This window comes from Simochromis diagramma, unplaced genomic scaffold (assembly GCF_900408965.1).
Source record: "Simochromis diagramma unplaced genomic scaffold, fSimDia1.1 OVJJ01000596.1, whole genome shotgun sequence".
In the NCBI taxonomy this organism is placed as follows: Eukaryota; Metazoa; Chordata; class Actinopteri; order Cichliformes; family Cichlidae; genus Simochromis; species Simochromis diagramma.
In genome coordinates, this window is record NW_024387245.1 from 3,954,946 (window position 1) to 4,027,034 (window position 72,089).

The 72,089-nt window shown below is 40.6% G+C and overlaps 1 protein-coding gene across 22 annotated transcripts; it reads left to right on the forward strand.

Annotated features, from left to right (window-relative positions):
* The first annotated feature begins 4,028 nt into the window (after positions 1–4,028).
* On the forward strand, positions 4,029–57,503 carry LOC120714602 (formin-binding protein 1 homolog). 22 transcript variants are annotated; one of them, XM_040000893.1, is made up of 19 exons: positions 12,392–13,199; positions 21,295–21,410; positions 25,092–25,148; positions 25,489–25,636; positions 31,619–31,681; positions 32,895–32,999; positions 36,742–36,870; positions 37,426–37,572; positions 40,225–40,416; positions 42,005–42,193; positions 46,897–46,911; positions 47,219–47,254; positions 49,652–49,761; positions 49,848–49,980; positions 50,398–50,519; positions 50,633–50,802; positions 52,024–52,182; positions 53,118–53,171; positions 54,908–57,503. In XM_040000893.1, the coding sequence occupies exons 1-18, from the start codon at positions 13,038–13,040 to the stop codon at positions 53,126–53,128; spliced, it is 2,064 nt and encodes a 687-aa protein (XP_039856827.1). In that variant the 5' UTR covers positions 12,392–13,037; the 3' UTR covers positions 53,129–53,171; positions 54,908–57,503. The 22 variants fall into 22 exon arrangements, with proteins under 22 accessions (XP_039856840.1, XP_039856839.1, XP_039856833.1 ...); XM_040000899.1 differs by lacking the exon at positions 54,908–57,503 and adding an exon at positions 35,111–35,125 and having other exon boundaries at positions 12,391–13,199; positions 42,098–42,193; positions 52,024–53,456; XM_040000892.1 differs by lacking the exon at positions 54,908–57,503 and having other exon boundaries at positions 53,118–53,456.
* The last annotated feature ends 14,586 nt before the right edge of the window (positions 57,504–72,089 follow it).

Consider the following 72,089-nt stretch of genomic DNA (forward strand, 5'->3'; position numbering starts at 1 on the left):
AGGAAACATTTTCCACCTTGATCGGGTCGCAATGGTTCTCTGTCCTGGATTTAAAATCGGGGTACTACAAATTGAGGTGGAGGAGCTGGACAAACCAAAGACGGCTTTCGTATGTCCCATCGGCTTTTGGGAATTTAATAGAATGCCCCAAGCCATTACAAACGCCCCCAGCACATTCCAGCGGCTCATGGAGAAGTGTATGGGCAACATGAACCTGCGCGAAGTGATCGTGTTTCTCGATGACATCATTGTATTCTCCAAGACACTTGAAGAACATGAGGCTCGCTTAATGAAAGTTCTTGATCGCCTGAAAGAATATGGGCTCAAACTCTCACCCGAAAAATGCAAGTTTTTCCAAACTTCTGTCAGATATTAAAAGTATACTTTTAATTTTACCTTTATATTTCACCTTTAAAACGATTTGCCTTGTTCAGTATCATTCTTTCCTCATGTCTAATTTTACAATTATTTTTTCATTGGCATACTGTATTAATACAACTGAACTACAATCACACAAAATCCAAGTAGCAAAAAGTTATATTTTGTTACTTTGAAAACCACAAACATGTTTAGCAAATTATTTTGATAATTTGAAAGGACACTTAAGCACAAAATTTGCAAACAAAGTTATTATTAGTTACAATTATTTACATCAAAGTGTTTGGTGATATAAATGTACAGTACATTAGGGTATTTTAGTTCCACTTAAAGTTTTTTCTCTATTGCTATGGAGCAATTATTTAATTTGATGGTTTTTCATGTGTCTGTTACTAAATGTTTTACCAAGGGGAGACTTAAAGGTCAGGAAACAGTTAAAGTCAGAACTGTCCCATCATGACACAAATCAATAGATTCATGACTTAATATCTCACTGCTATTTATTTTTCATCCTTAGAAACAACCTACAGAAAACCTCTCCTCTTTCTTTATACTACACAACATATTACTGCATCATTATCAACAGGTAGGTCTGAAGTTTTCTCTCCTACAGTGTCAGTGAATTGAGCCAACACAGCCAGCAGATGGCAGTGCAGGCACTCATATCATCATAAGCTGCACTTAAAAAAATATTTAATAAACTTAATAAAAGTCTTAATAATTGCAATTTTCAAAACAATTCAAGTTGTTCAAGTCCAATGAATAGTGTGAAATGCTGGAAAAATTAAGTGGTGAACTGCCAGAGGTTAAAAGAGTAAGGTTACCCAAAACTGAAAAATAATCTACATTTCAGAATTATACAAAAAGGCCTTTTTCAGCTAACATAAAATGGGTTAATAATTTAAAGTTGTTAAAGCAATAGAGGTTGAGCAAGCCTTGAAAGCTGGTGCTATTTCCAACTTTTCTGGATTACTTACAACCCCCTCTGTCTGCATTGTTGGAACACACTGTGGTACCATACTCTCGTGAGCATCAGTTGAAAAGTGTTGCACTGCAGAAAGTAGTGTGTTGCTACAAAAATGGTGAAAAAAAAGACAATTAAGAGAATTGAAGAGAGACATACCATCATAACACTTAAAAATGTAGGTCTTTCCTACAGAGAAATGGCAAAGAAGCAAGTAGTTTCCTTCACCATCAAAAGGCACTCAGAAACTGGGGCAAACTGTGACAGGAAGAGGTTTGGCAGACCCAAAGCCATAACTGAATCAGAGGACAAGTTTCTGAGAGTTAACAGCTTGCTTGAAAGGCGTCTCACAGAATCTGCTTTTTATCTCCTATAGGAGAGATGCATTGGAGTGTCACAGGTTTGGTCCTTTCAGAGGCTGAAGAGCTGATGGCCTGAGGCTAACATCTATTGTCACACAAGGACAAAGGACAGAATTTAACTGGATGATTAACTGGATATGTCAAAACAGTCAAATCTGTGTGAAAGGGACCTTTTAGCACAGTTATTTCACACAACAATTTTGCAGAATAGAAAAATTATTTATGTTATCAGACTTGCAAGCAAGTTGAGCATTGACTACAAAGGGACAAAGTGAAGTCGGACATAAAAACAAAAAAGGAAATTTACAATAAAAAAGTTGATGTGATTGTGTTTAAAACATTTCTAAACATATGAAAAACAGATTGTTTCCCCTAAATGACATTAAAAGATACGTGTAGACTTGATAACATTTTTATGATTATGTTCAGATTAAGACATTTGCACAGCAGTTGGGGTCTCTAAAGTTGAGAACCTGCTGGCTGAGCATTTTATAATATTGATTTAGACTGATATATTCAATTACTTTCTTATATAAAGATAAATAAAAACATGCAACACTTTATGGTTCTATAAGTCTCTGCAAGTATTTACATTTTCAAATGATCACATGTACAACATTGTCACTTGCCACTAACAATTTTTAACAAATCATGCACTATGTTGCACCATGTTTACACAGATGATCACTTATGTAACAAAGAAAAATCAAGTTTCTGATTTTACTGAACTTGTCACCAAATCTGCAGCATTTTTTTAAATGATCATATAGTACATTTAACGAACACATCTGTTTTTCAATATTTAAATCCAACTTTACCATGACATTGTCATGTTGCCACGGAGAACATCTGGTATTGCTTTCTTTGTAGGTTAGTGGGGACCCTGGCATTGCGTGATGTTCAAAGTGCAGCACCCTTTTTCTCTATAAATGCACAGAGAAAATGTTAGTCTGGACTTTTTGCATCATGTCAGCAACAATCTTATCTTTGTCTTGGAGCTCACCGTTCAAATAGTCCAGTTTTCCAGTAATGTCCGTTAAAAATGCAAGATCAAGTGTCGACTCAGTGTTCTCCATCAGCGACGTGTCTTCGCCTTTGGATTGCACGATGTTTTCATCATCTCCTCCTCTTTGCTGACAGCTAGCTTGTCTCCACGGCAACCGTTGCTGTGAAGACCAGTAGTCCTGATCTAAAATGAAACACTTGTTGTTGTTGTTTAAATTAAAAAAATAAAATAATCTAATTTAGACCAATGCAAGTGTGATTTTTTTTTTTTTTTTAAAAAAGAATAGCAACAAAAATCTTAGATGCTGCTCACTGCTAAGTGGCGCTATGGTGAGCTATTTTTAGAACAGGCCGCTGGTGACTCGTGGTCCTTGTGGCCGTGGGCACCATGTTGGTGGCCGTGGGCACCATGTTGGTGACCCCTGATCTAAAATAATAAAATGTTTTGATTGAAATTATTTTGTGTTGTGCTCTGGAGAACTTTTATTATATGTTGATGTACAGTGATATAGTCCAAGAATATAAATATGGAGCTTGACAAGAGGTAACATTTCCACTTTAACAAGCGCAAAGGTAACAAATGAGACACGGCTTGTTTCATTCAAATTCCCCCAAAACCGTGCACAATTAAAAACTACTTCAAAATCATCTGATCCTTATGAGTATTTTAATCCAGGCATCACAAACACGATCCCTGTTCTCTTTTTGTAGTACTTTTCTGTTTTCTTTAATCTGTGCTGATACGCACAGTGGTTGGACTGGTGTGTCTCTGTTTTCTGCCAACAGATGGCGGTGTTGCTATAGTAACGGAGGAAAGCATAGTGCGTGACTGAAATGTTTTCTAATAAAGACGATCGACATAAATCATCACAATAAATGTGATGGCCATTACAGGTGTCTGATTAGACCAATGTTTACGCCTGGATGATATGTTGAATATGAAAATAATTCCCTATTTGTAACATATAGTTATATTTATACTTAATTAGCGTATATTGTAGGGAACATAAAAATATCATTTGGAACAAGAGGGAGCAAGTATAAGGTGCTTTTTATTTGAGAACTAAACTAGTTTAGCTACCCTAAGTAGTTTTATGTATAATTGCGCTAGATGACGCAAACAACGGCCACCTGTCGCTACGCAAAGTTTTAAGTAGATAGAAAATATACATCAAACCTATAAGTATGTAACATATTGTGGATCTTGTGAGGTACATGTTACATTAAAGGCGTTGTCGGCGTCATGCGTGATCGCCATGGCTCATCAGACAAGGGGTGGGGGGGAACCCTGACAAAAGACGAGAGAGAAAGTAGGGTTTGTTGGCCAGAAGTTACTCCGAAACCCTCTGGGACTATTCAATGCAACATCTGCCAAGGGTGGCGACCCCTTTCACACCACCCCCCTGCGTTCATATAGCATTTCTAAACGGGCTTTTCACCAGTGCAATGACACAGCGAAGAGAGTGAGCGAGCAGAGATATCGGTAAAGGCTTTATTGGACAACCCCGCAGTGACACCCCCCACCAGGCTTTTTTTTTTATTCTTCTCGGCTGTGCGCGCGCAGGAGCAGCTGTCATTGGCGCTTGTGCCCGCGCGCTGCATTTAGCGAGACTACCCTGTTTGAAGATTATGCTGCAGCTCTTGCTCTTGGCCATCTTGTGTCAGACAGGATGAGAGTGTGAAAAAAAACACCTACAAGGAGAGGAGCGGTTTTTTTCTTCTCAACGTTGACAGGCGAATACCACAGAGGCAAAAATCACGTCTGCTATCGGCGCTGTGTGTGTTGGAAAGACCTCGTACGAGCTGTGGATTATTCCTAGGACATCACACTGAAACCATGAGCTGGGGGACAGAGCTATGGGTGAGTCCTGGTGCACTTGTAACGTTTGCTCTCGCTTTATCATTGAGTCCGTGTGCGTGCGTATAACGGTTCTCAGAATAAACACGCGTGTGACAATGCGCAGTACCCCGCTTTTTTCCGCTAAAAACGATGTCTAGCGAGCACGTCTTTATGCGTGTTAGTGTTCGATGACATAAGCTAAAGGGGGGCTAATTTGTAGCAGTTATTGCGTGAGATTGTGTGTTTTATTACTACGAGGTGGTATGGTGTTGTTAGCAAGAAGGGAATGGTGCATAAATATGGGCAGCTAGCGTTAGCTCGCCATCCATTTTAGTTTACATTTGAGCCTTTCAAACCACGCTTTTGCACACACCCCCTCGCAATATAACACGGCAATTCCCGTTTCCCAGCGCAGACAAATCGTTGTGGCTGTTTGTTCTCTTTGCGGCGACGGTTGCCTTTTTTTCTCTTTGCTTGTTACCGTGTAATGCATGGCTAACCCGCAGATAAATGCGCACATCTCACAGGCTGCATTATCAAAGCAAGCAGAGGAAGTAGATAAGGTTAAGTTCCCCTAGTTGTGCATCTCTGATCCTGAGGTTACTAAAACCAGAGGCAAATGTTGAACTCGTTCTTCCACTAAGTAGCAGGTTACACTCATTTCACTACTTATGGATTTATTACAGTCGCTACTTTTAAGCCCCCCAGCTGTGTAGTTATTTGCATTCTCTAAAAAGTATTTGCATCTACAGAGAGATTTCAGATAGATTTTGAAGTAAAAAGTTTTGCCATAGTAGCTGTTTCGAAATAGCAGGTTAACGCAGGTGTTGCTAATCACATTAGCGAAGGATCAGAGGTGTAATTAATGTGATTAGTAACACCTCTTATTTCATGTCAAGATAGTTGCTGTGAAAAAAAAGAAACCGCATACTACATAGGCCTGTCTGAAAAGACAATAATATGGTTCCTGGAGTCACCAAGACCTTTATGAGCAGCAGCAGAAGACAAAGTAGAAGCCCAGTGACCCGACTACAATAAATTCCTCTACCATGATGTCACTTTTAAGCCTATTCCTCTTTGAAATTGACTTTCAGGCAGTGTTGAACTTCTTACAACCTGGAAGTAGCCCTCATCAAGCTAGCTGGCATTTCCTAATTTGTATTCAGACACATGCTCACACTTGTAAGGCAACCATGTAAAGAAAAAGGAAAAAGCAAAGCAGTAATGAACATTACAGCACTCTTTTTTTATGACTCGATAATAGGTAGTTGTTGCAAGTATGAAAGAGTGATTCTTCTCCCCCCAGAGGTGCTTGCTTGTTGGCTGTTTCACAATTAATTGCACGTTTTAAATATAGCACATGTGCTAGTTTGTGCTTTGGCACAGACATGCATGAAGCCAAGCACGGAGTATAGATTTGAACCCGTCAGGAGGGTCAGAGTGTATTTACATAAACTCACGTTGCACCGTTTTTCATGCAAATATTTATAGCAAACACAACTTCTTTTAATATGAGGTGTCCAGCTTGAGAAATTTATTTGCTTGGTTTTTACCTGTGTGCAATACATCACATTACAGTCTCTTTAGGATTGCAGCTTGGAGCCCTTTTTGCCCTGACACAAACAGCAGTCTAAAGTCAATGTTATAAGTTTGATTTTTTTTCTTCTAGTAGACATCAAGGGGTCTGGAGATAGTTAACATAGGGATGTTTTTTCATTTCAGAAAAAAAGGAGGGGGAGCCACTCACTGAATTCTCCAGTAATTTACCTGGTCCAAAGTTCACAAAGAAAACCAATGGCACTCCACATTTTGTTGCAGTTTTTCTGTGCTCTCTGTGTATTTTCACTTTTGTACCACAATGCTTGGCTGACAAATGCTATTGCCTAGGTAGTCATGCATAGCCAACATACCCTTGAGGTACTTTACAGACTTTCATGTGTACCTTTTGGTCTGGAAAGCATTTACAAGTTTTTTTGCAGAGAATAATGTATTACAACCAGATGCTTGCTTTTTTTTCTTAGCAGGCTGAATAGAGTCCAGACACTTGATTCTTCAACATGCAGGCTGATTTGAGCAGTGCTCTGCAGGTGGACAATGCACACAGCTAATTGCGCTGTCGTCCCAACACAGCAACCTCAGCTATGCTATTGTGGCAGCACCCACACTTTTAAGTAGAACAAGGATGTAACTAACCAGTATGTTGTTGGTTAGATTGCATGTACATTTAGTTGTGCCCTGCATCTATGCACGATCTTTATTATGTACAATCCAGTTACTTTGATGTTTATTAAACAAATATAAGTAGACATCCCTCACATTTGAAGAGCTATAGGCAGAAAAGTTTTCACAATAAAATAGTTATCATAATAACTGTTTTAAGATGAGTGCACGGTTTCTGCCAGTGTAATATGAGCATTAGCTGTCACAAGCCTCGAGTGTAATGTTGCACTCACTTAATGCAACGCTATCCATTTGCTATAAATCTAGAGAGAACAGCATAGCTGAACATGAATGGATGAAATATCAAAAATTCTGCTTGCGTAAACCATCCATTGCTTAATCATTGCAGCTGTAGTTATTAGCCTGGCACGACACAAATTACTGGACATTAGCCTTAAAAGGAGCATGCAGCGTGACAGATGAAGGTTGAGTCACGACATGCACTGAACTTTTTCAACAAGCTCATCCTGTTGTTTCTCGCTTTGAACAGGAAAGTGTATGATATTTCAGGAAGTGAAGTAAAAGTAGAGCACAGTTTCTAAACTCTTAGCCACATGGTGAGGTAGTGCAAACAGATCTTATGGCGATATTTCTCCCTTTGCTGCTTTGTGGAGACAGTAGAGTATAACTGAAACTTTATCACAATAGAGAATAAAGTGTTAGCAGAACTGTATCAAATTACTTTTGTGGCTTGCAAATGTGAGCGTTAGACAGACTAACAGGGTAAATAAATGAACTTGACTTGTGGTGGGTCTTTATTGTTTGAACTGCATTACTCACAATGAGTAAAGCACCAACCAGTCAACTCCAAAATGTTGAATACCTTTGGTGCAACATCACAGCACCGATAATAGCATTCACTGTGTTCTTAAAGAAAGGTTTTGAGAATGTTTACTGGCATGCCATCCCACTCATGTCCTTGTCACAGTACCAGTTAGATGCTCAGTGTGTCAGAAACAGTGTGTCAGAAGAGCCTTGCTGTGGTTTGCAACATTATTTCTAAACAGCATTTGCCACTGACAATACAACCTAACCAGGATATTAAACATCATTACATTCTGACAAAATGCTATAAAAAGTAAGTTGGCATCAAAGTCTTTGGAAGATTGTTAGGAAATAACTGGCTTTCTTTTTGTGAAAGCAGAGAATTGAGTAAAACAATTAGAATCACATGCATGCACAAAAGGGAATAAGCATTATGTACAAATGTGACCGAATGGAACGAAACAAGAAGGAAGTCAAATGTGGTCTAACTTGTGACTGTTTCAATGTGGACCTGGTGTCAGAAAAAAATTAAAATTTTGTTCCTAACTATAGAGGTCTTGTCACCTTTAATTTAAAACAAAAAATCTAAATCAAGTCGGATTGAAGTATTGAAGAAAGCAAGACCGCAGCATTTCCTCTGAGATGTTGCTCAGATGCACAGTGTAGAGCTGGTGCTTTAAGCTGCAGAGGTGCTACTATATGAAGATCAATGAAAGAAGAAGATGCACATAATATTCTCAAAAACCAAAGTTGCATAGCTGTGAAAACTGAAAAAAGAAGTTAACCTCACCTTCTGGCTTTACAATGTGACTATAGAGCTTTCCATTATGACACACCTTGAATGTTTCACTTCTCTCGTGTGGATAATTTGGGAACTGGACAGAAGCTGCTTTTCTCACAGTTATGTTGGAGTCCGCTAAGTCTGCACTGCCTGTAGGATGTAAAAGTGTCTTTTCCTGTGACATAACTAATTGATGAGGCAACATGGACAAGGCTGAAACTCTACTCAAAGAGCAGCAGCTTAAGGTGAGTTGAGCTTTACAGAAGCATCACTGGATTTATGAATGAGGACACAATATCCCACAGAAGTGAAGTGCACTTTCCCAGTTTCTTTGATCGTGCATTGTATTGTATTGCCAGTTTCACCCAAGACATGGATCTGTGTGGGGAAAGTTGTACGGTTTGGAGAGGATTTGTAAACTTGCTTGCTTTCTCTTATATTTTTAATTGGAAATTTTAAGTCAACACCTGATGGTTTTAGTCTTGCATTTGCAGCAGTGAAGTATTCAGGGCTCTTTTCCTGGTGGTGTTTTTGGAGTCTAGTGTTAGGCAGATATTTCCCCAGTGTTTTCTGCTGTTCCATTTCATCTTGATTCAAGCTCCCCTGGGCTCTAGCCTCATCCCTCCTGGTGTTCTCTTGATATTCAGGGCATTTCCAGGACTGAAACCTGAGCTAGCTTGTTTCTTTCTATCAGTGTGTTGGAGTCAGTGGGGGTCAGAGCCTGAAACCCTTGGCAGACTACAACCACCATTGCTCTCACCATTAAATCTTGTACCCGTCACCACCCACCTGCTGACTCAGCGATACCACTTCCAGTCTATTTTCTCTTCTCCTCCTTCTTTAAGCTCTTGTGATGCTAAACAAAGATGAATGAATCTGGATTTGTTCTAAAGACTCTTAAGGAGTGAAGAACAGAAGAAAGCGGCATTCATACAGAATTGGCTCACAGCATTTTTTTTAAAATTAACTAGACCATTTAAAGTAGAATTTGATTTGATTTCCCATTTGCTGGTTTCTTAAATGTGAAAATTTGGTGCTTTTCAGATGACACGTGACTTCCTCCACAATGGGAGCGGTTTAGGCTGTTTTGTCATGTTGTCCATGGAAATGTGACTCATTTCCTCCCACCACAGAGTGTAACTGTAACCTCTAATCTTTAGTCACCACCTCTTTTGTTATTTGTAAAGTCAGATTTTAATCATTGCTGTGACAGTGGCAAATATACAGCTGTTGAACTGCAGTCACTCCAAGTTGACATGTTGTCACCTGAACCTTGTAGCTGTCTGTATTATCCTAATTGCTGTTATATTGTACCGCATACTGTAAGTGTGACTTGTAGTGATGGTAGTGTATTTATTGTTTGTTATTTTTGTGGCTTTTACATTTTTGTTATCTCCAAAGACAAACTGTATGTGATAGCACAGATGTTACATATAACCATCTAGGAAGCATCAGGGTGTGTGTGTGTGTGTGTGTGTGTGTGTGTGTGTGTGTGTGTGTGTGTGTGAGAGAACGTGCTGAAAACACGAGTTTAGTGGTTGTTGTGAATGCACTTCCTGATACTTTGCCTTCTGGAAATCTGTTCATTTTTATTCAAGCTGTGGTCAGACCATATTATCAGTTACTTCAGGACTTTATTCATGTCAAATGATTTAGTGGTAATAAAAACTGGACCATGCAGACATCCAGTTACCACACGTTTGTCTCCCACTTTTTTAACTGCGGGACTCCATTTCTACCAATTACTCTAGCCCACTCATACCTTTCTTTAATATTGCTCAGTAGCTCTTGTCTCTTACACTCTTTTCATGTTCACTCGTTTGGAAACAGCTTTAAAATACTGTTTGTTTGCTTTGACCATGTCAATACAGCATTTATGTGTTGTAGTTTTTTGGGGGGGATGCACCAACTTCTTAAACAGGCATTGGTTCTTCAGCCTCAGTCCCTACAGTTTTGATTATATCTGTGATATTCCTTCCTTTACAGTTAGAAGAAGAAGAAGAAGAACTGACTTCATATTTATGGTTAATAAGTGACTGTGTGAGCTTTTTTGAGGCTTCTTTGGAAAACTACAGTGTTGTAATGGATTCTGCTTTTGCAGGATTCTGCATTAAACCTATTTTGTCTCAGCTAGACTGGTATTTTGAATAAGGTAGAAGGTAAATTGTGTGCACTTACATTAATAATTAATAGTTAATGATGCCAGACAGAGAGGACAGAGAGCACTGATTGTAGTGTAAAATAGCTTTAACAGTAAATGCCATTTAAATCTTTAACCCCGATTCCCATTCAGTAACAGCTATGTCCCTCACATTTCTCCCTGAATAGTTGTTGCCCTCCATATACTGTACATTAAAATAGAAAATACTGCATAGAACTTAGAATTGTCAACGTGTTTTTTTTGTGTAAGTGCCTCCATGATGAGTAATCTGCCTGTCTTGTCAGGCAGCCCCTAAAAAGAGGCATCTTTACTCATATCCTGAGATGAGGCATGTTAGGGTGGAGCGAAACGACTGCCACATAATTTAGAGATTGCCTGGGAAACTGTAGCACATATCTCAGCTCATTTAGATAAGTGAAAGTACTCCATGTTCCCTAAGGCCTTTACCTTGTGGAGAAGTTGTACACGTATATTAACATGAGCGTAAAAGAGAGAGAAATGAATGGATTTATAAAATCCAGTTATGGTCCCACAGTTTGTGTGGCCTGTTAGCAGATTACTGGCTTTTGTTCAGCTGTGTTGGTTTAACAAGTACACTAGTGAAAAAAAAACAAAAAAACAAGTACACTAGTGAAAAACAGCGCGCTCTGTTGTATTAGCAACACTGCTCCCTGACTGCGCTAGCAGTAGTTGTATGACTTCACTTTTAAATTGTGTTGTGCCACTCAAGTATAAATGACTTCTTGCTGATGTGCGCCTTCACCTTAAAGAAAGTGGTTTGACCCTTGTTATCTGAAGCTAAGCTGGAGTGAGTTGGAAGCATTTGCAATAAATGTTCCGTGTCACTTCTGAAGAAAGTCTCTAGCAAGACAGTTGGGTCAAAGTGTAAAATACATGAGATGCAAACATGTTTAATCTAGTCTCTCATTTACAACCACAATGTTTGCCAGCAGACTTAATTATAAGGTAGTGCAGTTTGTTTGTGTTATTTTTTTTTAAATTACATAAGTCCCATGGCAGCCATAATTTGATTTTAAGACTTGTTGACAAAGATGTGCAGTAATCTCAGACAGTATAGTTTGAGCCACTGCAAAGGAACATGTTGTTAGTATGTTATTCAGTGGAAAGTATTTAAATCGGGCATGTCATGGCAACATGTAGCATGACTGCCTTGAAACCCGGCATCTATACTATTAGGGACAGCTGAGCAGGGGTGTCATTTAGAACCTGAAGTCAGTATTAACTCACTGCTTTGGCATGTGTCTGTATTTATTTACCAAGCAGCAACCTCTGGGCCTGTAAAAATGAAGCCAATGTCCAAGTGCCAAAGGTGCATTTCCTTAAATGGCCAATTGAGGCTGGTTCCAAAGATGAGCAATCTGCAGCTGTGCAGTTACCACTCTCATTTAAATTGTCTTCACACTTAAAAGTTATTCATGTTTGAGACATGGTTGCTTTTAATACAAGGTGGGTGCTGAGACTGTTTTGGTGCATGTTGGAGCTTTTTTAAGCTCATTATTTTACATTATCTGACACTAGACCGACAGACACTGCAAGAAGTCTTTTCATAGCTTATTTATTTATAGGGGATGAATTTTAGCAATGACGAGAGGGATTGTGTTTGTGTAATACACCCTTAGCTATGGATGCCTTGAGCTGGTCAAACTGGTGATAACTTAGCACTGCCATTAGCACTTAGCACTCCTCTCATAATTTAGCTGTTAAAAAACAAAACAAAACAAAAAGTAGCAATAGTAATTATGGCTGAAATCTTTAAAACAGTAGTTCAGGTAAGTTCACAGAGGATCTTTCCTATGTGCTATAATAGCATATATCTGCAATAAGCTAATATCAGAAAATGCTGTTATAGGTTGATTCAATTGCAAGTTGTTTGCAAATTAGAGTGCCAGATTTAGGTAAAGTATAGATCAGCCTATATGTAATGGACAGTCAGTACACCTCTTGCTTTAGTGATCCATTTATATAATCTTATGAAGCTTATGGACAGGGAATCTATCACAGTTAAATGTAGATAACATTCAGCTTGAAGAAATGAGAGATGATTATCAACTGACAGACTAAAATATAAATTCATTACAGTTCATTCAAATTGGGCATTTTCCAAAGTTCAAAGTTTCCTTCATTCCACAGACCGTGTTATATAAAGAATTAAAGAGCTTTATCCTCCAAAAAGAAGAAAAACAGCTCAGCAGGAACAATGGCTAATGTGTGTTTGCAGGATTAGCCACAAAGCAGCCTATTGGGTAGTAAAGGTAGAAGGGGGTGTAGTAATCAGATTAATGACTTCATGGTTTAATCAAGTTCTGTGCTAGTTCCTTCTCATTATGCTTCTTATTCTTGGTGCATTCTCAGAGTTTACACTGGCCCCTGTGAAATGAAAAATGTTTGCGTATTAGGTATTATCAGGAGTCTTTGCACCACTGTATTCTGGATCTTCAAACTATCAGCACTCAATTATTATTCCAGGACAGGTTTTTCTTTTCTATTTTATCCCAGTGAGACGGATTAATTTGCGATTTATTTTCCTATCCTGTTGCTTCATGAAAACAGTGACCATGTTGCGGAGAAGAAGTGAGTTTTTTGTTTTTCTGGACAGTGCTCTTTCTGTGATTACACAAAAAGAGGAACAGAAAGAAGAGCCACCGCTGAGCCCTAGTGACGAGTATCTACAGGTGCTACTGCAGATGAAAACGACCAGTGCTGTAAGTCAAGTATTTCTGACTTCAGTCATATTTGCACAGTGATTCGTTTAGTTCAGACAAACAGCAGGATTAGTCAAAGGTATGGGTAACAGTCATAAAGGGTTCTGATATACTGTCTGAGTGAAAGAAGAGACGCCGAGCTGCAGCAGAACTTTCCATTTGATGTCCAAACTTTCCTTCTTGAGTTGGCTATGACTAACAACTGACATGCAGAAATGTCCTGTTACATAAATACCACAAGAAGCTCTTCTTATTAAAGGAGCAAACCTATGAGAGCTCATACTTCTTACCAGTGTTACAAGACAGAAGTAAATAACAAGATAGCACAGTAAAAAAAAAAAACCTATAGCTTAAAGCAAGAGTGCATTATGCACATGTGCATGAATCAACTTCCATCCTTAAATTTTCAGACCATCAGAGGAGTTATTTCTATAAATACCTGCAGTGCATGCAAACAAGAGTTGTTTTACGTAAGGTCATCCACCGCCTCAAACAGCTGTTCATATTTTACAGGAAGTTTTGCGTGTATGGTTGCTGCACATGTGCATTTGCCCTGGACACGTGTGCCTTGTACTTTCACAGTTATTTTCATATTACCTAACATGAGACAGTTGATAGCTGATCCTAAAAAGTGATAATAAAAATTGTTTTCATATCATCATCAGTTTTGTTGTTGTTGGTAAGGCTGAGGCAGGGGGGCACTGTATTTGAAGAGTTTTCAACCTGCTAGTCCTTTTTGGCTTTAATTCATTATGAGGACATAGGTAAATTTAGTGCGTACACCATAATAAGTCCTTTTAACCCAAGTTATGATGCCTCTGAGTGTACTTTCTTTCTTTAAAGTTGCCATTGCCCATAAGTTTGCAGGTAGGCTACTTATTGACTTTTGTAACTCACTGAATTTTGTGCTATTTAAATATGAACATATGTTCATTCTTTTGAATGAACATATGTTGCTACTCCACGCTGCAGCTGGTGGAGCTGTGATTGAATACGTGTACCATTTACAAAACTATTATTAGACCAAACCTACTTTGAAGTAATCATCATAATTTCACACTCAAAGCCTTAAACATTTAACATTAAAGTTAGTGTAACATCCTAACACAGACCGGCTTTTAGATGGTGTTTGATAATGATTTTGTTCATAGTTGGAGACGAGTGACGAGTACCTACAGCTCGTGCTGCAGATGAAAATAATTTTGTTTTGAGCTGTAGTATGCAAACAAATGCAAAATTTACCCTCGACTGCTTATTTTAACAAAATGAAGCAACACATCTGTGACCTGGTGTCAGGTAGTTTTCAGCTGACTAAAAGTAAACTTTCAGTAATTTTACTAATTAAGCCATTTGGTTTGGGGGGATTTGTTTACCACAGTTGTGAAAACACCTTGGATTTAAAGATGTAGCTCTTTAGTTTAAATCAATCGTGACCAATTTCTCCTCCTGGACTAGGGGGTCATACTGAGCTATGGAGGCATTGTTCCACCCCACTTTATTGGACAAAGCCTGATGTGTGTCAGAGAGAGGGTTTGGCATCTCCACCAAATATTTGTTCTTGCAGCTGAACGCCCACTGTCGTGAGGAGGCACAAGAAAACGCTGCATTGACCCACTCAGGGGGACATCAGTTTTCACTCCATCTCTGAGGGTGGTGCTTTTGTCTGGTCAGTAAAAAGCTGTATGTAACGTTCTGAATAATCACTTAATAAACCAGACCAGGACATTTTGTGCAACTTTGTTTTTTTTAAAGTTGAGGCTACATTTGGTAGAACAATTGGGCTATTTGTTTTTTTTCTTTCTTTCTTTGGTGTGACCCTCACAGCTTAATGACCAGTTCTCAGTGAAAGCAGATTCTTCCTCACTCTTCTCATTCGGGACGGGGTTTGTCAGCTAATGAGACTCAAAATAGCTTGCTCATATTTCCCGTGATTCGAGTTTAAAGCTGTTCTGATAACCATAACACTAGTTTGGTGTGAAACAAAACAAAAACCTCTGCAACTCAGACAGTCAGTGGTCTGTGTAGGAATCCCCGTCATTATATACCTTGCATGATTCACTTCCACCAGCAAAAGTCTAGACAAGTAGAAAAGAAAGAGCTCCTCCTTTGACAGCACAGACCTGCTGTTCTTGCTCTTCAGTCAACGCATTGACCCTTCAAAATAAAGGCAAAAGCATCCATGGACTTTTGCACTGCTCCCTCTCTAGGTGAGCATCTGTCTCCTCGACCACTCCGGGTTACCCTCTGTGCTCGTGTGACCTCATCACTTTCTGTTCTTTCTTTTCATTCAAAGCCTTTCAGTGGGTGGTTAGACTCCTTATGTTTAAAGTTGAAATCCGATTAAAGGCTTAATTGGAATTTTGCAATTGCATAAATAAAAAAAAAAGAAAAAGCGATGCATCAAAATAATTTCAGTAAAACATTTCCCAGTGGGGACTTATTGTTATTTTTAATTTATTTTTCATTTACTGTAGAATTGACTACGTTGCAGAGAGAAATAAATGAAGCACATTATACAAACTCTTTACTAACAAAACAAAGCCAAACATAATTCATACTTTCATTTTTTAAAGTTATTAGTCTGTAATTCCTTTTCATGTTCTTTCCTCTGAGTTGACAAGTGAAATAGCCCCCCCTTGCCCCTTTTTCTTTATTCTTGTGCTTTAATGGCATATTGATTTTTACTGTGATCAGCAGAGCAGCAAACTGACCTCTTCAGGGTTGGTATGAGTCCAGTAATATAAGAAGTGTGCCCAGAAGTTTGCTGATGTAACACAGGGCCTGTTTCAGGTGCTTTTTCCATGATCTCATTATCCTGGCTGTACAAAAGGAGAGATAACTATGCTAAACGGTTCCCTTTTGGTGCTCCCTGCATTCCTTCATGAAGTGAAAAGTCTAGGGCTGTCCTAAATACTCACATTTAGCTTAGCAGCTTTGGTAGTAATCAAAAGCAAATATCTCAATCTTTAACCTCTTAAGCCCCAAGCCTAACTGATCTCCTGCCTTTTGCCCCCGTATCAGGGGGCGTTGGGGCTTAAGAGGTTAACAAAACCTGGGGAGCAGGGTGCTAAAGATGATTGATCTGATGCCTTGTTCTTTAAACATAATTTTTATTTTAGGCTAATTATTTTAATTGTTGATTCTACGCTTACTAAATATCTGAATGTAAGCGTGCTGATACTCTCTACTGTCTGCTGCTGAAGAAAGGAGAACAGACAGTAGGCCAGAAAATAATTTTTCTGCTTCAATACTATTTGTATATGACTTTACTGCATTTCTTTTGACAGTTAAAGAAATATATACTGCTTAAAAGGTGCATGTGTTATTCAAAATTATTCAGTGGTTAGGAACTGATTATTAGGATAAGACTATTTTATTGTTTCCCATAGGATAGATAATAAAATCTTCATAGATTAGGCCACTGTTGCATCCAAAAACGCGTAACATCAAAGATAACAAAAAACCCTGAATGGATTACTCCAAATCCCTTCAAATAGCTCTTATTGCTAATGTTGTTACGATAAGAAAAGAAGCCCCTTCTTTCAGTTGAAGGAAGAAGTGTGAGGTATACATCATGGAAGCAATGAAATGACCTGGAAATTTTTATTTTAAAGCTACTGGGTCAAAAGATTAGTTTTGACTTTGAATACCACTAAATTCATAGCAATTGTGAAATTTAGCCTGAGGTCTTCGTGAGGTTTGATTTAATTACACTGGTTTTCAAAAGCTCTGCTATGATCAGAGAGGTTGGAGTGATATTCTAAGGGCCTGAATGTTGGTGTTAGAAGTTTTTTTTTTTTTTTTAATACTAGTCACTGTTCATATATAACTTGTGCCCTTTTTTTTCATTAGATTTTGCATAGAGGGAGAAGTTCCAACCACATAATATCATATATTGTTTACAAAGTGAAATATTTCTGTGAATTTAATCCAACAGGAATTTGTAACCATTCCAGTGAAACGGGCTCATCTTTGCCTCAGATGAGTTGATGTGTTGAGAAAGCCTGTCTTTAAATGGGGAGCAAGGCAATGGCCTGGGCCTTTATTATTTGTGGGATTGCAAAAGTTGTTGTTCAATAGTATGTATTAGTTCAGATTAAGTGGCAGTCTGATACCTGCACTGTAATCTTCCTAAAACGCTCAAGAATAACTAGAGTTTATGAGGCTGACCCTTATACAGATATGCATTAGTTTTCTTACAGCCCATGGACCACCTACATAAATTTAGTAACTGCTAATGTTCCCTTTGTTCTCAGTTTGAATCTGTTTTCCATTTCCTGAATAATAAAAAACATTTAGTCACACAGTTATATTTATTTTCTTTTATATACGACCACACTAGTACATGTGGCTCACTGACTGGGACGGTATCCTGAAAAAATAAGTGCAGTGGACCTGGGTCATCTCCTGAAGGGATTCCAGCATATTGGCTTTGATAGCAATAAAGTCAGGTGTCCGAGGCAGCAGATGAAAGGATGGTTGTCATAAGTTATTAGTACAAGGGGCAGTAGGAGGATTAATGGAATGGATTGTTTCAAATTTAATGTCTGTTAGAGGTTTTGTTTGTATTCAAACCACTTTTGTTATCATATTCCGTATTTCTACTTGAATTTTTCTCGTGTTTTTTAGGGCTACGACTAATTACACTTGATTGAATTTTGGCAGTCATTCATTTAGTGTGTTCCGTGTCAAAAACTAGTTACGTTTTCACAATTCTGCAAAGCAAATGTATGTATTATATTGGCTTAGTTGACTTGTGTCGGTTTTTTGGCAAGTAGCATGACATTTAACTCATTCACTGCCAGCCATTGGCAGTGAATGAGTTAAACCCATTGACTCATTCACTGCCACTGACGGCTATAGACGTCAATGGCAGTGAATGAGTTAATCAGAGACGGTGAGCAATTTGAATCTGTTGGGTCACATCTATTTTGTGATTCCTAAATCAGACATGTGGAGACCTTGCCCAAAAAGAGCCAGCACCAAGATACATAAGTCAGTCATGTGGAGGTTCAGCTTCAGCTGTGCAGTGACAGGCCTGTTTCTTGTTATTGTAATAAACAGTGTTGTGAAAATGTCTTTGCTCCATACTGGTTTACTATTTTTTTTGTATGTTTGTCACAATTAAATGTTTTAGATCATCAAACAAATTAAATAAGATAACACAAATGTAAACAAAAGGTCTAATGTCACACTTTTTCACACAGGGCTATATAGGTTTGGATGTTTTTCTCCCTTAATAATAAACACATTCATAACGTAGCATAAGCGTATGCTTTAAAAACTTTTTTGTGGCTTACTAGTTCTTTAAATTGAATCAGCGTCTTCAATGGTCTCATGGGATTAGCATCTCTGCTCATCACGTTGACATTGTGGTTTGAGCCGTCATCTTGTGAATCTGTGCACATGCATAGTGGAAGTTTTAAAGTTTTTAATTGAGCAGTTCTATATATGCACGTTTTATGTTCCTCTAACCATTGAAATGAAAGTTATGCCTGAGTCTACATTCATATAAATAGAGCCTTCAAAATACCTGACCTTTTATTTGATGCCTGTCAAGTAGAGGTACTTACTTTGAAATATGTGGGGTCAAAACCTCCCAGCAGAAAGGTCAAGTTTGCCCCACCTGATACGTTTGGGAAGTCAGTAACTCCAGTTTATCAATAAAACCAGCTTGAGATGCTCCTGTTGTTGAGATCATGGCATTACAATACAGGATTGAAAATGTGGTGTAACCTAATGATAAAGTATGAGTATATGCTTGTGTCTTACTTTCACATAATGCATTTCTTTCTTTGATCGCACTCTCTTCTAATTCATAATTTATTAATACACTTTTTCTCTTGTAGCCTGCAAATGGCTTGGTTGATGGCTTTTCCATTTTACTTCAGGAAGTGTCTCTTGATTCGTGATCTCAGAATGACTCATCATTATCATGGATCCATTTTTTTATTTATTTTTTTATTTTTTTAAATTAGATAAATGGTAAAGTGAACAAGGTGACAATGTTTACAAGACCCCAGCAATGTGGGCTAGTCCCTCTTGTAATTTTAATCCCCTCGCATATAATCCCGCCTCTTCTGCCATTTCCATTCTTTTCATGACCCCTCCCTCTGTTTTTCCGCTCTCTCTCACTGTCCTCTCTCATCCCACTTATTCCACCTTACGGCTGATGGAGCATTAAGCCTGAATGCTGTGGGCAGCCATAGCTTCAGATTCAGAGCGTGCACTTGAGTGAGCCACTGCTGCGCGAGTTCCTCCCCTGGTCTTTCACATTCTTGCTGTTTCTGGATAATCAGGAATTACTTGCTTGAACTGGCCAGTTTCTGTTGTTATTGTGTAGAAGTGGGGGTTCATTGTTCCCCATGACGTTACCCCTTTAACTGTGGATATCTAGAGCATGGTCTTGTGGATGCCCTCTCCAAATTAACCACAGCTTTTTGGTGCTCTAATTTGGAGGACATCGGATGGACATTTTCTGGATTTGTATATTTTTTGAATGATTCCACGACGAGACACAGTGGATAAGATGGTGCCCCTACAAAAAAGGGTAATCTGAGTTATGTGTGCAGAGGAGGAGAGGAGGGTTTTGTGTGCATGATGTGGGTGCAGCTATGTGTGCTTATTGTTTTCTGTTTTGTGCCCTGAATGCTGGATGTCTGTAATAATTTTCATCATGAAGTAAATATTGTTAATTGCTTTAATTGGAACATGGCGTCTCAGAGTGAGCATGTGCTTGGGCGATAACAACAAGCAGTGGATGGGTGTCTGAAAGTTTAGACTTTAGGATTGATGAGGCAGAGTTTAATTTCAGTAAAAATGTGTAAATCTGTTGATTTCATCTTCTGCTGAGTCGCTCGTTGATGAGGAGTGATTGCTCATTGAAACTGACTAACAATGCAGAGTGCACCGCTACCCCTCACCCTCATCCTTCTCACTCCATTGTTTTTGCTTTAGTAGCAGTTAATTGTGTGAAGGCTTGTTCAAAGGTGTGCAAGAAATTTTGATCACCCTCTAGACAACATTTTGTGGCTTCAGTAAAGCTAGAAATATGTTTTCCTGAAGTGTTTGAATATTTTGCACTTCTAACAAATAAGCCAGTTTAACACACCTTCTCATAGGCTACACTACACCTCTTAAACTTTTCATCACCACAACCACTTCCTGTGTCTAGGGTAAGAAAGCGCTCTTTGTGGAGGATGTTCTAAAGTGCCCTGCATGGTTTGCGTTGAGAATTAGAAAGAACTTTTTGCACTGTGCTTAAGAGCAATTATCTGCACTCAGGAAGACTACCGACATGTTAGAAGAGAGGATGGGAGATTGTTGGAGCCGCACTAAGGTTGTCCGTGTCTTTTTTGTTGTTCACCTTTGGAATTATTTTGTAATTCTCTTGGAATTAAGCATACGATTGTTAGTGAAACTTTGCACGTATGTAAATCGATATTCCAGATGAAGGCTTTTCTTTTTTGAAGTGATGAATTTCAAGACGTGACCTCAGCCAACTAAAGGCTCATTTTTTCCTCACAAGTCATGAACGAATCATGAAGAATGAGTTCAGTCTGAACAGCTGTGTTTGGTTATCAGTAGTGAGGATTGCTGCTGCTGCTGCTGCTGCCTGTTTTTACTATGAGCTCTACTTTTTCTCTGTAACAGACCACAATTTTAAATTAAATTAAGAGTAGCAAGGGGAAACTTGCTGGAAAATGACTCGGTGTCAGGAGGACAGTTGCAGGCTTATTCCAGGAAACACGTCCTTTGAAGAGTTTAAATCACAATTTAGGTTGTTTGAGATCAATTACTGAGAATAAACCAATACGTGGCCTGTGGGAAGCCAGATGAGCAGTAGTCTACAAACAGAAGTTAAATTTTAATAAACTTAATGATTAGTATGAGCAGTGCTCAACTGCAAAGGTAAAAATGCAAGTGGGCCAGAGTAAGTGAGCAAAAGATCGACAGTAGGTCCCTTGCAGTGCCGTCATTGAACTGATTGAATCGTTTGTAATGCTTAACTTTCTTATTACAATGTAAATGGCATTACAGAGTGCTTTATTTTCCTTCTTGAATGATGTAATCACCATCTTCTTCTTTTCTGCAGGATCAGTTTGACAACTTGGAAAAGCATACACAGTGGGGGATCGAGTTTGTGGAAAAGTACACCAAATTTGTCAAGGAGAGATCAGAAATTGAAACCAACTATGCAAAACAGATTAGGTGAGTATTTAAGTTTACTCAGAATCATATCGTGGGTTGCAGAAGCAGTTGTAATAATGGTGAATGTTTTCCTCTTGATGACATAGATAAAAAAGACACACACAGAAACAGACACTACAGCAGGATTTGACCTACCGAAGTGCCCCTGAGACTGAATCTTAAACACCACATTTTGAAGCTGACCTTGACCTCTGGCTTCCCATAGGAAGAGGAGACTAAATGAACAATCCCATGTGGGAAACCGTGCATTGGAATACAAGTTATCAAGAAATTCTCTTATTTTCACAGCAGTGTTGTTGTTTGCCTGCAAGGAAGCAGAATTACCTTATGTAACTGCAGAACCAAACATGCAAGCGGAAGAGGTTGTCTATTCCCCTCCATCCTTTTTGTCTGTGAAGAGTCTGTCTGCTGCTTTGCACTCTCTCCTGCGTGCTGTCTGATTGTGTTGCTAGCTTCAGTTTCAGGCAAGAGGAAGTCAGGTTGTGGGGGAAGGGGGTGAAGCTTGTGTTTCCATAGAGATTACTAGGTATCAGCATTATCAACCCCAGGTCTGACCCAGATTTTTTCCCCCCTCCAATCACAAGTGTTGGTCCCGCCCCCTCCACTGTGTTTTGCTGCAGTCACTTATTTTTTTCAGGGGAAGTAGTGGGAGTGTATTCGGTCCTGCATTGACAGGATGCGCTTCACAAGACCTCTTGCATCCATGCACAGTGGGAGATACCCCCCAAATCCACAATCCTCCTATTTAAAGAGGCCAGGCAATATGGCTAATGCTTTAAGTATTGCCCCCCAACCCCCAGTTTCACAGAATCTAGCCACTACCATTCCAGTATTCACAATGAAGGCCTCTGTAACACGCCCTGTGATCCTGTATGCAGACCTTGCCATGCCTGTTTCTTGATAATTAAGTCAGCTTGAGATAATAGGACTATCTGTCTGTGTTTATATGCATGCATTACCTACATATCTCTGTATTCACTAACTTTTCAGACCTAAATACGGACACATGCAAACAGAGGTGTTTTTTTAAATGGTGCATATAGTTTTCCTAACTATTAATTTTGTTCTGTTCTTTTCTTTCTGCAAATCTGCTCAGTAATAATGTTGAACTTTAAGTATTTAAGGTCCTCTTTTATTGTCTGGATCATTTTAATGGCATGTAAAATACATTGCCTCAGTTAAATAAAATTAGTTAAATTAAAGCAACAAATATAGATATCCAATAATTCTGTTAGTTACTAGCATCTGTCACTGTGTGTTCCGCTCATCTAGCTATAGTAGGTTTATTGACCTGGAGGCTCTCCAGATGGTCCGAATGTTTTCAGGGCTTACTGTTATCTAGCATACACATATACACACAGATATATGTGCATATCGACATGCTTGACAGAAAAGCTAAAATGAGATAGTTAGGACATTAAGACAGAGGTTTTGCGACTCATTGAGTTTTCTATTGTTTTCAACACACTGGTTCTTTGTTGTGGTGCTACTTGGCCATACCTCAGGACTAATTACCCTCTGTAATCAACTTGATTTGTGACATCAGGTATAATCTATTGGGCACACTCATGCTAAAAAAAATGCAGAGCTCTTAAATCTAATAAACTAATGGAACTAATCCTTTGATCTAGTCCTCCTTTCTCTCAGCTGTGTTGCTGGGCAGATTTTTCAGGCTCAGAGGTAACGTCTTTCATCACAGTAGACAACTTGATAAGTCACAACAGGAAATGCACAGGTGTATTTAAAGACATTGCTTAACCTTGTGCAAGTTTATAGTTATGGTTTAACTTGCTGGGTTGCATATGAATCAGTTTTTTAATTAAAAAAAAACTAATTCAAATAATTCTTTGTTCACCCAGATGTTATATCTGGGTGAACAAAGACTCACATTTTATATTCCTCTAGGCCAAAGGATTAAGAGAGGAAATGTTTGTCAGATCAATAAGCCTGCAGAAATGGGCCAATTATGGGGGAGGAATCACCAATAAGTGAGGCCACAGTTTTAATACAGTTGCAACAAATGCTATTTGAAACATATGAAACACTTTGCTTTTCTAAAGAACTGAATGCCATGTATGGCTATAAATCTACTTTACACCATTTCATCACCATACCAACCACACTGCACTAATCCATGAATAATCCTCTTTCCCTGAATTGGTGTAAACATGCACAATGCTTCAGTGTAGTCATTGCAGGGGCAGTGCATTAATGCCCCACCCTCCTCTCCCCTAGAGTCCAGTCTGGAGTAATCCAAATCAAAGTGGGAATAAAATCTTGCTGAAAACACACTGGTAGAGGGAGAAAATGTTATCAACTGCTTCAGAGATTTTGCCTCAGTAACTGTACAGAAAAATATGGAGACATATCCTCTTAAGTTGCCTCAAACCCCATTTAACCATCCTCATTTAAAGCTAGTTGTTACCCTAGTTTCAACACATTTGCTAAATATGTTGCTGAGTTGAGTGGGACACATACAGTCTGACACGTGGCTTCTGGCTGTGAGTGAATGAATGAGTGAGTGGGAGCTAGGGCTATAATTAGAGGTTGGGTGAAAAGGAGAGAGAGATAGGCACATAGATCTGCCTAGCAACAGTGCAAACACCACTGGAAAGTCGTGTGGGGGATGTGGGTATGAGAGAGCTGGATGGAGTTCATGCAGACCCACATTATATCTTTCTTAATACATTTATTATTTATTTCGACATGAATTAAGCAAGCTCTTGTGCAAGCTGAGGCATTTAGGTCCCATCACTGAACAAACTGCTGGAATCCCAGATCAAACACAGTCACCAATGACTGTAATCAGCTCTTTGCATCAGTTTACATTGACATGGTGTAATAATTTGGACAATAATGCCACCAAAGGTTCATGACATTAGACTGGAAAATTTCACTTTCTCCTTTTCATGTCTTTTCTCTGTATGAGTTAACAAATTTGTGGCTTTTCCATTTTGGTATGTCTTTTTTGTTAGTCCACAGCTTGGATATTCATTTTTAATTCGACAACAGTTCCTCTAAATTTGACAAAGGATCCTAAAGTGCAAGCACACAGTGTGCTCAAATCTTTCAGAACATTGAGTATGTTATTATGATTTGGTGACAGAGTCCCAGTTGGCTGATAATGAGTCTGGCACAGTGTCTTTATGAAACGAGTGACATGATGTACTGTAGCCTGCAATGCATCACGTTGCTGGGCTGCATGAAAGACAGTGATAAATGCTGCTGTAATGACATTAAAGGTTGTTATTTGTGTTCCACACACAAACATAACCATGCATCTATAGTTACAACCATGTTTTATTTCATCTTTACACATCCCTGTTCACTATATGTCTCATTTTCCCTCCCCCTCTCGGCCCTGCTCTAGTCACATACTGCTAACATACAGCCAGAGTCAAAACAAGGGTAATGGCTGCTTTAGAACAGCTTTATTCTGGTGACTGGCTCTGCATGCATGCTCCTTAAGGGCAATGATTTATGACATGAAGAGAGAGACCATAGCAGCAGGAGCAGAAAGCACTCTGCTGGATTGAATGGTGTACTTGAATGATCCTTTGGCAGGTCCATAAGGGCAGTGTCAGGGAAATATAATGGCAGGGGTGCACTACTGGTCTGAAGATAGGGCTCTTTGTAAGAGTTCCAGTAAGGAATATCTGACTGGAATCTTTTTCTTTACAGGAATCTATCAAAGAAATATCAGCCCAAGAAGAACTCCAAAGAAGAAGAAGAGAGCAAGTAAGTTAAATGATGCTGCATACAAGGTAAAAGGAATGCTGTGAAATTTTGAGGTGGAGAGAAGAGCCAGCAATTTTTTAATGAGTAAAAATCACTGGAAACATTTAATAGAAATATATAAAGTCATAAAGCATCATTTAAATGGGGATTTGTTATGTTTTTGCTGTAGTCTTGTATATAATTGGCAGATATGAGAGTGGTATCCTCTCATTATCTCTGTATTTAAAAACATTCAACTATTCCTTTTACTTGTTCTCACAGAGGTCGTTTTCTTTCAAAAATGAGCCATGTTTTTGGTAGCCATGTCTTTCCTCTGACTTCATTTCCTGTGGCCCACTAGGTACACCTTCTGTCGAGCCTTCCTAACAACACTGAATGAGTTAAATGATTACGCAGGTCAACACGAAGTTATTTCTGAGAACCTGACATCTCTTATCATCACCGAACTTGCGCGCTACCTACAAGAACTCAAGACTGAGAGAAAATCGGTGAGAGCTTTTGATATCAGATCTTTGGTTATTTTCTTTTTCTCGGTATTTGATTTCTGTTTCTTCTATTCCTCTGTTCCTATGCCATAAAAAACAAACTTTGACTTCAGACAATAGGGTATGTTTAAGGAAAACAGACACAATGGGCTTTTTAGCAGTGCTTCCCCTTTGCATGTTCTGTTCTCCATGAACCGAGGTCATCCCAGAGTAAATATAGATACACCCAAAGGCTCACCAGAAGAGCAAAACGTGACTGAGTGAGTCCTTTTTATGGAACACAGTCTTCGTCTCTCTGTCATTACACACTTATTCCTTCTTTTAAACCAACTAAATATCGGTACACCACATGCTATTCTTAAACATTTAAATCACTTTTATCATTACCATTATAAAGTGATTAGAAAGAGTGGTGCACTTGCATTGTGTGATGCATAGAAATCAAATCCATACAGGTGGTGGAAGAGCAGAAAGCGAGAGAGAGGATGAGACCTAGCCACCTGGGAAAGTGTTCTGAAAATCTTTCATGAGCTCTTTTGTCTTGGAAATCCTGCTGGGGGAACTGGAGTGGAAACCCAAAACCAGAGTGCTGCTCAAAGGCTCAGTGACCTTTTTTTAGATTGCGTTTTCATTCGCACAGGCACAGACATCAAGGCTCCTACATTTAGTCTAATGCAGGCCATTTACATTTAGTCTATGGACCACATCATTAGTGATCATAATGAATTTTAAGCTAAGTTTTAGATGGAGATGCTACAGAAAAAAATGGGAATTTCCCATATTTGCAAAGAGAAATCACACACCCCCAATTCATTTTTTACTTTGGTTTAGCCTGCTTCATACAGCAAAGATCACATACAGACTTCAGATTTGTCTCTTGTTGTAAAGGTTGATTAGAGAGACTCCTGCTGCTCGCAGGCTGCAGAATGTCACTTTGACCCCACGGTTCCTTCTCATCTCTCTGCACAGTTCCTCTTTTTCTACTCTATTTAATTCTTAAATATATCTGTTTGTCCCTTTTTGATCCTTTCTCATCCTTTTTACCCATTCTTTTCTTTAGTCATGTGTCTTGACTAAAGAAGCCTAAAGCAGTATATCTTCAGTTAGGTAGTACTGGGGGTTCCCCTTCATAGCATAGCCATAAAACTTGTTTTATGGCTATGCTATATCCCCTGTCCAGATCAGATAGCTTGTTCTGTACAGAGCATCATTTCATCTAAATTCATTGGGTTTCTCATGTTTTGTACAGTGTCCTTGTGGAGTAAATTTAACCTGTTAAGCTTTCAGTCATTTAAATGATTTTGCATTGAGATTCAAAAGCACATTCATACAACTCCTGAGTACTGGGGTGTGACTTTGGCTTATTTTAAGTGTTGAAAAGCCTGCTGACAAAAGCAAATTTCCAGCTACAGAAAAACATAGCACTACCAGAGAAAGTGATATATTGGGTGTTGTTTGTAAAGCCCCCAGCTTCCTATCATCCACTTTTCCCCCCTTATTTCTAAGCACTACTCAGTGTCCCCTCTGCAGCATTTTGTTTGTGTTAGACAAAGCTGTGTAGGCAGACCCAGACAGTGGGATTAGAGGCTGAAGCTGGCCCCTCCAGGGTTTATAGGAAGCTTATTGCGCAGGTAAAAGCCACATTACAAACCCGGAAATGAAAAAAAAAATCCTCATGAAGTTCTCATATGGACTTGTTTTGTAACTTTCTACACTTCCCCTTTGCTGTCTTCTTGAGTGAATCGCTTGCTAAACTCAGCTCGGGGTGGCATAAGAGGTGGCCAGCAGTGTTCTCCTAAAAGGTTTAACATAGCAAATCTAGGTGTTTTTACAAAGGTAGAATCACATTTTATATGCTGGACTAAAGCTGTTGTAAGCACAGTAAGAAATATTTTAAATATTTCACAGTTGTGACAACATACTTTCTTGTTTTTGCATTGCTTAATGCCTTAAAGTGTAATATGAAATGTTGAAGAGGGGGCAGGGTTAATATGGGATGAAGGCTCTTTAAGTCTCACTGGACTGTTTGTGCTGAGGAATCATAATAAGGTGTTCAGTCAGCATACTGCTGTCCTTACCAGGTCTCTGACCACAAGGCTTAACTGGCCTCTCTAATGAAGACTGCCGAAGACCCTTAGACTGTGCAAGACTTCCTATAACTCATCATAGGTTCCCTTTTTTATATAAGTATGTGACATATTCAGCCAGGTAGAAAATTAAAAAAAAAAGAAAGACACTAGCTCATTTAGCTGCAAAGACCAGAAAAAAAATGCATTGCATTTAGTGGAAAAGCAATAGATATTAGGTGCTTTTGTGCCAGAAAATATCATCCTTTGTTGTTCTCGTTGAGGCAGGCAAGAAAGAGAAATCATGGTAAAAACAGTGCATCACTCTGGGCTGTCCTCAAATGCCTTCTTGTGTTGAGTGGAAAAGCAAATAGGAAGGTGAGAGGGAGAATTGATCGTTGGATCTTCCAGTAGTCTCTGCATGCATATATCAATCCAGAATGACTTCAGTATAAACAAACGCTGCAGTACCACTAGGTTTGAACTGTTGCCTAATGGATTCGACATGAGGAGAAACGTCCCAGTGGAGCTTTCATAGGGTTTAATCATCTCTGTCGTCTCTAGAACTCCACACAACCTGTGGCTATTTCCAGTACCTAATGATTATATGCATGCTGACAGCTGTATGAGGCTGCAGGTTCACATTCCTATGACCCAAGTCAAGTCAATGAATGAGTAATATATCAGTTAACTGCTGCATATGCACAGATGTGCATGTGCACATCTTGACTCAAGTGAGCTTAAAGATGCACATGCTAAGCAGCAAAGAGGTTTTCTCTTTTACGTGTCAGAGAAAACAGATTTTTACAGTGGATAAGGCAGCTTGTGAGTGCACATCACACTCAGCTCAGCCTGGAAAAGGATGCCAGTAAAAAGAGGCATGTAAGGATCATGGTTGTGAAAACCCAAATCTCTGTCCTTAGATGCCTCGTATCTTTGTCAAGTGCTATGGTACCTGGATGGCATTAGAGAGTCTGTGTCGCAGCATGAGGAATTCCTTTATTTATGAAGGATGTGTCACAGTCATGAAAAAGCATGCCTACTTTCCATTATTAAGTGAATATTCAACTTTGATCTTTGATCTCATATTATCTAATCCCACTTTTATTAAACTTTAACCTCCTAAGACTTGAACTCTTTCATGTCATGCATTTTTAATTTCTCTTTGCTATTTGGGCTGATTGGGACCTGATGAATGTAAAAACAAAGAATTACCAGATTTTTGTTTCTGAGAGAAATGAGATCCACATATGAGGACGTTCATTTTAAAATTTTATAGAACAGTGGCAGTATAATGTCCTCATAAGTGAATATCAGGCCCTTGTAGAGCAAAATTTAGTATTTTGGTCTAGACAACCAAAAATGTGATGTTCACATATGTGGACTCCAGATCCTAGGAGGTTAAATATGAATGCAGCAAAAGGATGAATTCTGGGTCAAGAATTTTTTAGGCCTTTTTCTCTCACTTGTTCTGGTAATGGAAATGGCTTGAGGTCACTGAACTGCTCTCAAATGTCACTGCAGTCACATGCTGTTATTGATTAGCATGAATGGAAAAAAGATGACATGCTCATTGAGTTCTGAATGGGCTACAAGGGATATTTGTATCACCAGGGTCTGTTAATTTAAACACTGAGAAACCAGTACGGCAGAGCATCTGCTCTGATCGCTGTATATGTGCCGTCCCAGGTGGCTGATGGCTCTTTTTATTGTGTTTGAAAGTAAAACTGCCCCATTTGTCCCTGTAGTCAGTAAATCTTCATCCTCCAGCAGATCTTGTAAACCTGATGGAGCTGTTTATCGCAGTTTGTTTATCTCCATAGATATTTATGTTGTTGTTTTTTTAAACCAGATGATGTGCAGATTTCTTTTTTATAAATGTGGTTATAGAGGTAAATATTTGGTTGAACGAATTCTCCATAGTAACAGTGATGTCATACGGTCTGTGAGCTTGTGTTGTGTGGAGAGGCTTCACATTCACTTATCAATTACCAAGAATTACTTTCAGAGTACATGATTGAAAAGTTGGTCTTATTAAACAGTCACCTGCAGCTCCTGGTTAGCAGATTTTTTTTTTTTTTGGCTAGTTAAATGTTGCATTGTTGGGAGCTGACTTTAGCAGTTCCACAGTGTCCTGTTTTTTTTTTTTGTAATGCTCAAATACTTCCTCTGAAACACTGGAACACTTCCTTATTTTACTCAGCTTCCCTCGAAACTTTGGGAAATGGGAAGTGTGAATGCCTGAGGTACACCAGGTTGCATTCTCACTTACTACTCTCATGTTATTCAAGTAAGATGAACTTTTAAGCCTCCTGCATCATTTGTAATTTCACATCTCTTGCTTATTTAATCAGAATACCAACTTCCTTGTGCTTCCCAAGCACTGAAATACCAGCAGCGTACAAACAGCAGCTTTCTGTTCTTTATAATAGCCTGGGTCCGTTATTGAATAGCAGCATCGATATTCAACTCAGCTACTGGTCCCAGCTTCCGCAGTCTGCGTTACTATGGGATACCGCATTAATAGTCAAGTCCCTGTGCCATTTTCATTTTCATTTGATTCTTTTTGAAGTCCTGTGCAGATTAATCTTTCTGTCAGCAGTTAAAGAAGTATTTGCATGCTTTATAGCTAATCGCAATCTATTAAAAAAGAAAAAGTTTAGATTGTACCCGTGTGTTTGCAGTTCCAGGGGATTTGGCTCTGATCCACACAGAGAGCTGTAGAGGGATGTGCTCTGTCGTCGGGCCAAGTGCACGTTAGTAGGCTAAGCGAGGCCATGTACAAAAAGCACAGCGTATTTGCTGTACAAGTTTAGACTAGCAGCTGCCACCTAGTCTTCTCCAATATGCTACAGTTGACATTGCCAAAATCCTTCATTGTGTGTTTGTCTCTAAATAGTTTCTATCATTTAATTCATGCCTTGTTCTCTGTAAATTTCTATTTTATGTTGCTTCAGCTGCTATTATAGAACTTCATCAGTTAGCCTTTATCTGTTTCTTATTCTGCCCGCTTTGCTCTGGCTGTTACTATCATGTTTATTAATACAGTTTTTTTGGGGGAAAGTACAAACTTTACCTGGTAATGGCTCTAAAACAGTTAGGGGAATACCAACATGATTACTGCTTAGTCAGACATCAGAGCTGTCACACAGAGAAAAGGGGGATCATCAGACTAATCATTAATATTGTTTGTAGGTCACAGTATTGCAGTGTTTGACCAACAGAATTTCCCTCATCCAACAGTAGATTCATGCTTTTAGTAGTTTCTTTCAACACGCTTTCTAATAAGCTGTTTATAACTTCTTGGTCTTATGGATATATTTTTTTAACTATTTCTGGTAAGAAAAAAGTAGGATTTAGTAAGTTTTATCAAATAATATGCATTCTGTATTTGCATGACCCTCAACAGAGAGCAGAGAGGACTGCTTTTTAAAAACAGAAACCTTTGGTGCACAGCTCTGCTATGAGCATGGTGCTTTGTGAAGACAACTCTGTGTACAGTATCTTTGACTGGTTTTAATGATTTTACTGTTAACCTGTTTTTGTCACTGTTACACACTTTCTCTGGAGCTGTGTTGGTACCCCTGTGGTGAGCCTGTGGTTAATCTTTCATCAAACAGACTTTTAGCCTCCTGCTCAAGCTTGAATATATCTCTGAGCGCTAAGCTCGTGGGTTCTATGGTCGTAATTTTTAGAGTATGTACAATACAGTGTCTATTTGAATTTGCACAGTTGACACTAATACTTCACTGTCACAGTGTCCCAGTGTAGGAACTATTCATAGTGGTTAATGATTACCTCATCTAATTTGTAAACCCTACTATATCAAAGACATGTTCATCTGATTTTAAATCCCTTGAGCTCATAAATAATATGAGAGAAATTAACAATTCTGTACTTTTTCTGTTTTCTCTTGCAGCACTTCCATGATGGGCGTAAGGCACAGCAGCACATTGAAAGCTCGTGGAAACAGCTGGAAGCGGTAAGTGAACCTATTTACGTGCAGTTCCACAGTTGTGCACTAGTTGCAACAAATACATACTGAGCTTGCATCATTTGCAACTATAACATTATGAAATTATAAATGACTAAAATAAACCATTTTTTCTGGATCGCTTGTCAGTTTCTCTTGGCTTGGGAGCCAGAGGCACTTCAGATTTTCGTGGCAGCCTAACCCAACCTAGAAATGAGTGTAATACAAGGTGAAAAAAACAAACAAACAAAAGCAATACTTCTTTGAACAAACAAATATCTGTTTCTTTATGAACGATTTGCTCCAGGCATTTTAGATCATTCCAGTTATTTCCCAGGCGAAGAGTTGCTACCAGTCAGCAGTAATAAAGTAAAATATATAAAGCACATCATTACCAAAAACTGCCAGACATGAGGTGTTAGTGGGAAAAATGTAAATCAGCAGAGGTCCTTGTACAGAAAAACCTCCTGTTATGTCCTAAAATCTCAGTGTACATTTTCTTTTACATGCGGTGAGGGGGACAGAAGTCACACACTGTAAATAATAATAATGACATCAGATGAATTGATTGATACACACACTGCCTGAGGTGCACCTAGTACTGAAGACTGAAACACTGAAGTATAATGTAAATATCAGCTGCTGGCAAGATTTTAAGTACATTGTTTCTCGTGCTGAAAAAGTGCAGGTCCAGGATTTCTGTTTGTATTTGTAGTAAAGAAGCTCGAAGAGAAATGGCACAGAACACTACTTCTTATCTCTGGCTGGCCCCTTTGACGGGGGAGAGAAAGCGTGTGAGAGAGATGCCTTGTCCTCCTCAAACTTCTCTGTGCACTCAATGGATACCATTGTATGTGAGGCAGATAGGCATAGTTCAGAGTGCACACTAGCCCAACAAACACTGATTGTTCAGTTAGAGGGGTCGAAAGAGGGTTGGATGAATGCTTGTTTTTCTGTACACAAATGACCACTATGAACATTTGTTTAATCTGCAGACTGCAGACTTTAACAAACCCTGTTCCTGTGTCAGTTGACATAAACTGACCTCTGCTGCACACAACGCCAGGCCTTAAATGTATTTGACGTACACGTACACATTATGACGTCCATTACTGTGCTTATTTAAAAGTCAAGTAATATAGCGTTCTGCTATAGCTCGTGGCAGGAATTGACTGATGTAATGTGTGTGATCTCATTAAATCATTAAACCCTCTTATTTCAGAGTAAAAAACGGTTTGAGAGGGAGTGTAAAGAGGCAGAAAGAGCACAGCAGTACTTTGAGAAGATGGATGCTGACATTAACGTGACTAAGGCTGACGTGGAAAAGGTATGTGTTGTGTCACCTCATATCCAATGAGCTTGCCCTGTACCCTTCATGCTTAACACGACTGCCTGGGCTTCTCACCCTCCCACCTAGCAACCTTTTTGTCACAATTTTCTTTTCCACGTATTCCCCCTTTTATGCCCCGATCCTGAGTCCTCGTTCCAATGAGCCTAAAAGACAGCAAAGACTGACTGATGACGTTCTTGATACCAGGAACTGTGCGAAGAAGCTGGCATTGTCCCAGCAGCACAGTGATCTGCTGCTAAACAAAGCTGATAGCAGCAACAAGTCTGTATTATCTATGTAGAACAGCCACCAAACATCTTTGTTTAGTATGAAAAGGTTTGGTTCTCTTATGTGTCTTTCGGTTTATACATGCAGGTTTGTTTTTACTTTTTGACTGTGAAAAACTAAATAAGTAGTGTGCTGTTTTAGAGATTATATGTCCTGTTCAATAAATCATCACAAGGAGCAATCATCCGATTCTCAGAACTTGCAGCCCACAGTCTCCTGGGCCCGTAGCTGATGTCATTTCCTGTTGTCATGACCAATTAAAAGAGCCCTCAAAATCTCAGACCCACACAGCTCCCACGCCCGCAAGGCATCATGGGTCAGCAGCGCATGTTCCTGCTGCTTCATCAGCTGTTGGAGCAGAGCTGAGGCTCACAGTTGACACAGTTCAGACCTGATTATTATGCAAATATAGGCTGGAATAAAGAGCCTTTCTACACTCTGGACATGCAGCCAGAGAACTACAGTCATCTTAAGAGAGCACTGAACTCAGCTGGAAAGACCCGGCACAGCAGCTCAAGAACCTATTGTTGAAGCAGGAGTTGCTGTACTCATATTAGAGTTATGTTTATTATCACACAACATTCATAAATTGCACATGATATCAGCAAATGAAACGATCATTTGATTTTCACTTTATTTGAGTTCAGCCTGTTTGTAAAGTGGGGACATAAACTGTGTCATAGTATGCCAGATTCTTCACAAAATAGTCTTAATCTTACATTATAGGTACATATGCAAGCAATGTTCATGAACAGTGTATGAACTGTAGTTAACTTGACAAGCCCATTAAAACCACTGATATTGCCCTTTTATTTAAATACATCTCTCACATTACATATCATTTAATTGTGCTTTAGTCCTCTCCTAGTCCTTCTCCTTTGGATCATTTGGGTGAACTTGGCTTGCTTTTTTACTTACTCATCTTTCAGGAAAACCTGAAAGATGATCTTGTCAGCGTCTTTCTATAACAGGTACTTTTCTTCCAGAAAGTACAAAAAAGCAGAGCTTAGTGTTCTTAGTAAGATATAGAGTATAGCCACTTAGACACTTGCGTTATTACATTTGCTGCAAAATACATGCACAGTTTAAAGGTACCCAGATGAAATGTCACAACCACAGCTTAGTTTGCATTTTAGTCATAGTGAAAAATGTTGCTCCGTGAGGAGGTTTGGGGTGAACAGATAGGTGGTGGCATGGTGGTAGGAAAAGCAGAGAAAGAGTCATGTATATTTTGACCTGTCCAAATCAGTATTTTCCAGCTAAGTTGGCTAAATATTTAACAGAGATGTATTTTGAAAGTTCACTTCAACTAGATGCTTTTGTCGGTCATGCAGTGCCCTTAATGCAAAAGAGCTGCTGTTTGTCGAGCTGGAGTTTTGTGGTTTTAAGCACAGCTGGAGCAAACCTCTAAGTGTTCTCTCTCCACCTCTGGCAAACAAATCCCTTAATTAGGGGTTTGGATTTGCAGCCCAGATATCCACAAACACAGTTACAGTTCTTTGAGGGACCCCCGGCCCTCACACACACTGACAGACTTCCCTGTTGTGGATTCTCCGTCATAAAGTATAGGGATACAACATATTGCCTTCCTCTCAACTGTTCAGCCTCTACCAGTAGCGGAGAACAGCAGCTTAAAATCCCACTACTTTAGTGGTGATCGTGTTTGTTTATTCTGATACCAGCTTCCTTTTTTTAGCGATGATTCTCGAGGTGGTGCAGGAAGTGCATCTATAGCAACTTCTTGTTTAGCTAGAAACAGCTAATAATTTTTTTGTGTGTATGTGTGTGTTTGTAAATTTATTTTATGCCATGCCTTGAAGCGAAGTTTCCATAAGGTAGGTCCAGCGAGCAGAGAACCCGTATCTGTCGGAACACACACTGTCTCGACTTGTGTCTCGATATACACACGGTCTCCTGTAGAGTCTGACACATAGCCTCAACCAGGTCTGTTACCACGCCCTGTCCTGTCTGACTGTGGCTTATCGCGCTGTCTGCTGCTGTACACTTTCCCACTCTTGATTTTTATGTGTAAGAAATATGAGAGAAAGGCTGATTATGCTAAGTCAAACCTTTATAAACATTCATGCAGTTTGTGTTCCACATCCTCATTATTTCATCAAACTCTTCTTTAAAATCCACATTTGACAGCTAGATAAATAACTTGAAATGTGTAAATATGTATTTATACCCATTAGTGACAGCTAGCAAAACAGGTAATTTCCAGAAAATGACAACAGGATGTGATGTGGCTGCAGGCACAGCAACTCGTTTTGAAGCACTGGCAAAGTTACCATGGTGATAGCGCGTACCCTCATTATTTCTAAACACATTCAATACACTTTGCATGCATCTACACTTGCAAAGCACATACGCTAAATGCATGCTCACATGCTGGCGTTTAGAATTTAAACAGCTGGACTTCTCCATGTGCTTTTTAGCTTTTCTCTAGATTTCACGTTCCTTGTCTTTCGTAGGCTGTGTGACTCACAGCCAATCATTTTCCACTGAGGTATCATTTGTCATCCCTCATGTGCTGGAAATAATGTACCTTTGTATCTGACGTGTGTCTCGATGTACTGTGTGTGTGTGCGTGTGCGTGTGTGTGTGTGTGTGTGTGTGTGTGTGTGAATGTGAGTAAATGAGTTAGTGAGTTAGAGATACTCTGCTCTTGCTCTTAGTTCGGTGTGTAGGTGAAAACTGGATGAAGTCCTTTAAATGTTTCCTCTTCACTATGAGAGATCAGGGTTATGTTTCCTTGGCTGGCTCATACAGTTATACAGCTGCTCTTTTTTCTGTGTAGCCTTCAGCAGATTAAATGCTGATCACAATCACAGGTTCATGAGGTAACTCTTTGTTACAGATGACCCATTGAAATCAGTATTTATGTGAGGACGGCCTTAGGTCTGATGGAAAGAGGAAACAGATAGGAGTACTTAGCTGCACGCAACACTAACGCACATACACACAACCCGCACAGGCTGTCTAGCTGAGATAATCTCATCTCCATCTGCTTAGATTCGTAATAGGCCTCTCCTGCAGCATTTCTGACTGCCTTCCTTCCTTCCCTTAGACTAGCTTAAAATAATCAACATTATCGACAGCAGAGGCAGGCCAGACGGGGCGGACAGAGAAAATCCAAATCCCTCCATTCTGCAGCCTGTGCAGGCTGTTGTCGTCTTCTTTATTTGTTTGTTCTGCCCTACATATAATCTAATGCCAAAGGCTGTTGCTGCTTCACAACTCTGAATTTCACCTTTAGACATGCATTCACAAGCTCTCTGTGAATATGTGTGTACATGTGCATGCATGAGTGCTCATATACACAAATAGTTGACTCATTTAGGTTTTTATGCTCTGGCTGTGTCTGTGGTCTGTTTTCATCAGGGGACACGAGGTTAGTGAAGAGAATGTGGTTGTGATATATGTGCTTGTGTGTGTGTTTTTTCTTCAGGCACGACAGCAAGCTCAGATGAGGCACCAGATGGCTAGTGACAGTAAGAGCGAATACGCCGCCTACCTGGAGAAGTTCAACAAGGAACAGAATGAACATTACTATACAATTATTCCCAACATATTCCAGGTACATACAACAGCTCTACAGTGTATGATTTACCTCAGCCGATTTGTCATAAAGCTGGTTTTGGTTCATCAGTGTCACCATTAAATAGAAATTATTTATTCTTCCCACGTGAGAATATTAACACCTCCAAAATTATTGCATTTTTTTCATTTTTTTCTCATGTAACCAATGATTGCACAGTAATGCACTTTTATCTTGTGAATTCAAAGTTGTTTGCAACTCGCTACACTCAACCCCCCCTGCAGGTCTGTTGCTAAAATTACATTTTTGTCATGCAGGAAACACTGACAGAAGCAAGCAGTCCTTATTTAAAGTGCAGTTATTTTTGTCTTATTTCCATCTTACAGTTACAAAGTTTGTGACTTTGAATTCACTGTTTTGTAAAGTTCATGATTTTTGAGCGCTCCCATTTCCAGTGTTGTTTGGTCTGACCAGCCTTTGTTGCTCAGCATCAAAAGACAGCACTTTGAAATAGATTAAAGGTTTTTTGATTTTTTCAGTCAAACTCTACCCACACTTTTGTTTATGTATAAATATGCTTGTATCGAACTGTAGAAACTTCAAGACATGGAGGAGAAAAGAATTGAGAGGATATCAGTGTGCATGAAGACATTTGCAGACGTGGATCGCCAGGTGCTGCCCATTGTGGGAAAATGTTTAGATGGCATGACAAATGCTGCCGAGTCCATTGAGCCCAAGGCTGTGAGTATCTGTCTGTTTATCCATTTAGTCAATTATTTCCTTGTGGTAACAATACTAATTGGCAATAAATCCTATAACCTTGAAAAGCCTGTGTATTTCCCCTTAAATGGTGCCACAATAGTAAGGAAAATGCATTTGTGGGTTGAGTATCGGAGAATGTGGGTTTTGCTAATGAAAAACTTGGAAGATCTTTTGGATGACTGAAGTCTAAAGAAACAAAACATACTGGCAATTAAACAATTTCTTCATTTAACAAACAGGGCCTCGGTAGCATGTGGAAGAAGCATATACAGCATATACAGCTGCTCTACAGCCTCTCTCTGTATATATTATAATATCTGGGTGGTCTTTATCCTTCAAACTTGGGTCCAGCTTGGGGGTTACTGCTCCATTACCATGGAGACCACTCTTACCTTCATCCTGCACATCTTCTCTAGCTCCTCTCTCAGCCTTTGTTACTTCTTGAGCTTGCTGTGTTCCTTCTTCCAGATGTTGCTATCACTCGGCATAGCTGTATCTGTCACTACAGTCGTCTTCTCTGCTTGTCCACCACTGCTATGTCCAGTTGGTTAGCCATCACCAGTTTGTCTGTCTATATCTGGAAGTCCCACAGAGTTTTAGCGTACTCATTCTCAGCCACCCTGGGGGCCTGGGGGGGTTATCCCATTTTCATCTTGAGACTTCCAGGCTATACTCAGCAGAGATGTTGCTGTATACTATGCCAGAAAATTGGTTATGGCATTCCATATACGCCCTGCCTGTTAGGATCTTGAACCCCTACTATTATATATTGGATTGTCTCAGGAGCACCTCTGCACAGTCTGCACCTAGTGTCTTGCCAGCTATATATGTATACTATATACCTCTTAACCAGGTCTTGGTTAACCCATCACTGACAACCCACACAATCCCAATTATGCTTTCACTTAAACAACAAGTAGTTGAAGTCTTGGGGGACTTGTTAAAAGGTGAAAACACCTCACCTCTCCAAACAAAGTGGGAGGACCTTGTCGTAAATAGAAAAGCTGTACAAGCTTATTCAATTACTATAGTCCCCTCTTACAGTAAGGAAAATTTGTGACATACATTTCTTTAGCTTGTATGTCACTAATTCTTTAGCTTTCTGTGTTAAAAATACTCACTGTAGTCCTCCTTAAAGGGGTATTACACTGATATTAGACAGAAAATTCCATTAATCCCTCAACAGATGTACTTCACACCTGGTGAAAGCAATTGTGTAATATGTGTGGTTTTGGAAGGAAACTTATAAAGACTGAAATAGTAAGAGTGATTGTGTCATTAGGATTATATCCATTTTGGCTGTAGGATTACCATTTCTGACAGAGCTGCACACTGGGGATGTGAAATCTGAAAGACACATGTATTTAGGAGCATTTATCAAGTGAAGGCGTTTTTGAGAATATATTACGAAAAGTCACAGAGAATTAGGCATTTAGTGCTTCCTTTTTGGCTACTCTTTTTTATTCAAATATGTTTAAAGTGGATCTGAATAAAATTCAAACTTCAACACCGTTATTTTTTACCTTAAAGATGATGAATGCCGGTTAACAGACATGGTTTTTAGTTGAACAGAGTAACACAGAGTTAGGTAGCCTAACTCTGGTAAATGGTAACAAAGGCTAGCTATGAGTAGCTGTAAAGCGCACACATTAAAGTGTTAAATCTTGCCCCGTTTCTAGTCTTTATGCTAAGTTTAGAAATCTGGCCAACTGCTGCGGCTTCATATTTCATAGGCAGATGTGAGAGGTTTATCAGTCTTGTCATTTATCTCTCCTGGAAAGAGAACAAGGCAATTTCTAATATGTCAGACAATTCCTTAAAGAAAACGTAAACCAAGGATTAAGGTTGTGTCTCATTGCTTATAGTTATTTATTATTTAAATAGGTAAAAGGAGAGCAGCATTTGCCTGTGTTTAAAAGTGTGATATATTGAGCTGTCACATATTGGCTGCCTGCTGTATGACAAAAAAACCCAAAACCATCCTCAGGGATCACATAGTTTGTGCATGTGTAGCTGTGTATGTGTGTGTCCTTGGCTAGGCTCCAGGAAGATGACTCTGTGCTGGAGTAAACAACGGCAGGGAATAACACATCACATGCTACTTTTCCTCTGGCAGATACTCTTCCTCTTTTCTTCTTCTCTCACATATGGAGGACACAAGAGCAGATCTCTGACCCCCTGATCCTAACTCCAACCAGACCCTTTGCTATTATCAGTTCAGAAAGGCTGGTGTGCACTGCAACTGATGAATGTGCGTCTTCCTGTGTCTGAGAAGCCTGGCTGTATCCCCGACCTCAGTGTTTGCTCATAACTCCTGCCTGACAGATTTAGGCCTTTTCCTCTTTCTTCTGTAGGCCACAAACTGAGTAATTCCAGCTTCTCTTCTTTCTTGACACACTCTTGAATTGTTATCAGAGAGAAAGTGATATAAACAACTGAGTCACCGGGCCACATTTGTGTTGCGTATAATCACCAGACCTATGATGCTCGAGACATTCTCAAACAACAAAGACCCTCCCTTTAGTTATTGTTTGGTATCTGAAAAGCTACTTTGAAAAAGTCGTTGACGCAATTAAAGAGGTTCCAGGATTAAGGGTTCTGCTAACTGCTGCAACTGTCGTCTCTCACTAGGACTCTAAGCAGGTGGTGGAGTCCTTCAAGTCCGGTTTCGAGCCCCCAGGAGATGTAGAGTTTGAGGACTATGGCCAGGCCATGAAGAGGACAGTATCTGAAACCAGCCTGTCCAACACCAAAGAGAGCAAAGAGAAGCCTGGTGTCAAGGCCAAAAGCAAACTGTGGCCTTTCATTAAGAACAAGAACAAGGTAACAATGAATGAACACCTTACTCAAAAATCACTGCTACACCCGAACGTATTGCAAAACATCACTAGTTGTGGTGCAGTTTCCTCGCCTGGAGCTCACTTTGCACTTTCAGGAGATTTATATGGGCTGGGATGGAGGGATATTACAGGTCCCATTATGTTTGTTCTTATGACTTTTTATTTAGTGGCCATAGAAATATATGTGTTCAGTGTTTGTAGTGTGTGTTACAGTCTTGGTGTTGATTCTGTATTAAATTTATATATTTTTAATAGATTTTTTTGACTTTTGTTCACTATGTTAACTTCAGAAATTTATTGCTAGTTCTCTGTTATTATTGCCATTTTTGTTGTTATTATTTGCCACCCGTTTCCTCCCCTGGCAATCACCCTCACCGATTTTGGAGCCTCCCTTTCATAACACACACTAATATATTTCTACTTTTCACTCTATGAACGGACTCAAGTGGCAGATATTAACTTCCTCTTGGATCTGATGTAACAGTCTTCCCTCAGTACTTTTCCACTGACTGATCATCCTTGAGTAGCTTCCTTTAGCTTCCTGTGTCTAAACATCAAGACTGATCTCTGGCTGTCTTATGGGCTGGTGGCACTGTTGGTATTGAATTAGAACAGAGTGTGATTGAGCAATCGTTTGTGAGTGTGTGTGTGTGTGTGTGTGTGTGCGCGTGTGTGTGTGTGCACGTCTGTGTGGGTGAGGGAGAAAGCGAGTTTGTGCAATGCTACATGAGAAACCCTGGTGTGCAGAAAATGGTGCAACCTCCCAAAATTAAGGCAAACTTGTAAAGGCAGAATTTGGGAGCATAGTGTACAGAGAGGTATTTACACTGTACATGCACACAAGGACACATGCATGCCAACAGAAACACAAAAACAATATTGGTTTACAGAATAAAAAAAAAGATTTCTTAATCGCGCACCAGTGCATGTGCAATGTGCATCATGTGGTATCCTAAAACTCATCACTGCTTCACTCTCTCTCCTTAACTGCTGGTTGATGAATTATGCAGTCAGATGTTTTAGAGCCGCAATAAGCAATTAGATTAGGCTGATGATGGCCTCAAATTCAGCAGCTGTTATCCTCGGGGATGTGGTGAATTACTCGTCTTAGCTGGCATGTTGACGAGGTTGGGAAAGTAAAAAAACAAAACTCAAACGGAGGTTTCTAAAATGGAAGCCGGCATGCGCTTTGAAACTCTTCGCTGTTTGCTTTGTGCATCTGCTTGCTTTAACACGTTTGTGCGCTTTCTACTCACTCTGGTCATTTTGTTCTTTTTAATTCTTTAATTTTTTTATGTTTTATGTGTTGAACAGTTTATTTTTTCCCACAACATAACTGCTACTCTGGGTTTGACATCCCTTTGGTTGTCTTTTATGTTCCTTTGGGTTTTCTGTTGCGTGTGTTTATTTTTTAATATTTGTAGGAGGCTTATTTATTTTGTTTTGTGTTCCCTCCTCCTTTTCCTCCTTTGTCTTTTTTTCGTTGGATTCTCGACCCCTTCTTCTTCTTCTTCTTCTTCTTCCACGTTTTTCCTCTTCCTCTCCGTCACGGCTCCCTCTCTTATTGGTAGCTTATGTCCCTGTTAACGTCCCCCCACCAGCCCCCACCTGCCCCCCCAGCCTCATCCCCACCCTCACCCTCTGCTGTTCCCAACGACCCCCAGTCTCCCAAGCAGCACAAGGAGCCCCTCTCCCACCGCCTCAACGACTTCATGGCCTCCAAACCCAAAATGCACTGCCTCCGGAGCCTGAGGCGAGGGGTAAGTGTGTGTGTGTCCAAGCCAGCTTTGTGCCTGTGTTTGTGTGTCTGTACACCTGTACCTGAGCTGTGTGGCTGCTACACTGTATGAGTGAATAATCCAAAGACGTGCTGAGCTTTCTTGGATGGTCATGATGGCTACAGCATCATTATTACTTCTGTTGCCAGTAACCGATCAAGTGTAAGCAACGCGACCTCCAACAAGTGTCCCACCTTCACTCATACAGTGCTCAGCTCTTGTGCTTCTCTAGCATGCTTCTGTAGAGCATTACCATTACCTATTGACTCCATGGTATGTGTCCTACTCACCAACAGTCTCTTCATCTTGTCCCTTCATTCTTCAGATTAACTGTGCTCACAATGACAGACCCTCTCTACCACCTTCCCCTTCTGACAGAAACTAAGGAGCCTAAGCAGTGTTGGCAGTAGCATGAAGACTGCACTTGCTCCCTGTGCTTCTCTCTGCAGTCTATGCTGGAGGCAGATTGTTTTGGGTTTTGCACGTGCTAGGAACCAAGAAGAAGGTTAAACCTTCAAGTATGAATCAAGCGATTGGTATGGTGGGAGAGTAAGTTTAGACAACTTCCTGAGGGATGGTTTTATCAGCACCTCTCCAGTGCCCTTGTGTGTGTCATCACAATTTCTGCTCTAAAGTCCAGTGCGTGTTTTGTAGAGATACAGGCGACAGTTGCTGGGGAAGGTCACAGCATGCTTTCCTGTCCTTTCTTACTTCACTCTCCAGTTGTCCGTGACCTCAGGAATGGGCTGTAACTCCCAATGTTCCTTCCGGACTCCACAAATATCGTTTTTTTGTTTATGCTCATAATTTGAAATGGGAGCAGTTCAGAGTAAAAACATTGGTTTGAATTGGTGCTAACATGACGTCTGAAAAGGCAAAAGAACAATGTGTTGCAGTAGTGCAGTGTGTGAGTATCGAAGAGGAAATGATTAAAATGAGGCAGTGCAGAGGGAAGTGCGTATTTTTTTTCTATCAGGAAGTGCACGTTTCTAAAAGCGGATGTGTTGCAACAGCTCATGAGAAGCCTGATAAAAAGAGTTAAATCAGATGCATTGTTTTCAACTATGCACAGATTAAACAGTGAAGTTTGACCTTATTCTAACATTTCATGGTATAAGAAAGGCTGAATAAAGGTTTAAAGGTTAAAAGCTTTATCAGACCAGAAAGCCTTGTGGAGATCTTTAAATTCATCAGTACTGCTTTCCATTCCTCACGAGGGTGCATTGAATTGATCTGTAGGTGTTTTTACATCTAGTGGAAGTTTATTTTCTGTGTTTAGATGCTGGTTGATGTAGATTACCGTGTTAAAATATTGCTTTCTTTTTGGAATAAATCTAATAAAACATCAAAAATGTAGGTAACCATGGTAACAAGCACTTTATCACCATTTGGAGGTAAAAGGCTTATTTTCTCTTCCTTTTTCTTCTACTGTCTTTTCAAACTAGGGTCATCATCATAAGTCTGTAGGAAGTCTAAATATATTGGACTAACGTATGTGGTAATGTTAAGATGTGGTTTTGTACGTGCCCGTGACCTCTCAGCGGTACCACGATACTCACTGAATCAAAAAGTGGTATCGTGACAGAAGACAGTGCATGTGCAGAAGGCTTCGGAGAGCTAGAGTAGGGAGCTCACCATGTCATAATGGGAAAAGGTAATTTGCCTAAAGCCCTACATGATAAAAACCATTTATCATTGCTTAATCCATCCATCCTTTTTGTGTTGCGTATATGGGTACACATCATTTAATTTGATTCAGAAAATGTTTAACCTAAAAAGTAATATAATATACTAAATAATTACTTTCCCTTGGTTATTGTCTTGAAAAGACTCAAATGTAACTCCAGCATAATCCCTGTTTGAAAATCCACCAATAAAATCTCTTACAGTCACATTCTGTCATTACAGCTGTAGGAAAACAAATAAAATACACAAGTGTTGCTGTGACACCTCCCACAAGGAGAACACATTTAGGATTAGTGTAGTCGTGTCTGTGGGGGTGGGGTGTTGTGTCTCCGCGCAATGGCAGGATGTCTACCCCTGCAGGAGAGCTTGTGTGCACTGCATATGAGATGTCTAATTCATCCCCAGTCACTGTATGTGTGCGTGCACGTGTGTTGCTTCTGAGAAAAAAGAAAATGCGTCTGTGTCTTGAGAGTCAAATTAAGGCAGTATACAGTATAAGAGCTCAAGCACATCAGTGTTGTTTCCCAAGTTCTTATTGACAAAGCTTTATTCTCTCTGATGACCACACAGCAACAATCTCCGCGCTCTCTCATTTATCACAAAGAGCTAATGAAGAGGACTCTGGGCAGACCCACGTATGCTTTTGAAGCAAGGCAATATGTTGTAAGTGTGTGTGTGTGTGTGCGTGTGTGTGTGTGTGTGTGTGTGTGTGTGTGTGTGTGTGTGTTGGGCTTCAGTGAGCACCACACCAGATATGTGTGTGCGTGTGTGTGTTGGTGTGTGTGTGTGTGTGTGTGTGTGTGAGAGAGAGACAGCAGGTGTGTATTTGGCGTGTATAAACATTGAATAGTTGTGGATGTGTGTGATTAGTAAAAGCCATGTATAACACAGACACTAGCCTCATTAATAATTGTCTGAGGAAATTTTCACCATTAATGAGGCAAAACATGCTCACAAAGGAGGCTAGTGTCTGTGTTTGGCTCAGTATTGATCACATGGTTGTGACATGTGCAGAGTCGGAAGAATGATTTTAGAAAATGATGACTTCATCCCTCATCACATGTGCCAGCTTGGGGTCTGCTGTGTCTCGCAGCTGTTTCAGGGCTTCCCCACTGAGCATCTACAAGGGGTCAATTCACAAAGTGTCACAAGCACCTGAGGATGTGAGAGTTATAAGGACGCTATTTATGATACTGAGGAATTACCGCTCTTTACTTATTAAACCTCATGTGGCTGTATGACACAAGGTGCTGGTTACACTTTGGGTCTGGGTCCAGCTTACAGTACCCAGAATTTACCCCTCTGGGGCTTTCTTTGTGCTGGTGTGCCATAGTGCAGCAGTGTTATCTGTCTGTAATATAACTGTTGATCTGTGTCTGTCTCAAGAACAAATCTAAAACGCTCTTTACGGAAAGCTGCAGCTTTTAAGTGGTCCCATGATAAATCACACATAAACTTAGCAATAAAACAAACAGTTAGAGACATAAATGTAAAAATGAACAGCAGTTATTGACTCAAGCTGCTAATTTATAGGAAACCCACTGTAAACAAAACCGAAAGCAACCGACAGCAGAAAAGAAGTTATGCTGCTCGTCAGGTAGTGCTGAGAAATCCTGAAAGCCAGGCTGATGAGTGCAAACAGTTTTGTTCAAAGGAAAACAAGTCCTCAATGCAATGATGAATGCAAAAGTCGAAGCTAGCTTTAAAGGGTAATTTTCACATTTTTTTCTGGCCTGTTGTTAGAAAGGGAGCATAAAATTGGAGTATAATGTGTCGTACAGAAGCAGACCAGCTTAGACTTTTTAGCTAATTATTCTATAAACATTTTAATTTCACAAAAACATCAAACATAGCTTTTATTTAGATTGTGAGAAAGAATATATAAGGATCTTTTGGACCTTGATTCTTTCACTTCAGTTTTTATCAACTTTCAGTCAAAAATTTCTCTTTTTCATTTCCGGATACAAAGTCCATATATGACCCACCGGTGACAGAAGCAAAGGCCTGTGTCTTTGCCTGCACTTCTACAAAAGCAGTTTTTATACATGTGAAGGTGTGTGTGTGTGTGTGTGGGGGGGGACATAGCAATGACCATAAAAGGCCATTCACAGGTGGATGACTTGATTAGTGGATCTAAGTGAGTAGAGCTCCTCGGTGCACCAGCATGTGACCTTTTAACAGGATTACAAGTCATCTGCTCTGGCTCTACCAACCAGTTGTTGTTAACCTGCTCTGTTCTTTGTATTCAGAACCATATCCTCTCCAAAGTCCCTCGCCAAATTCTATCGCTGTTTTACTTTTTGGCTTTCACTGAGCCACTTGAGTTTGCAAAATTTAGAGACCCGTCTATTTCTAAGCTGTTCTTCACGAGTGTGAATATTTGGTTTCTGAAAGCATCTCTCCAGTTTGTCTGTGTACAGTATCTGCCTCCATGTCAACATATGGACCTGCTAATGTGGTAACATGCTTTTGGCGCCCTCTGCTGTGCCCTGTGTGTCATTGTGTAGGCAGCAGAGCGGGATCAAGAAGTAAAGGGTACATTGTCCTCTGTCGTCGTTGTCACTCTCCCTCTACTTCTTAATTTGCATCTGTCTTCCCTTAATTTTTCTCAGTGACTTCATGCTTTTGCAGTAGGTTGGCCTGTTAGCCAACTTTTTTTCCCATTTCTCATGAATTCATCATGTTAGAAATGTTAAACTTCACCACATGAAAAAAAAGAGCGGGGTCTTAGTAGCTAAAATCGTTTCTGATAGAGCTTTTTTTGTAATTACACAGCTAGTATATAAATCAGATTCTTGAAGTTTTAACTACTTTACCCTCTTTTCCTTTTATGGTGAAGTCTGGCAGAGTAAAACATTATTATAAAAATCACGGAAACTATTTTTGTTGAAAGGAAAATAAAACAAATGGCCGTAATATTCTCCTCATGTTGACTTTTATCTGTTGTCTGTTTCTCTCTCCTGCTCTTCGCCATTTTTCTCTCTTCTCCCCCCATGAAGCTTTCTCTCAAGCTGGTAAGCATGACCGTATAACTGCACGACCGTAGCGGCATGACCATAGCACGCATGTCACGTCGTCCCAGTAACACAGTCTTAATAACGTTCTGTACGCTGATATGTTTTTGGTGTGCTCTTTTTTTTCTCATTTTATTTGTTTTGGATCTAATTTAATTATTAATTAAGTTTTGCTGTAACACAACAATGGACCTGAGACTCACGTCGCTGTCTCATTTTTGTGTTATGTTTGTTTGTTTGTTTTTATGTTGTGATTGTGTTCCCGTTTTGTCTCTCCCAAAATGTGTCTGTGGTCTCTGTGATGCAGATCACACTCAATTCCCACGTCCGGAATCTCATTGAGGTGATCAGATTTACTCTGTGTTTTATTCGTCTGTCCCTTAGTCTGTCTCGTAGTCCTTCTTGTCTCAGCTGATTGTATGTCCCTGTAACATATACTAATTGCCGATCTGTAGAAAGTGAGCTCCTGTCCTTACACTGCATGCCACTTCGGTTCCATTTATTGATTTATTGATATTTTTGTGTGTGGTTTGTAAATCTAACACTAGCGAGGATTTCCTCAAAACATAAGGATTAGTGAAATTGTTTAATACTTTTGGGAATCCTTTTCATATTTTGAAACATTCACTTTATGGTGTGTTAAGGGATAATAGTGATACACACTGGAAGTACTGGGAAACAGCTGTCCTGGCTTTATGCAGAAAAACCTAAAAGTTCTCTAATAGTACTTTATCTGTTTTACCTGTTTAAATATGTAAAAAAAACAAACCAAAATGGACTAATTAAGTATTGGCAATAAGACGAGAAACTCATATCTGTTTTTAGGGCTAACTGGTATATCCCAGTTGGAGAAATGGCCTGCCTGCTTTGCCTGTGACTCGCCTTTAGTATCAAAGCGGATCAGAGAGAATCTCTTTGTGTTTCCGGCAAACAAAACTAAAAAGCTTTAAGTGGATAATTAAGCAAAATTCATTTTCAAAAATCCACATGAGTCTGAGTCGTGTCTCTCCATGTTGCTTTGTAAGTTGCTTTGCACAGGGGGGAGTGTTGATGGGATGGTGCATAGCTTCAAAGAAGAAGTAGCTGATGTAACATAACATCAGAGTATCGCCCTTCATGCAAGGCAGAAAGGAGGAGATCTTCCCCTCTGGACAGCCGTTTCCCTGTCCTTCCAGTCTTTATGTTAAGCATATTTGTACAGACATGAGTTTCTTTTCTGAAAAGAAAGTCAACAAGTGCATTTTCGCAAATTTTAAACAGTTTAAATTTTTTTTTTTTTAAATGTTGACATTTTACAGCATATGCTTGGTTTGTTTTTGTACGTCAGTGCCTGAGTCAAATAAGACTGATCAGTTTGAACCTTTTCTAACAGTCCATCAACTTTATTGACTACAACATCAAGTTACTAAATGCCTGCATATAGTTTTAGTTTGTTTATTGATTAAATTTAATCACGTAGAATAAATTTACATTTAGATCGTAGTGCCTCACTAGTCTGAGGATACGTGGATACGTAAACACTAATGAGTCATTTCTGTACTGTGATGTTTCACTGATACGAGAGCATGACATGCCTGCATGCTGACTGACAGATCTTTGTTGTGTTGCATGCCTTTAAGTGTTGCATGCTGATACGGGGAGAAGGGGTAAGGTTGCCGTGGTAACTATCTGGCTCATGTGATGTGAATCCTGACCTCCAGGCTGTAGATCCAGCATTTATTTCCTGTGGTGCCACTGTGACCCATCTCAATGAGATCCAATCACAGGCCTTGACCTCTTCAGTCCACACAGTTCAAAGATTTTCTGCCGATATGTCACTATTTTCGTTCTTTTTTTCCAGCTAATCATAAACTCACTGAACCACAATGCTGCCCCAAATGGAGTAACAATATAAAACAAAGGCCTCATTGCATCTTATTGCGAAATCCTATCATTAAAACCTGTGGATAGTCAATTGTTTTTAAACAACAATAGTAGCTTGAACGCAGTGTATATATATATATATATATATATAGGGTCCAAAAAATTAAACCATGTATCAAGTAAGCTGTACTGCAGTACCAACATTTCTGAGTTATTCCAAGACTTACAGAAGCAGCTAGTTAATTACCTTATCCTTACTGATCAATTTATTTATTAGTTTTGATGCTTTGTTTACAGATGTTTACAGAAAGACTGAGAGGCAGCGGAGCAGCATGACTCATTCTATTCAGTATTACAGTCTCAGCAGGAAACATGACTCCTGTCAAGCCAACCTCTTGCAGCTCATATAACCTTCATTTTAAGAAAGAGCCGTTCCTGTCAGAGAACAGATCCATTAGCTAGCTGACCCTGAAACACTATATGCAATGAAAGGATGTGGCCAAAACTTTATTACATTTCCGTTGCATTTACAGAGCTCTAAATTAGGTGTGGCGACTGAATAGGTGAAAGGCCTCAAGTCTACAGAGCTAAACATCCTAAATATCACAGAGTGTGTTAGAGAGCGGCTGCAGTATCTCCTTCAGTGATTCAGTTAAAGCCTAACAGGAGCTCCATTTATTTACCCTGATACCCATTTATCCCTGAGTCTTGTTTCACAGGGTTAAAAAAAATAAAATAGAAAAAACCCCCAAAAACAGAGAGAGATACTGCACCTATCAAAAACTGATTCCTGCTAAGGCACAAAAAGGATTACTGAAGTTGGTTATTTTCTTTGAGTTTTTAAAAAAGTTTCCATGGTGTGATTTTTTTTTTTCAGGGTTCTGTACCGGAGGACTTCAGTCACCTGCCGCCAGAGCAGAGGAGGAAGAAGCTGCAGGGCAAGATCGATGAGCTGAGTAAAGACATACAAAAAGAAATGGACCAGAGGTATTCAGAGGGGTTTTAATCTAGCATTATAAATCTTTCCATTCTGTTCTGAAGCCTCAAAGACTTACAAATACTTGCTCTTCCAGAGATGCTTTGACTAAGATGAAAGACGTGTATATAAAGAACCCTCAGATGGGAGACCCGGCCAGTGTGGACCCCCGGCTAACAGAAATAGGTCAAAACATTGAGAAGCTCCAGTCTGAAGTACAGAAATTTGAGGTAAGTTCAGTGTCTGTCTGAGCCCCTATTCCTTTTTGAGTGTTAATGTTGGCAAGGCTGTGTTGTTTGGTTTATCTGAAACAGTAAATAATGAGGAGCTCAGACACACATCTCCAGCTGGGGTAATTCCAAAGAAGACTGTCGCTTATCCATATTAGGAGAAGATGCAAGGCAGCTGCAGGGATTGGCTGCATGTTCCATGTTCTCTGTGCAGAGAGAGAAGTCCCAGAACAATGGCCTGGTTTAACCGTGTAAATAATTGGGGGAATGCAAGGATGAGGTGTTCGTTCTGTGCTAGGTCCTTGCCGAATGTAAAGTTATCATAGATAAAAAGAATTCCTCAAGTTGTCATTCGTCCAAGTTGTCATGTAATAAAAATGAAAAGCTAGAGCCAAATAATGATTGCGCGTGTTTCAGGGCTGGTTAGCAGAGGTGGAGGAGAGGATGCCGTCTAAGAGTGATTCACACCGGAAAAGCGGACTTTATGAGACCCAGAATAGCACAACAGTGAGCAACAACTGTGCACAGGACAGAGAGAGGTATGGTATACTTTGGCAAAAAGCAGCTACAGAACCCAGAGTTTGTAACACACATGACTTTTTGGGAAGAAATCGATGTGTGTTTTCACAGTATATTTACTGTGTGTGTGTTGGCCCCTGAGCAGCCCGGATGGCAGCTACACAGAGGAGCAGAATTCAGAGGTTCAGGTCAAAGCCCAACCCATCCCCACCCCAACCACCACGACGGAGTTCGATGACGAGTTTGATGATGAGGAGGTACTGCCTACCATCGGCACCTGCAAAGCCTTGTATCCCTTCGAAGGTAACTGCAGCTACATTGGTTTAAAATAAAAACGGTCAATGTAAGTATGAAGCCTGCTCGTTGGCTGGTGGCTGCTGCTGAGGTCCCGTTATTTCTGGAAATAAGCTGAACCTGAGTCTGATGGAAAATGGGTGGAGGAGTTTGTTTCCTCTGAATGAGGAGGAGGAGTAGGGATGTGATCTTTGTGTTCAAATGTGTGGAGGAGTATGAATAAAAATACACTCATTTCTCAGTTGCACTATTTCAAAATCAAATTTGGAAAATTATTCAAAGCTGCTAAACATAAAGCTCAGTGCATATAAAGAGGCGGTAAAGATCTATCTTACTTTAGCTGCAGCGATTGCTGGGTTAACGGTGAAATTGTGGTTCATTGTATAGGTTAAACTAGTTTTTCAGTTGTGTAAGACCTTTGATGAGTCATAATCATGAATATTAGAATAGCAGTAATAAAGTAATTCTGTAATACTGCAGTCATTCAGTCATTCTGGAGGGTTTTTCTTTCAGCAAGGCTACATAACCAAATGCTACCCGCCCTACTGGCAACAAGAAATGAGAGAAAAGTACCAGGAATAACCCCAGTCCCTACTGTTGCAGATTACAGTCACGTAAATGAATTACAGTTACACATATTTCCAGAGAGCTCACCGCCCTGTATACCTTGTGTTTTGGCATAAAACCTTCATACTCATACATTTGTTCAAAAGTAAAAAAGGAGTGTACTCTCAAAAAAGCAATTTGATTACAGATAAGGTTTCCACGTAATTGTGTTACGCAAGTGCAGCGTAAAAGATTAAACTTACTGGAATCTGGTCTATTGAGATCTACTTGAGCAAAGCACAACATTTAACAAAGCAGCAAAGTTTAACGTTTTAAGTTTTACACTGAGTAACACTTTCCTAACTAATGTATCCATAAATGTTTACTTTTCAGAAATAGATTAAATTTAGAATTTCTGTTAAAATGGGTGGATCACATGAAGCACTACTAATTGTTAAAACTACCTGTGCTTATTCATATATGTTGACTCAGGACATGTTAAAGTGCCTGTGGAGTTTCTACAAGTAGTCTCTGACTATATCCCTGCTGTACAGCATCTGGTTTTGCTTCCTCTTTTCTTGCATCTCTGATTTTCAAAGTGCGCTACTAATCAACATGGTTCCTATTAATATACAAAGCCAGCGTTCTTATCTTCTGTTGGTTTGCGGCTGTTCTCTCCTGCAGGTCACAATGAGGGCACCATCTCCGTGGCTGAGGGTGAGCTGTTGTACGTCATAGAAGAAGACAAAGGAGATGGCTGGACACGCGTGCGGAGGAACGAGGATGAGGAGGGATACGTGCCCACATCCTACGTTGAAGTGTTTTTGGAAACGAATGCCAAAGGTGCTATGACATACATTTAACTCAGCAAGTTCTTGCTATGACAGTTTTTGTTACTCTGTATTCCATTCACGTGCTGAACGAGTGGGGCAAGTTACAGAGATTATAGATGCTAGTTCAGACACACACACACACACACAGATACTTCACGCTGCTCCACAAAGAAGGAGCAATCGGATTTGTCCATTGTGCCTCATAACAGTTGGAAAAGTTGTTTCTGGTAGCGTGAGCTGTGCCAATCAGATATGATGTCTAAGAAGTGTTTGAGGTGAAGCCTGTTGTTATCTCATCTCTTATTCACGGCAGTGCCACCTAGTGGTCATTGAAAATAAAACATGGCACACTCAAAGCTCATGATTGCGCAAATCAGCACCTAACAGTGATCACCTGTATATTTGAGACATTCAGTATTTGATTTTCTTTTAGGTTTTAAAATGTTGAATAACAATATTCTACTCAAATAAAAACACTGTTAATTAAGACTTTGAGCCAGAACTGTGGCCAAAGCTGAATCTGTGTGGTGATAAATCAGCTGAGTGAATGTAAGCACCATGTGAAGAGGCAGTGACCATCAACTCAAAGTTACATTTTTAGACATTATTGTGTTTTGGTCACTTGACGTACCTAAAAAGAAAGAATGCTCAATGTGCAATCAAGCAAATGTAATTTAAATCAGCTGTACAGTATGAAGACATATCAAGAGATATTTTTGTAGGTTAAACTAGATTAAAAATCATGCTGCTGCCTCTCAAGTGTTGCATGCTCTAGATAAATTACAGTGTTGTTACAACAAGAACAAGTTATTTTCCCCTGTAAGGGGTCATTTTTTAAAATATTGTCCAGTTTAATAACATTAATAGCCGCCTTATAATGTTTCCTTTTTCTAAATTCACCTTTTGATAATGACAGTGTTGGGCTGTTCTGGTCCTTTTTTGCAGGCCAGTGGTAAAAGAATAAAGGACTGAAGTATTAGCTGAAGTAAACTATGTATGGTGAGGCTGAGCTGGGATATGGAGCTGGTCATGACTCTAAAGCTTTGTGGTTTGTTTGCATCGGTCTCTGAAGTGTTTACACTAAAAGCATGGTGTGTGTAGCCTCTAGGTCGTTTCACTGCTCTGTTACTCTTTTCCAAGATCAGGGCTCTTTCAAAAATCATACCAGAGCCTTTGTTTAACTCTCACTCTTTTAAAGACACAACTCACCTCAAAATAGAATTTACACATTTTCCCTCTGGCCTCTAGTGCTATTTTCTTACTGTGCAACTACATCCACTAACTGTAAAAACCATGCAGCTAGCTAACATTAGCAGAGGGGGGCACCATTGATGTAAATGGTAAATGGCCTGTATTTGTATAGCGCTTTACCCCACATTCAGTCATCCACCCATTCACACACTGGTGATGGCAAGCTACATTGTAGCTACAGCCACAGCCGCACTGACAGAGGCGAGGCTGCCAGTCACTGGCGCCACCATGCCCTCTGACCACCACCAGTAGGGTGAAGTGTCTTGCCTAAAAACACAACGACCGAGACTGTCCGAGCTCGAACCGGCAACCTTCCGATTACAAGACGAACTACTAACTCCTGAGCCACGATCGTACATGCTGTCACTCTGCTATGAATGCCCAGTGAGACAGTTTAGGTAAACAGGTTTTACATAAATCTGCTCGCACCAAAACAGTCTAGATCAGGGATGACAAAAGCATTTCACACTGTGGACCACATATAGCTGCATACCCATTCTACTCCCCTTTCTGTAAGTGTAAAAAAAGTCAAATTACACATTTAAACTTTGAGATATCTTAATATAATTTTTTAAAATAAGGTGCAATTTCAACGGGACATCTCAGTTTTTTGTACATAATAAAGAAAAGCTGCTGTAGTAAATGACAGAAATCTGTTAGAATGACTCTTTGGGCTTAAATGGTAAGAAACAAATTACAGAAAAAGTTTTAGGTGTAGCACATTGGCTGCCCTGTAATTAATAGCATTTTTCTTTTGTTAATTCACAGAAAATACCTTTTTTTTTCTTACTGCATACACATTTAAAAAAAAAAACCCCAAAACGTTTCTGTCATTTCATTTTTTTTTCTATAACCTAATTACTTTAGTGTAGTGTGAATAGTTATAGGCTGTTTTTTATCATTAAAGATTAAGCTGGAAAACTTATAAAAAAATTTCCAAAGCTGTCCAGTGGGCCTGGTTAGGAGTCTTTGCCAGGCCGATTCTGGACCCTTGGTCTTATGTTTGACACCACAGATCTAAAAATAGTACTACAGGCCAGATATAGTATGATTTGGGGAGTTGGAGGGTCCCTTGTATCAGTTTTGAAGATTTGTTACAGCCATAGCATGGCCGTATGTGCGAGGTGTAACTCTACATCAGGTTTAACACACAGAAATTGTGAAATTTGGTGTGTGCTGTGGCGTTTGTGGGAGTTTTATCGTAACAGGATTACAGCGTGTTGTGATAGTACAGCCATTTCATTCTAACATGCATTCAAGCCCAGTGGTTTTAGTTAAACAGATGCATGTTTGTGTTAATTCAGGTCGTACAACACACGTCTTTCTTGGAGATACAGTAGTAGTACCAGTTTAATGTAGTCTCATATTTAATGCAATGACCTCCTCTCCATATCTGAATATATGGGTTGGTCTTCACTTCTTTTTAAAGCTAACTCTTCTTTTTGTTATTTTTTGTTGTTTGTATTTTCGTTTTTGAATTACAGATTCCTAAAAGTGTGAGGCTGGCTGAGGAATGGCAGGGCAAGCAGCCTCGGAGAAACCACCACGTTCCTCACATGCTCACAGAGTCAGAGAGAAAGATGACCTGAGTCTAAAAGAGAGAGAGAGACGGCCGATTAGAACGCATCTGAATTTTCCAAACAAACAAACAAAAAGCAAAAGTTTAGACAGAACACATCGAAAATTTAGTGCTCATAACTTCTCCATTTTTAACCCCCATTCAGCAGTCACAGCCGCAGTACACAAACGGCTTTATGTTGTTTGCAGCAACGCTTTGCTTTTTAATGTAACTAACTGCTCGCACCATGTGCGGTCATGACTGAGGCTGCTGGCTTCCCTGGCTCTGCCACTTCTCTTTTTTTCCTTCCCTTTGCCCTGTGACACACAAACACACACACATACATGGAGGAGGGTGTGGTCAGAGACAGGACGGAGACCGACAGGAGCGGACGGACAGAAGAAGCAGGTGGATGAAACGCTCGCTCGCTCACTGACTCGAGACAGAATCATCCCAGCTTCATCTGACGCCACAAGATGCTCATACTCACGCCTTCCACTTAAATCAGCTCTGTATTTGCAGGTTTCACTTAACTGGAATCAGAAGAACTGAAGGTGCTAATCATCTGTCTTTGTGTTCTGTGCTTCTCATGTACGTTCGTTTGATCTCAGTGGTCGTTGGTCTTTTGTGTCACAGTTTCCACTTTCCTCCTCACCAAGATCACTTCCACATATCCAGGACCAGCTGAAGGGGCAGAACTCTAGATGATGGTGTCATCCACCATCCATACCATCCAGCCATTTCTTGTTCTGTCACTGGTGCCTGTTCCTCTCTCTGACCACACCCCACCCCCTTCCTCACCTCCACAGCCCTTCCCCCCCTCCCTCAGGCTATGGCGGCTCAGGCTAGCTCCCTTGGCTGCTTTAAGCCTTTTTTTGTTTTGTTTTTTCTTTTGCAACAGCTCGGGGGGCGGGGGTCCTTCAGCATTGTGGTGTGCTGCATGCTTGCCCTGTCTTCCTCCTCGCCCCTGTGCTGGCGGGTTGGAGGAGGCGGTGGGGGTGTTAAGCCTGCTTACGCCCCTTCCCTCCAGCCTTTAAGTTCAGTTAACCCTCATTGCCTAGTCATACTGTTTGAATTAACCTGAATGCTATTGTTTGGGTTTGGTGCCTGTGGGTCTTTTTTCTTCTTCTGTTTTTTAAATTACGTACATGTTTTTTCAGTCATCTGTTCAGAAAGCATGTTTCCCTGTTTTTAACAGAAAGTAAGTGATCTCAAATTTGTGTAGTTTAATCACAAAAAAGGACGATAGGAACCCAAAGTGTCATTATGTTTTTTGTTTTTTTCTTTTTTCCTGAATGATCTCATGCATAGATAGGTCAAGGTTTTGTTTTTTTGTAAGTACAGTACGTATGAGAAGTGTTAGTTTGCTATGTTTTGATCAGAGCGTCTAATGCAAGTTGTTAGTTTAAAGTTAATCACCTTGTGGAAGTGGCTCCACTTGGTCCAAGCAGCACCCAAAAATGAAACCTATGAAGATATGAGTTACACCCGATGTTTGTAACAAGCTCCACCTACTGTCTACTGTATATGAAAATATACTGTGATCGTTTTCCTGTGAGTTTTTGACTGAAATGTGACAACACGCCGATCATCACCCGTTTTGGGCCTTAACCAGGTTTCACTGAGAGGAGGAACGATGCTGACGTTCGCTGTGGTATGGTGAGGAGACGAAGATGTGATTATCTCGAGGGGGCAAATTTCTAATCATGAAACTGTCAGGGTAGAGAAATGATGTCCACTGATTCCCCCTGCTCAATGGCACATAATGCACGTGATTTTTAACATTTTTGTTTCATATATGACGAGTGAAGATTCTCTTTTTCTTCCTTTTTTTCTCTCTTCTTTTTTTAAAGCTGGAATGATATGTTGTTGCTTATTGTACCTGAATGGGACTAAAATCCCTTAACTGCAAACATGAGTAACCGTTACATTGTTTTTATGTTTTGGATGAAGCCATCGTATATTTGTCTAATGCAGAATTTTATGAACACTCCCCGTGTGGAGGAATGATGGACGTACTGATCATTTGGACTGCCGATGTAAGGAATGATCAAATCCCTGCTGAATCAAATACCACGTTTACTTTCGCCCCTCTCATCGCTTCACACATCACGGTGATCAAACAATGTCTGGCAAATGATATGATTAAATCCGATGAGGCAGCAGTAGCTTTAGGGCAGGCTTTGCTCTGACACGAGACCACCACAAACCTTTTCTGTCGATGCCCCAGAATAACCTGCGTGTACAGTGGAAATGGCGTGATGGAATTAGAGAAAATATATATGAGTATATAAATAAAGTTTAAAAAGGAAAACATCTATTTTAACTATGGAGAGTCTTACCATTACTTTATCTGCTTTGCAAAGTAAGACTTCTTTTCCTTTGTAAGGTCTACCAGATGGTGTGTTTTTGCACTTTTTCGTTTGTGTTCCATTCGGTAGGCCATGCTTGTGTTTTGGAGCACTGAATACTTTGTATTGTGTTTACTGTGCCAATTAAATATGCCTGGAGAGTAAACGTTGTATTGTCTGCTTGTTTTTCTTCTCTCGATGAGCCACAAAAGTCACATCAATCACCATTAACTGCATCAGCAACTTAAACCATAAAACACAATGTGAATGGAGACAGATAAAGTGTGATGGCAGGGCTTTATGATTTAATTACTCTTAACACAGACCACTTGTAACACACTTTGTTTTATAGCTAAAGATTCTTTTTGTCATTTTTATACTCGTGTTTTAATAATTTAGCCCATTAAAATTATGCAAGGATAAAAAAATGACAAAAGCATTACAAGTTGTGAGGGCAAAGAATGACTTGCTCATATTTCTTCTTTGTTGGAACAACAATCCAAATGTGAAACCAGTTAACTGACTTTTTCTTACTCCGCTTTTCACCATACAAATGTGGATAATTTATTATATTATTAGTCATTAGTCATTTTAATGAATACATCAACCATTCCTATCATTAAAGGCACAACATTTGGATTTAGTCATCTACTATCAGAAAAGGCAACACTACCTTTTACAAGTCTCTTTTACAGCAGTGGTGTACCCAAAGCTACTCATGCCCCCCAGAGGTCTGTCAGCTTTAAACCCTTTCATCCACCCCTCCTCTCATGTTCACATGTGTTCAACAAACGCTGAACTCATTTTTCAGTCTGGTCTCTGGACTACTTTCAGTTTACCATTTACTACAGTCAGACATTGCTGGTTAGCAAGCTGCCATTAATTTGTGACTTTAGTTGCGCTCAAACAGTTCTTTATGTTTATTGACGACAGCTGTTTACCCGTGATTACTGATGGTAATCCACACTTCACATAAAGCTAATATTTCAAGACGGCTATAGCCATGTCATTCACGTCTTTAGTAAAATATTCCATATTTCTATTCATAATTTCAACAATTTTTGCTGTTTATTTGTTTAGCTTCGCAAGCAATTTTAATGCTAACACAGATTTGCTTACCTGTAGTGGTAGCAGCAGTTTTTACAACTCATACATGGCTTTAACATGCAGCATTTGGCCCTATATCCGACCCCACTGTGCAGTGGTCCACTGGGCAACGTGTAGCCCGGTTTGGAATCTGTGTGCTAATATGTACAACTGTAACATAGCCTGAGCACACTTGCATTGTTAAGCCCCCCGCCCCCATGCCACACTACACTGTGGTTACACAAAGCTTTGTATATCAAAAACTTTCCTTTTTAGCTCCAGATGCAGTCCCACATCTCGTCCAGCAGAGGGTAGTCGTGCTCCATTCTCAGCTATGGTAATGTCACTTGAATGGTTGGGAGTGTTACACTTTTTATTGCCTCATTTTTCCAGCAACAGTGCTGGAAAAAAAAGGAAGTATTTTTCAGGGATGGAGCTGAAAAATAAAACGCAGATGGTTCTTGAATTATGTTTAGTGCTCACTGGACAGACCTCAGTTTGGATCATGTTGCGTTTACTTAACTCTCTCTCTCTGTCTCGTAGCATTTTATGTCCAGTGTACTTTTTTAAAAAGGTGTTCTTACTAACTGTACTGTTATTGGATTGCATCTGGCAGTCAGACACTGGCAGTAGTCACATATATTGATTCTGGACCACTAAGCTGCAGCCTGATAAATCCCAGCTGCCCCACAGTATGCAGGTGCATGCTGTGTAGCAGATGCAGCACTCACTTCCTCCACCACACTTCACCACACTTTCAAAAAGCCTCATTGGCTTTTGCTCCCTAGAACTCCCCAGTAGCCTGAAAGGGCTAAAGAAAATTAATTGCTTCAGTGGATCCTACAGGGCAAGGAAGTTTGTGTCGTCAACACGATTCAGAGCTTCTTCCACTTTGCTTTTTTTTTTTTTTTTTTTTTTTTTAAATTGGTTTATTCAGGAGCGAGTTTATATCACATGCAGGAGGTGCCCTGCAATAGCAACATTTTCATCTGTAGTCACGTGCAGGAAGGAAGGCATGTTGCAGCCATGTGTCATCCTCAAAGTGCAACATCACACAGTACATGTGAAACAGATGACAAGAGAACAGACGAAAATTGAATTACAAGACATAACTGTAACCAGCTAAGCTCACATAATTCATTCAAAAATAGCTAGCTTTTGAATTATTACATTAAAGGTGAAAATAAGTAGATGGCAGCAAAGCGTTACATGTTCATTTCTTTCATTCGCCTGGTTGGCAGGTTTACGTCATTTGCTTTCTGTGGAGATGATCACACCATTAAAATAGGGCCACTGCTTCTAGCTTTAAGGATTGATGATTAAAGCTGCCTCAGACTAATCTTCCATCTGTCTTGGAGCCCAAATAAGTCAGGGAACAGTCTTTACAGATTTATGGGCTAGTATCACTCACTCGCTGATGGATCCTCACACCTTTGTAGGAAGTCATGTACGTTTTATTGTAACCAACAACAAGTGAAAATGGTTTGCTGTTAGCGACACACAAACTGATATGTTGCTTTTGCTTTGATGACTCTGGGTATCCATTTACCATTTATAACACATGTGTTTACTCTATAAGGCTGGTTCTAAAGAGGCATTTTTATTGTTGTTATTTATGTTACACATTATTTCTAGCTTCCACTAGGGGGCGATACCCATGGTAACAAAAATACTTTGAATTCTTTAGATTGTCAATGGGAAAACAACCCTTGGCTCTGACCTCAGTAAACACTTTCTTGGTGAGTTTTATTGAATAAAACGAATAAAGTCAGTTTTATGAATTTTGGCCATTTTCAGTGTCGAAAATAAGGATTATTCAGGCTATGCTCACTTGTGATTGACCAAGGATGTTAGATAATGAGCATGTGGCATTTTGAGATTTATACTGTCTATGCAGTGCTCTCCTATAATACTCCATGGCTTTGTTCATACAGTACAACTGTTAGTTGCTTCAGTGTTCCAACACCCTCTAATAAGAAACACAGCAGTGCAGCAGGATGAAAGTAAGGCAGGAGAAGATTCTGTTCTGCACAATCAACTGACTATTCAGTCCTAAAAATTGGACTGAATGTGGATGCTGATGCTATGGCTCAAGGGTCTGTCAGACCACTAGTTTGTTCCAGGCTTTACAACACTGTACAAATATAAATGGGGCACAGAAGCTGGGAATAATACTTTTACTGTAATGGCACAAAGAGGTTGGCATTTGCTTTCTTTAGTTAGTAATTGCCATGAAATCTGCTAGCGGTCATATCCAAGTTAATACGCATTGTAACAAGTTGGAGCATCAACTAAGAGTATTCCCGTCAACTTTCAGATCTATTTTGTTTGCAAAAGATAACGCCTGCTGAACATCAGCATGTTATCTCTTTCTTTTATCTTTGTGGGCTTGTTAGCATGCTGACATTAGCATTTAGCAAAAAGCATAGCATGCTTACAGCAGCTGGTTTTTATCTTCTGTAAGGTGTAGATTTAGATTTAGTATAATCTTACATCTAAATGACCCTGTTATTCTTTACTCAGACCTCCTCTGTAATTTTACTTATGTAGCCAGAAGTATGAACTTAAGTAAAACCATATATTTGATGATTTTAGAGTGATCTCCACAAAACCCCTCCAGAAAAAGATTGTCTCATGACTTGGACTTTGGCATGGTGACTTCAAAGATTCAAAATCCTTGAAAATCCCAAACTGGCCAACTCTTCATACGTCACAAATTTAAAAAGGGTGTCGACTTGAACACTCTATGCTACTGTTGCACTGTCAGGCTTTTTCCAGCGAATCAATAAACCTGGTGTATAAATTCAGCAGCTTGTTTGGAGGTTTGTAAGAGACTTTTTGCCACTTACCACAGTCTGCTTTACCTGCTGCTTTCGCTCTGTTCCATTACTGCTATGTTCCTGTCTGGCCTGGAGTGAGAGCAAGCCGCCTGATGGGGAAAACACACCTCTGGAGATCAGCCCAGTCTGTCCCATCATTAACAGCCGGTGGGGGCTGGCATCCATCTGTGAAATGAATCAAGGCTGTCACCTCATAAGCTACCTTTGCAGCTTGTTTCATTCATTTATTCATGTATTTTTTACTTCGAATTTGGCATTGTAGTTCAAAAGGTCCTTTCATTTTAGTGCTGTTTGAGCATTTTTCATGTGTTAAGTCACCACAACCTATTTCAACTTCCTGAACAATTATGATTGCTACATATGATCAAAAAATATTTAATGTTACTACATGTTCTTCACGTCCTTTAAGCGATGCCAGCCGAAAGGCCCTGCGGGCCTCGTGGACCTCTTTCTCCTGTCCTTCTGATGACGCTGAGCGTTAATACAGTGCAGGTCCACACAACGAGGAAGGCTTTTCACAGGTTTTGCAATAGCAACGTCAAATTAATCCTGAAACGAGTAAACTGCTTTCATTTGTGAACAGCGCTCAGCTCCTGGCCTTCCGCTGCTCCGTCTTTTTTACTGGGACCATCTTCAGCTTTGGCAAATTTCTCAAAGCCAAAATATGCTGAATCCTTCCCAAAGGTATGACAAATGTGGGAAAGGAAGACACAAACCACCAGTCAACAAAAGAAGCTTGGCCACCTCAGACCACTTGGCGGATATCAAGCTTTGCAGACACAAAGGCCATTAATAGCCAGTGCTTCAAAATTTAAAAACAAACAAAATGACGTCAGCAGTGGCATTTCTCAAAGTGCAGATGTTTCTCCAGTGTAACAAAGAGGAAAGCTAGTTCCTCCATCTGGAATAGCTATGCTGTCAGCAGACCGGGTCCTGAGCTGAGCTAATACTTGGAGTGTGGCGCTTGGTTTCTGTATTTTTAATATCTTGCACATTACAGCCAAGACTGTCAAGTCAGCATTGTACAATACAACCTCTTGCCACTGCCATTTGGCAATAAGCACTCAACATGGCTTACAAACATCTAACTACGGAGCAAAGATCTCTGATTTATGCTTGTCTGTCATTTGGACTCAAGTGCAGTCATTTGGCTGAGCTGTCCTCTTTTGGCCAGAAGCCGTTTCCTGTTAGGTAAGACAGGCAACTGGGGGCACTCAAGGAGCTGACTGAGTGTGGGAGCTGCTGTGGCTACAACATTCACGCGGCGGATGAATGCAATGACATTCCAGTTGGAAACCTCCCTGAAGGGGCCCTCCTATCCACCTGGCAGGTGTATTGCTGTTTGATGGAGCGGTCCAGCGTCAGTGCCTGCATGGCGTTATCTCCAAGTGCTCATGATTCCAACTACAGTCCAAGGCATGCTTGTGAGTGACAAACTCCCCAGAGCAATGCAATGGGCTGTGTTGTGGGTTTTTTTTTTTCTCTCTTTTCATATTTTTGAGAGACAAGTGTACATTAGTTTCTCACACACACACACACACACACACACACACACACACACACACACACACACACACACACACACACACACACACACACACACACACACACACACACACACACACACACACACACACACACACACACACACACACACACACACACACACACACACACACACACACACACAAAATTGAAAACAAACAAACAAAACAAACCTAATAAGAAACCCAAAACAAACACAAACAACAAACCCCAAAACACACACAAAAAAAAAAAAAAAGAAAAGGGGGGGGGGGGGGAGGGATATGATATTAATCAGCTGGTAGAGCGTTTAATGACTTGCAATAGTCTACGAAGGGGCCCCAGATACGATAAAATTCTCTGTATTTGCCCTTCGCCACAAGGCCTATCTTTTGCAATTTAAGAAATGACATCACATCTCTAAACCAAAAAGAAACTGAAGGTGGCTTTGAAGATTTCCAAAGGAGTAAGATGCAACGTCTGGCCAAAAGTGATGTAAGGGCTAATATTTTGAAGTGTGTTGGGTCGGTTAGACCAGTGTTGACTGGAAGCCCAAAAACAGCTAGAAAAGGGTCCATGCAGATTTGGGTCCCAAGAGCCTTGGAAAGAATAACTGAATACTGACTCCAGAAGCCATGGAGTCTTGGGCACAGAAAGAACATATGGCCTAGGTCACATGGGGTGGCATGACATCTCTCACACTGATCCATCACTTGTGGGTAAATCTCAGACAGACGAGACTTTGAATAGTAAACCCTGTACAACACCTTGAACTGGATAAGTTGTAACCTGGCACAGGACGTACTATAACGGACATTGGATACTGCTTTCTCCCATTGCTGATCTGAAAAAAATTACTCCTAACTCCCGCTCCCAAGCCTCCCTAATTTTAGCAACTAACTTAAATCCATAAGTTGTTTATACATTAAAGATATACGGTAATTGACTTCTTATTGGGTTTAAGGAATAAGAAATCCTCCCACGGTTGGACATTTGGAAGAAGAGGGTAGGAGGGGAAGAGAGCAGAAGTGCAATGCTGTGCCTGAAAATAACGGAATAGATTGGTAGCCGGAAGATTTGTTTCTGAACACAGGTCTAAAAAAGTTAAGAAAGTGCCATCCTTATAGAGATCCTTAAACGTATTAATACCATGACGCTTCCACTGTACGTAGGTACCATCAATGAGGCCAGGAGTAAACAGATGGTTCTGCGTGATGGGCATGTGTACTGACGCAGAGACGTACTTAAAATGACTCCTGAATTGTGACCAGAACCTTAGACTAGACTGTACCATGGGATTTTGGGTGAAATGAGAAGGCTTAAGTGGTAGTGGAGAGAACAATAAAGCTTCTAAGGATGAGGAAGTGCACGACAAGCGCTCCAGTTTGCACCATGGCAGTTCTTGAGATTCAACCCAATGGGTCAATTTGTGAATATGAGAGGACCAATAGTAAAATAAAAAGTTAGGCAAGGCAAGACCACCATCAAATGTCAGTCTCTGTAATAATGATTTCCTCACCCTGGGGTGTTTCCCTCCCCACAAAAACGATGTAACTAGCTGGTCTAACTTTTTGAAAAAAAGCTTTAGGTAAAAATATAGGAATACTCTGAAACAGAAATAACAATCGAGGCAAAATGTTCATCTTTACAGCATTGATCCGACCAATTAGGGACAAAGGTAGCGATTTCCATCTCTGAAAATCAGATTGAATTTGAGTCATTAAAGGGGAGAAATTGGAAGAGTATAGAGAAGACAAAGTACGAGTCACGTTAACTCCCAAATATTTAAAGCCGGCAGGGCTAAGTCTAAAAGGAATGTCAGATTCTTTAAGTCTTACACTTAAACAATTTATGGGGAAACATTCACTTTTAAGAAGATTTATTTGGTAACCTGACAGAGAGCCGAACTTGTTTAATAGAGACAATTGATGGTATGCTAGATAAGGGATCAGAAACATATAGAAGCAGGTCATCTGCATATAAAGACAATTTTACGTCAAGGCCTGACCGGGAAATACCACGAAAATGAGGAAGGGCCTTCAAAGCTATAGATAGGGGTTCAATTACAATAGCAAAAAGTAGGGGGGACAGGGGGCAACCCTGTCTCGTGCCGCGTGACAATGAGAAGTAGCCAGAGGAAACACCATTTGTGTAGACACTGGCTTGGGGTGCCTTGTACAACAGTCGAATCCATGAGATGAATCTGTCCTTGAAACCAAATCTTTGTAAGACCGCAAAGAGAAAGCTCCACTCTACGCGATCGAAAGCTTTCTCAGCATCAAGTGAGATAACTACTTCTGGATTAGTGGTCGAGTGTTGGGAAAGAATGACATTCAAAAGCGTGCGGACATTAAAGAACAGCTGGCGGCCTTTAATAAAGCCATTCTGTTCATCTGAAATAATAGTAGGAAGAACCTTTTCAAGGAGAATTGCTAAAATTTTAGCCAAGACTTTAACATCCACATTCAGCAGTGAAAGAGGCCTATACGAAGTGCAAGACGTAGGATCCTTACCCTTCTTTAAGAGAACAGTAATTAGTGCTTGAGACAATGTAGGGGGCAATAGACCACGTTCAAAAGATTCATTATACACTGAAAGAAGCAGTGGGGCTAACTTGTCTATAAATGTTTTTAAAAATTCAACTGAAAACCCGTCAGGTCCTGGTGCCTTACTATTGTGCATGGTCTTGATTGCATGCACAATTTCATCCAACCTAAAAGGGGCATCTAATTGTTCAGCTATAACAGGATCGACAGTGGGCATTGTAAGACCGTTAAAAAAAGAAAAAAAAAAAAAGAATCCATCTCAGAGGCGTCAGCAGCAGATTCAGATTCATATAGGGAGGAATAATACTTCCGAAACACCTCATTTACTTCCTTTGAATCAGAGACCAAGTTGCCTGCCGCATCTTTAATTTGAGAAATTAATCGAGAAGAGACCAGACGTTTTAACTGATGGGCCACAAGCCTTCTGGGCTTATCACCATGTTCATAATAAGTCGCACGCGCACGAAGTAAAAGACGTTCAGCATCTGCCGTAGAAATTAAATCAAATTCGGTCTGCAAGTCAAGTCGTCTTTTATGCAAATCAGGAGTGGGACTGTCAACAACCTGTCTATGTCACAAATTTGTGTAGTCAAAGTTTGAAGTTTGGCTTTGTGGCTTTTAGTGGAATGGGCAGAGAAAGAAATTATTTGCCCACGCACATATGCCTTCCCAGATTCCCAGATTCCCAAAAGCAATGACCTCGTAACAGTATCGCTGTCGTTAAACACCATAAATTCATCAATTGCGGATTTGATAAAGGTAACAAATCCTTCATCCGAAAGCAACAAAGAGTTAAATCTCCAGGGTGAGGAAAAAGAGGACTGGGCTACGAGCTTGATGTCAACGCTAAGTGGTGCGTGATCGGAAATGACAATTGGATGATATGTAGATGACAGTACTTTTGGAATAAGGGAACCGTCCACAAAAAAAAAAAAAAAAATCAATCCGCGAAAAGGACTGATGTACCCGAGAAAAGAAAGAGTACGCTCTGGTAGTAGGGTTAGAAAACCTCCAGGGATCTACAAAACCATTCTGAAACATAAACTCTGAAATAGACTTGGACATAGAGGATTGGGTCAGGGTCCAAGGATTCGAGCAATCTAAGGCAGGATCAATAACACAGTTTAAGTCACCACCCAATATCAAAAGATGAGTATCAAGGGAAGGGAGACTACTCAAAAGTGCATCTGTAAAACCTGGATTATCAAAATTTGGCGCATACACATTGACTAAGAGGACGGATACATTGTACATGGTGCCTACAACAACCAAATATCTCCCGTTTTTGTCAGCTTTAATCTCAGAGGCTGTAAACTGTACCCTTCTGTTTATTAAGATCGCCACCCCCCTGGCTTTTGAATTAAACATTGAATGGAAAGTATGACCCACCCATGGGCACCTGAGCCTAAGATGATCCCGATTTCGCAAATGGGTTTCTTGCAAAAACATTACATCACTCTTTAAACGTTTAAGATGCGAGCATATTTTAGATCGTTTAATTGGGCTATTCATACCTTTGACATTCCAAGTTAAAAATCTAATACCACTATTGCCTAAGGACTGACCTGAAGTGCTGATCATTGCAGAAAGATAAAAGAGAAAATACTTATTTCTTCACTCCCAAAAAAAGAACAAGTGGGAAAAAACACACAACGCAAACCCACAACAACAGAAGTACAGCTTCAGAATAAAAATAATAATAACACGTCAAACACACCCTCCTGCCTCCGCCCCGCACAGCAAAAGCCCCCATCCCCAAACAATGGAGACGGCAGTGCACGCTCCCACCCGGAGCAATCTGAACAAAAACGCTCCCGACTACGAAACGAACCATGTCAAACCAAAGCTCCAACAGAGTCATTTCTCAATAGATTAAAAGGCACAAATAAAATAAAAAAAATAACCCAATTATATTTAACTATTAGACAGGTAAAACAAAACAAGTGTTTGGCAGAGTAACAAACTTAGCTTACCACAATGATGTTTGGATTTGGATCATTCGCTATTTCAAACAAACAAACATTGTCCCGCTATATTTTTTTAATCGCGTGGTTATTGTCTTAATATATTCCTTGGCCTCATCTGGCGAGACGAAGTCGCGCTGCATTCCTTGATAAGTGATCCGTAGTCTTGCCGGATAGAGGACCCCAAATTGGACTCCCTGGATGCCGCGAAGCTGGTGACGGACCTCATTGAAAGCCGCACGGGCCCGCGCTGTCTTAGCGGTGTGGTCGGGGAACACAGAAATGGTCATATTATTTATCTGTACCCTCTGCAGCTCCCTGGCCTTCTGGAGAATCCTAGCGCAGTCCGCGTAATAGTGCAGCCTCACAACCATAGCGCGGGGACGTTCACCGGTGTTAGGTTTGGGGGCCAAAGTTTGGTGGGCTCTGTCTACACGCGGCTCCTTTCCAAGCTGAAATGCCTCCATCAACAGCACGGACACATCTGTAGCAGACAGGACGTTCTCCTCTGGCACACCAACAATGCGTATATTATTGCGGCGAGACCTGGACTCCAAATCCTCGCATTTATTCTCCAATTTGGCCAACTCCTTTGACATCGCATCCACTTTGGCTTGGAGGTGGACAATATCATCCGTGCATGTGGAGAGAGACTGTTCCATCTCCGTAACTGTGCTCCTGAGGCCAGCGAATTCCTGCCGCATGGTAGTTATATCTGAGGAAAAGTCTGTTTTTAGTTGCTGTATGTTGGACCTGATAGATGTGAGATTCTCCGCAAACGCTGCCGTCAGTTCCTTTTTAAACAGTGCTGAAATTTCGTCACGAAGTTCAGAGAAGAGTTCAGCCTTCGTGAACTTTTCCGTATCGACGAGCGGCGTGTCGGGTGACCCAGGCAGTGGTGAAGTTTTACCACGAGGCGGGGATGCAGTGTTAGCAGCAGGCCGCAAGTTCGGCTGAGAGGTGCTTGCGCTCTTATTAACCTTACGCGACATTCTAAACACAAAAAGCAAAAACAGTCTTGTCTCGGATCTATACCAAAAAAAAAAAAAAAAAAAAAAAAAAAAAAAAAAACCACCCGTCAAAATGTGCCTGGAAATGCTAGATAATAACTAGACTCTGCAGGAGCTGCGCTCGGTGCGACCTACGCCATAGTCACATAAACTGGAAGTCCGTGTTTTTGTGTGTGTGTGTGTGTGTGTGTGTGTGTGTGTGTGTGTGTGTGTGTGTGTGTGTGTGTGTGTCGCGCGCGCAGGCACATTTACCGACTGCTCCTTCTAAACTCAAACTATGCAGAAACTTGAGTTGTATGTTTTAGATGCACTCTGTTTCATCCCCGCAGTGGCCATGTCAAAGCAAGCAACCAATAAAAGTCATGTTTCTGCTTGACTGTTTAGCAGTGGCTGCCTCAGTTAGCATCCTTTGTTTATCTGCAGCTTTCCAGCAAGTATTTCAGCGTTGAATAGTCGGTGGCCGTCTTTTCAGGACATCTAGTCAAGGTTGAAAGATAGTTCCGAAATCAAAGTCGTGTCGACGTAGAGGCACAACTTCACCGTGGAAATCTCCTGGACTTTCTTTTTTTACTTTCCAGCAAAAGAAAGTTAGTCTTTAAAAAAAATCTTTCATATCAGTAAGTACATTTTTGCTATAGCACAACTAAACTACGCAACTAAAGTGCTTCACACTAAAAGTTTTTTTTTTTTTTTTTTTAAATCGCTAAACAGTACAACTAGCTTCCATGCTTACTGTTTCTTATGAAAACATGACAAATTCTCTCAGACCCTTTTTTGTTCAACTGAACTACCTATGACTACACATTCACAATGTGTAACCTGTGTTTTGATCACAGGTTTACGATGGTGTCAACGGTGGCAGCAAGGCAACGACTGGAATGGTTTGGCATGTTAAACTCATAAGTGACTGGAGACAATTTGAGCTTCCTGATCTCATTGTCAGGTTCAGGAAACCAGTTTGAGATGATCTAAGCATTGTGCAATGGATGTAATTGGTAAACTGATGACGATAAAATGACGGACATAAACAGTAATAATACTCAGGTAGGCTGTAGCATTTCAATAATGATCAGTTGGTACTAAGATGCCCAATGTGTGCCAATTAAATATCCTCACATCATTACACCACCACCACCAGCCTGAACCTTTGATACGAGGTAGGATGGATCCATGTTGTTTTTTTAAATGTTCAATCCTAAACCTGCTCACCAAATGTCACAGCAGACCAGGAAATGTTTCTGTTTTAGTGAGCTTGTGTTAATTAAAACTAGCCACACCTTTCCCGTTTCATCTGACAGTAATGGCAGGTGGTGTGGTCTTCTGCTGCTGTAGTGCATCAGCTTCAAGAGCTCAGAGATGCTCTTCTGCATACCTTGGTTGTAATAATTAGTTATCTGGATTACCGTTGCCTTTGTATCATCTTGAAGGAGTCATGGTCATAATTTCCCTTTCTCTGACCATTCTCTGTTAAAAACCTAGAGATGGTTTTGTGGGGAAATCCCAGTAGATCATCAGTTTCTGTAACACTCAGACCAGCCTGGCACCAACAACCACGCCGCAATCAGTCCTTTAATTAGTGTTTCATCATTTTTCTCCATCATCCTGATACTCACGTTAAACTTCATCAGGCAAGCTTGACTATGTCTACATGCTTAAATGCAATGAGTTGCTACCATGTGTCACGGGTAATGGGAAAATACGGACTCAGTCGCGGAGCTCTGGATGCAAAGTACACAGTGCGTTTATTTACAGTGCACAAAAACAGTTTCAAAACGGGCTGGTCCGGACCGGCCTAATTTGAGAAACGTGAAACGCGTTGTGTACCTTCATGTTGCGCGGAAGGGCCAGTCGGACAGTCACTGGATTCAGGACGGCTTGCACAGAAAAGGGTCCAAGGAACTGGGGAGCCAGCTTCTTGGACTCAGTCCGCAGAGTGATGTTCCTAGAGGAAAGCCATACCTGCTGGCCCACCCGATAGGCCGGTGTAGGGACGCGGCGGCGGTCAGCCAGTCTCTTGTTTTGTGCGCTCGTACGCAGTAGGGCCGCTCGAGTCGCCCGTCAGATCCATCGACAGCGCCTCATGTGATGTTGCACGGAAGGTACGGCCACCTCTCCCTCCGTGATGGAGAGGAGTGGGGGTTGATACCCCAGGGATGCTTCGAAGGGAGAGACACCCGTAGCGGCTGACGTGCTAGAGTTATAGGCGTATTCGGCCCACGCCAACTGCTCACTCCATGACGACTGGTTGGAGGAAACGACGCAGCGCAGCATGGCCTCCAGCTCCTGGTTCGCTCGCTCAGTCTGCCCATTAGTCTGCGGGTGGAAACCAGAAGACAGGCTGACCTGGACCCCCAGCTCGGTACAAAACATCTTCCACACCCGAGAGGTGAACTGGGGCCCACGGTCAGAAACAATGTCCAGAGGAATGCCGTGAAGGCGGAAAACATGCTGGGTCAAGAGCTGGGCAGTCTCTAGAGCGGTGGGAAGTTTGGTAAGGGCAACAAAATGGGCAGCCTTAGAAAACGGTCAATGACGGTAAGTATAACAGTTTTGCCAGAGGACGGAGGGAGGCCAGTGATGAAGTCCAGAACGACGTGTGACCACGGCCGGCTGGGGACAGGCAGTGGTCTGAGGAGTCCCGATGGAGGAGAGTTGGATGTCTTATTTCGGGCGCACACAGGACATGCGGCCACATACTCCCGAACGTCCTGAGAAAGAGAGGGCCACCAAAACAGTCTTTGTAAAAAGGTGACAGTTTGGTTCCTGCCCGGATGGCGGGTAAACCGCGCAGTGTGTACCCAGTGGATGACCTTACCCCTGAGGGAATGTACAATCTACCTGCTGGACCGGTGCCGGGGTCGGGATCTTGTCGCTGAGCATCTCGGACCACCCTTTCTATCTCCGAGGTGAGGGTCCCCACAATGCATGAGGCCGGCAGAATGGGCCTCTCCTTCTCCTCAGGGTCCGTGTCTGGCGCGAACTGGCGTGACAAGGCGTCTGGTTTCGTATTCTGGGACCCGGGCCTGTAGGTGATAGTTAGGTTAAACCGTGCAAAAAACAATGCCCACCTGGCCTGTCGGGGTTTCAGGCGCTTAGCCGCTTGGAGATAGGCGAGGTTCTTGTGGTCCGGCCACACAATAACAGGATGTTCGCTCCCCTCCAACCAGTGCCGCCACTCCTCCAGCGCCAACTTGATGGCAAGAAGCTTCCGGTCGCCCACGTCATAATTCCGTTCAGCCGGAGTGAGTTGACGGGAGAAAAAGGCACAGGGGTGTAATTTACCTTCCTTGCGCTGAGAGGGAACCGCCCCAACTCCCGAATCAGAAGCGTCCACTTCCACCACGAACGGCAGGGCGAGGTCAGCCTGGGCCAGGATGGGGGCCGAGGCAAACAGGCTCTTGAGACGGTCGAATGCTTGCTGAGCTGCTGGAGACCACAGGTACGGCTGTTTGGGCGATGTGAATTGAGTGAGAGGCAATGCTACCTTACTGAAGTCCCGGATGAAACGTCTGTAGAAGTTGCTGAATCCCAGAAAACTTTGCAACTTCTTCCGGGTGCCGGGCACAGGCCACTCCAACACAGCTTTGACCTTAGCCGGGTCCGCTCGCAACCGGCCCTGTTCAATGATGAAACCCAGAAAAGAGACAGTTGAGGCATGAAACTCACATTTTTCCGCTTTACAAAACAGCCGATTCTCCAGCAGTCGGTGCAACACCAGTCTCACATGCTTAACATGCTCAGCTCTGGAGAAAATCAGAATGTCGTCAAGGTAAACAAACACGAAGTG

Bases quoted from the DNA above. Each gene is read 5' to 3' on its own strand.
- LOC120714602 (XM_040000890.1), top strand. From the start codon at position 13,038: ATGAAAACAGTGACCATGTTGCGGAGAAGAAGTGAGTTTTTTGTTTTT. The intron at 13,200-21,294 runs GTAAGTCAAGTA...TCTTTTCTGCAG, and splicing joins AGATGAAAACGACCAGTGCT to GATCAGTTTGACAACTTGGA. The intron at 36,871-37,425 runs GTACATACAACA...ATCGAACTGTAG, and splicing joins TTATTCCCAACATATTCCAG to AAACTTCAAGACATGGAGGA.